We start from the raw sequence: 72,089 nt of genomic DNA, 5'->3' as shown, positions 1-72,089 counted from the left end.
TTATTTGTATTTTTAATAAGACTATTCTGTATTTTCTTCAGTATGTAATATGTTCAGTGTTTGATGTAATGATGTTGAAAACTTGATATGAATTGAAAATGAAAATGAGATACATACATGTAATTGACTTGTCTGCAATACTTCCTCCTCGTAGATTGTCTTAACTAGTCGTAGTCCATTCAAAATCTTAAAGATTATTGGTTAGATTATTAACATTATTTCCATTGTCAATACTCAATACTAGAAATAATGGAGCAATTGAAATAAAATGTACGAGGTACTTTTGGACGAAACTTCTAGTACTTCCTCCGTTTGTTTTTATTATTGCACACCCTACAAGTTTGACACAATAATTTTGGTAACGGAAAAAAGGAAGAGAGAGAAAAGTAAAAATATAAAAGTATCCATGTGATGTAAAACTAAATAATACTCGTAAGTGTGAAAAAAAGTAAGGGTATGTTAAGTATTTACTGAACCGAAATTATTTTTACTGAAGTGAAATTATTTTTGTTGAACTAAACTTACTGAACTAAAATTAATTATGCTGAAATGAAATTATTTTAACTTTATATGCCACTATAGGAATTACTTTGCTAGTGTAATGGGGTTACTTGGTCAGTATTAAAGGGGTTACTTCGTCATTGTTATAAAGTTACTTCGTCAGTGTTATAGGGATTACTTTGCTAGTGTAATGGGGGTTACTTGGTCAGTATTACAGGGGTTATTTTGCCATGGTTATAGAGTTACTCAGTCAGTGTTATAGGGTTACTCGGTCGGTATTACAGGGGTTACTTAATCAATATTATAGGGGTTACTTTAAGTGGTCACACGGTATGGCCGGCCGCACACAAGACGGACTGAACATTATTTTATTTAGGTGAAGTGTACAAGGCCTTTTTTTTATCCTAATATGGAAATGATGCAATATTTGTAAAACTCCTTTAAAAGACAAGTGGTGCTATAATAAAAGAACGGAGGAAGTATCCTAAATCCACCACTAGTTCTGTTCACCCCTTAATCAATAACCAAATATAGTAGACTTCTCCTAGATCTATAATACAAGAACTACATACTGAACTAGTAAGCTCGTAGTCTCGTACTACCTTCATTAACAATTAATTAGGAAAGAAAACACCCAACATAAAATGAGTGAATTGTAATTAAGTTGAGTGATGAAACATGGAAACCTTCGCTAGGGTGCACGAATCCGATTCCCTTTGCTTTCTCTTTGTAGTAGCTTCCAAAAAACTCACATTGAGTCGCAACTCGCAAGCTAGCTATAGAGTTGAGATCATTGGTCTTGCAAACTAACAAACACATATTATGCACCCGAGAACATAATTAGGGTGTTACCATTAGTATTACTCCGTATCTTGTAAACAGTTTTTATGCCATCAACTATTTACGCCTCGTATATTATAACTTTATAAGTAAATGTTTTCACTCTCTCAAACATGGAGCAATGTAATAAGCAACGATAAACTTGCAAATGAACTCCTTGAATACAATAGATACACAAAACCCAGCCTTGATTATAAGAGTAACAAACCAACAAAGATAAACAATTAGTTGTTTTAAGGGAAAAAAACAAATGTGACTTCTATAGATTACACCCTATCCGTGTAACAGTTCCCTTGAATCTGTTTCAGGTTTCTTCTTGTAGCTTGGACAAAATAGGTCATAGATGACTGAACTTCTCAAAGTTCACTAGGCTGACTTGATTTTGGCAATGAAAAAGTACTACGTATTAAAGACACAATCGAGCCCATATCACTTCCAAAATAAAGGAGTAGAAAACCATTCGACATCCCAGCCCCCTCAAACGAAAGCAAAGCCAAGAACACACCAAGCATATTATCCAATCAGATACAATTGCCGAGCTTGTCAAAGAATGAGAGCTTCGCTCTATGAAGTTAAGTATAGAAAGTATCCAAAACTTTGTAAACGCCCATCAGCTAATCAGCTTCTTCAACAATGAGTTGATTGTCTATTTGACAGCTCACTTCCTCAATTCAGATTTCTGGTGTCATTATCTCTTACTTTTATACCAGTCCTATGTAATTTGCAGTCACGAGCGAGGTCAGTACAGTTATCATCACCCAGCTATGATTCACCTTTGTCAATTCCAAACAGGGGTTCTGGATAGGGAACTTCATCGGCTATGAAGTAATCAGCTGAAAGGAAAAAAATAAATAAGCAGAACAATTCCAATAATTACTTACAACGAAGTAAAAAATGGAGATAGGAAAACACAATATTACAGCATTATGAACATAATTAAGCTGCCAGCTGCAACATCATATTTTATCTTCCTATTGGAGATACTCTTTCAGAAAAAGAAAGGATGCTACGAACAGTGACAATTAACATGTTTGAAGCGCCCCAAAATTTCTTTACTATCTTTTGGCCCAAGTGAATTTCTTCACTTTTTCGAATCCATCTCTTCTATTTTATTTGGATTTATTCTTTTGGGTTCTCAGCGGAAGTAGAGGTGCATATTGTGCAACATTAAATGGATCCAATTGCCAGTATGGTCAGATTTTATATGGCAATTAGATCTATTAATGTTGCACATTATATTACCAAGCTAAGCACCAAATAAGTGAGTTTCTACAGGAGCAGATGATGAGAGGAAAGAAACAAGCAGTAAACAGTACCTATGTCACATTCATCAGGAGACCCGCCCACAATATCTACTATTTCAGGATTTGGGAATAGGGAACTTTGGTTGCTCTGGAATGCTGCAAGATCTGTGGATTGATAAAAACACAAATTATTAGATGACATACCAGAACTAAATGTGCTACAGTATAACAATTTCTTCTGATAATCTTATTTTTTATCAGTAACGTTAAATTAGCAACAAGCATAGACATTTAAACATCAAACCAATACAATCAGAAGATCAAATAACATTTTTATGAGCTCTATGTACAAGTGAGAAGGTACAGATACATTTCTACAAGCAAAGCAAATCACCTCCTATATTGGTCAAATTGGTTGTTAAATTATGGTGTGAAACAAGATTATCAAAAGATATTCCACCACCACCATCCAGAGCAGGTTGGAACCCTTCGATGTTGCACATATTGGAATGAAAACTTGCACCAAATGCCATTGATTGACCACTCGATCTCTGAAACTCATGAGGTTCATATGAGACTTGATCATAGGATTCTATATTCATCTCATGGTTGCCACTAGCAGCCTCTCTGCTCAACAAACACCTGTTAGTAAGGCATAAAAGTGCAAAGCTTCTGCATTATAACTTATATAGCAACCGAATAAAAGAGAAAACATGCTAGGAATGATGCACTTTCAGTTACTTTTTTGATAAAGCTACAGAAAGACACAAGCATATATGCAACAATCCTCAAGAAGAGGTATGGAGAGTAAAGAACTGGATTAATAAGCCAATAGCAGAATTCTGCACTCTTTGTTGCATGATACCTCAAACAGTATCAAGTTCAAAACCAAACAACATGTATAAATTTCCATTACTGGCATTTGTCACCGTCAAGCCCAACAGTACCTCGTTAACTGGTTTCCTTCCCCTCTTTCTCCAAACAGCAACGTCTAACTACTCATGGACTTAACCCCAGCCGCTAAACTAGAATTTATGATAACCTTGTAAAACATGCAGCCTTGTCCTACAAGAGGAAGTACCATTCTAGCAGTGTGCAAACAAAATGGGCACCGGTATTTTTAATAGCAGTTATAGGTAGGGATTCAAAGATGCCAACTTGCCAAGTAATTAAAATTCAGGTCAATAAACAACCTCATAGCCACAACTTTTTTTGATACAATTAAAAGCCAATTGAAGTGTGAGAAATTCATATGAAGTTCACAAAACTATCTTGTAAACACTTTATTGATAAATATTGCAAGACATGATGCGCCACAACAATACTGATGGAACCATTCTCAGTGTAAATGGAACCAGAAGCAACATAATAAACACCACTATCAAGAAGAGAGGGTATTATTAAAAAGAAACCACATGTGCTTATGAATTTGGGTTAATAAAGGGTTTCCTTACCCATTCTGTTGAATGAAATTGAAGTTGCCTACTGCAGGAACCCCATCTACCACATGATATGGAGACCCATACGGCATTGAATCCATATCTGTAGCACCAGTAGATGGAAAATAAGGCTGTTGGGGAAGATGTCCAAAGGACGAGTTTACTGCAGAACCAAACAACAGAAGAAATTAGTAACAAGTCTAGCAAAAATGAATATAATTACGGCAAGTTGACGAAAGATTATAATTACTCTAGGGTTCAATTTCCCCTTGAATGTTTTAGCGGTATGTACAGGGAAACGAACTTCTTAGCTCGATATAATAGAAAAGTCCTTCATGTACTTTGAACTCCTGCTGTAGTGCATTTATTAAGAAGAATAAGGTTGATTCATCTACAAAATCTTACCTTGACTATGACCATTTTGTGAAGGCTGCTTTGAATTATGGAAATCTCTAATCTTTGTCAAGTGGAACTGCTTCTCCATCAGTTGATTAAATAATATGATCTGCTTTTTCAAAGTTAGCCTTACATTATAAGCACTAAAAAAATCGGGATTTTCTTCTTCCAATCTCTGCCAAACTGGGGAGAAAAAAAGAAGAAAAAAAAAAGTCAAGACGTAGACACATCCACATATAGTTTGTATAGCATTTCACAGACAACTGAACAAGTGGAAAACTGAATAGGTAACAAAAAAATTAATGAACATTAAGTGAACTTCCTTACCAAGATTTATAAAATGTTTTTCTAATTTGAATTGATTTACAAGCATGGTTACGACTTCATCTTCAGTCATGTACAAATGCAGACACCTTTCAATCAGGGCTTGGACCTGAAATGAGATTCAAATGAGTAAACATAAATATAACATCTAGAATGATTAGAGGGGCATTGATCTACCAATTTTTCAAAATTAATATAGATGCAGATATCATCCTCACAAATTTAATATCTTCACATGTCACTTTCCGGTGACCCTCATTTGGGAGAGATGAAGGCGAGTCTGTTTGAGCCTCGGATGCAGTGGAACCATCCTGACCATCACGGTCATGCAATGATTCGGTTGGTTCTTCTTCCTCCCTCTTTGGCACCTTCTGCCAAACTAAACATGTTCAGTAATTTGTATACTAAAAATTTAATTTGTCAACCAAGTACATATAAAAAAAAATGACAAGTTCTTAGGAACCATCAGGATGCTCCAGCAACTATCCAAAGTTGAATAAAAATACAACAGGTTGGTAATTGGACCAATTTTGACAAGCAATGACTAACACAAGTGAAGTGATTCTATAATTTACATACTTCCTCCGATCTCTATTAATTTGTTACAATTTCCTAATTTGAAAGTTTCATAGCTATAGATCCATATTGCCATATTGGTAACATTTTTTTCCCCCTCCCTCCCCATCACATGTTCTCTTTTTTATCTCTATCTATTTCTCTCCTACTAATGTGTGCCACCATCATACAAAACAATAAATAAAGAACAGATAAAATAAGCCATAACAACTCCTCAAGAACCGCTACTAGTTACAAAAACACAAATAATTTCCTACATCATCAAACTAATTCTAAATTCTAAACATGTCAAAGACTACACCACCAACCAAAACAGTGACATCAAGGATTCAAGGCAACAATGAATTTGAAAGCAAGGAAAATAACAAAATCATCTTCCATACTAAGGTACCTTCACATTCATCTTCCTTCACAGCATACAAAACCGCCTCGATTAGCTTTGTTCTGAAATTTTCAGTCACAGTACACCAATCAATCACAGCATACAAAACCGCCTCGATTAGCTTTGTTCTGAAATTTTCAGTCACAGAACACCAATCAACTTCAATCATAATTTAACAAAAAGTTCGGAAATTCGATTTTCCACTGATAAGGCAACTATAAATCCATCAAAAGATCAAAACAAATATTCACAGCTTAAAGTAGCAGCATAATATATGAAACAGCATTATAACATCAACCAACAGTCAGTAAATTCAATGTACTTTTGGCCCAAACATTCTAAATCACAACAGAAAATAGCTGGAATTCCAACAAAAACATGAGTTTAACTAAGCAAATTGAACAACTCATAGTTTATGCAATTACTTAATCAAACGTTTTTTAATTTTTTACATTCTATATAACACCCTCCAATAATCAAATTGGTTCTTATATTATTTAAATTGAATTAAACCCTGCAAACAAAATACTTAAGATTACTTGAATTTCCAATAAATTTGATAAATCAACCCAAAAAATTCATAACAAAAATGAAATTACATAATTCAGCAACAAAAAAAAAAGAAATAATAGAGAAAGCTATAAATTCACCAAATCAAAATTCAATAATTGAGCACAAAATTGCCAAAATAAAAAAAATAAAAGCAATAATTTAGCGAAATTGAACAATTGTGTAAAACTCACGTAGTATAGCAAATTTTGTCGAAAGAATTAAGAAGGTGGAGGAGAGAGATGAAAGCTCAGTAGTAGCGAACCCAGGCCATAATCTAATCTAGTACTCCAACCAAAGTACTATAAACCTTTTTTTTTTTTTTTTTTTTTTTTTAAGTTGAAAAAGATTAAATTTACCGTTCTGTCCCTTATTAATAGTCCGGTAAATTTCGGGTGTAGTAGCAAATTAGCCCCAACACTTTTATTGCAGGTGTAAAGTAACCCCATAACTTTTACTTGTAGCAAATTAACCCCACAACTTAATATAATTGTGCAATCAAAACCTATTCATCAAATTTGAGCAAAATCACATTAAAATATATAAATTTCATAAAATATACTCCAATAAAAGACAAAAAAAAGTTAAAAAAAAATTAATTACATCCAAAATACTGTGCATATACATTATCATACATATTAAATACATACTATAAAATATAGAAATTATCGACACTGAAATATGACAAAGGGCGAAAAAATTAACGGAATTTAGCAAACCATCATACTTGATTAATCTCTTCAATTGCTCACATCTATATATCTATCTATCTATATATTATACTAAAAGACAAGCGCCTCAATGTGAGGATGACAAATGTCACTCTCTCATTGGCTTATCTTAAGTATAAAATATATCTATATAATTACTGTTTACATATTCAAGCATAGTTATTTTTGTTAAACTCCAAACAATAAAAGCAAGTTATATATCCACGTATAAGATTTTCATGATTTCCTAACATAAATATTGATTTAATTTTTTTATAATAAATATATACTTTCCAATACTACAAATAATCCATAAAGTCTATCCAATCTTTATTTATAGTCAATTTAAGAATAATAACTAATTTGAAACAATATGATTATAGTGGTCTAATAAAAAAAACAAATATTTCGTATTTTGAAAGGCTAATATTATTTTTTTTTTATGAAAATTAAATAAAATCGATAGAATTTAGTTTGACTTCAATTATGAAATCAATACAAACATTTTAAAAAAATCAGATGTACAATAAAATATTGTGCACCTATTATAAAAGCTACCCTGTAATGAATGAAAGTTATTTATGCTTTATTGATAAAAGATACCCAAAATAGTCTACAAGTTATCCTAAATTCAATTCAAGTAAGTTGAATACAAAAGTTTTTGATAAAGATACAAAATAGTGTAAAAATTACTTTTATCATTTGTTGTACTCCTTGACAAATACTTAATGCTGAGCCGAAATGTTGTCTTGGAAAAAAATACATAATCTTGAACAAAAATTTTAATTTTAATCGGCCTTTCATTTTCTATACAATGTCTTTTACAATGACCTTTTGTTTTTCTTGCAATTAAAAAAAAAAAAAAAAACTGAACCAATAACCAATCTAAACAAGAAGAATAAATGTTAAATTGAATTAGACATTTGACGGAAAAATGATAGATATAAAATGTATTATAACTATTACTCGTGTTTTAAATTGTAATATTCGTATTAACAATGCTATTACTTATGAATTTTTTTTAGAAAAACTAACATTTTGATTTAAAAATCGTGCATTGCTCATGTACTATACTAGATATACAACAATCATGTGCAATAATTTATGTTGTTTTATACATAATAATACTTTTAACTATAATAATATGTGTATATAATATAATATTTTTTACAATATAAAAAAGTATATGTATATAATATAATATTTTATAATACGTGTCCTCCATACCAAGTGATTGGTTGTTGGTGTAGTGGTGATTGAGACTACACTTGGTAAAGAGGACCTGTGTTTGCTCCCCTGCAACAACAATCGAAAGGGGAGTGGAACCTTATAGCCTAGAACAGATCCTCAAATCTGGATTAGCCCAAAGGGTGAACCGGATAGACACCCAAAACTCAATGCATATATGACGGGAATTAACTTATCCTTTATCTATCTTATACAAAACTCCAAATTCTAATTTTTTTTTTCAAAATATAATAATAACATTTGTAAATTTTTGTTAATATGAAAGATATAAACCTATCAAAATGTATATATAGTTATATAGTTAAATTGTTTAATAACTTATATCGAATGCGTAGTTTTATTAAAATTATTTGCATATAATCATTAAATGTGTTGGATGTTGTGTAGCTATGCAATGTCCAAAACTTTAGTTGAGCAACTTTGATTTAGTGATTGTACGGCAAAAAGATATTAACTTCGATCTTGAAACCTAATAGTCTAATAAATTCTAAATAGAAAAATTAAAACAAAAGGAAATAAAAATAATAAATGGCTTTAAATATTGAAATAAACATAACCTTTTAAATCAATTTAGCGAATTCAAGAGACAATTTTAATGCTTTTAAAATTAAATGGGGGAAAATATATGTATAAAGAACATTTTTAGATATATAAATGTCCATGCACTATTATAAGAGTTTTGTTAACCATTTTATAATTAAGGTAGGGATAAATCTTAGTAATATATATTCCGTATATTTTATTTATATATCAGTATCCATACCTATATACAAAGTATTTGTGTTGTATATTAAATTTAATTTAATCAGCTGTTGGTTATGTATATGACTATTATATAATATGTAGTTTTTGGCACAATGCTTAACTTAGGAAAACATATGTTCTGGTAGGTCAAATATAAGGTTATTATTGTGTCTATAGATTTAATGAGTGCGACGGGTAAATAAAACATGTATATATAAGATTGATTGTAGCTACTGATGCGGATGGTATGATAAGAAAATTTTAGTTTTTTTTCAACGAGAGATATAAATAAATATGTTCACTTCTTATATAGCTATGTGGAGTATTATTCAATTATTTTTCAATTAATAAAATAACATTATAAAAAATTAAAAGAAATTCAAATAACATAGAATATTATTCAAATAACATTCTTTTATTTTTTTTTATTGACCATTAGTAACCAAGTCCTTTAATAGTAAATGAATTACCTTTGTTTTTATTTTTATTTTTCCTACGAGTTTAATAATTTGATTTATAAACCGTGCATCGCACGGGCACTATGCTAGTTTAATTGAAATGGTAAGAAATATAACGCATGTATAATACTCTTAATGCTTATTATTAATACAAAAAATTAGCATGTTTTGATGAATTTATTGTTAAATAATGATGCTCAGATGTACGTTGCACGATATGTTAAGTGTTGGGGTCCATTTGCTATAATTAAAAGTTAAGGGGGTAATTTGAACATAGAGTTAAAGTCTTGGTGCTAATTTACTATATTTCCCGGTAAATTTCTCGAACTTAAGAAATATAAATAAAACAATACTAAAAGTACGTTGGAAAGGGAAATTTATGTGGGGTATACAAAAAGTTAGAGAGAGAAAGTAATAAAAAAAATACTTTGTATATGGAAATACTAAATTTACATAGAGAAGCTAAATTTATACAAATATTGATGCAATTTAAAGGGAATTTTGATTTTTTTTTTTTAAGAAAAAACATTACTCCGTAATATTTAGAGCATCCACAATGGTTGTGTAAAAGGACTTGCTAAATAATTACTAGCTACGGAGTACATGCTAGTCATAAGCCAAAAGTCATAAGTCAAACTACATACCTCTATAAAGTTATGTAGTTTCACTCTACCCAATGCTATCATATTTATTTGTTTAATACGTAGTACTCCCTCCGTCCCTTTTTTACATTCTTGTTTGTAAAATTACATGGGAATTTAAAAATCATATAACTAATATATAAAGCTAAACTTTTAGCCAGGTCACGAGACAGCGACACTTGGCGTTTCAACTTTTCTCCAAGTGTCGCGCCATGTTGGACAGATTAAAATAGACTTCATAAGATAAAAAAAAAAATAGTTTAGAATTCTATTTGGATAGAATTTTAGGATAAAAATGTTAATTTATAATTTTATTTTCGATAAAATACCAATATTAAATTGAATTATAATTTTATTCAAAATATTATTATTAGTTTTTATTACGTACCTACTACATAATGTAAATAAAAATTATCTTAAATTTAATAAATACCTGGGCATCGCATGGGCACCAAAGTAGTTAAGAATAAAACAATAAACACACAATGGGAAGTACAAAACATTAAATGATGTTTTTGAATAAAACAAATATAGATTAATATTTAATGATGTTATGTCATCAATCCTTTGTAAAAAAAAAGGACCAATAACATGCTCCTATTGGAAAATTAAGAACCAATCAAATTCATCTAAATTTAGGTACAAGGATTCTGGAAGGAGGAGTGAGAAAATAAGAGTAAGAATATGAAAGTAATAATGAGAAAATAAGAGTGAGCATTAATTACAAAACAGAAAAAGAGAAATAATTTGGAGTATTTGGAAAAATAACACTTACTAAAAAAGGAAAGGAGGAATGTAATTTTGGAATACCCAAAAAGGAAACTAGGAATGTAAAAAAGTATATTTTATATATTTGTTTGTTTATTTATTTATTATTTTATTTTTTATAGTTTATTTATTATAAAAGAATAATGTAGCTTACCATTGTAGAGGTTGTAGCTTAAATCATATAACTTGGAGATTTATGACGTGACAACCCAAAACTACATGTATATGTAGTTTGCCATTGTGGATGCTCTAATAATTGTTGGAAAAATCAAACGAGACTATCATTTTAGGACTTAAATTAGGCCGGATTATCAATAAGGGACTAGGGAGTACGAGTTTTTAACCCTGTGTTTTCTGCATTTTTCTTATATATAACCTCGACTTTTACACTAATGTGTAGGTAATCTTAGTATATATCAGCAGAACATAGCAGATTTTGAGCAGGGCAGAGCAAAACAGCTTAAAAGAACAAGGACTACTCTAGCTGTTAAATGTGCCACAACATTCCCATTCCTTTTTAACATGAAAATAAAAAGAGCCAACAAATTCATCACTCAATCACCAAATATCATCCATAAGCATATCGAAAACAGACCTCCCATTATATTGCTTCTCTTGTTAATAGCATTTGACAGATTGATGGCATCACATTCGAGCTCACACATTAGTGAATCACTTAATTCTAAGCATTCTTTATTTTTGATTTTCTATCTTTATACTTTTTTGCATGAATAATGTTATGACAACATTTAATCCCTAAACAAAAACCTAATAAGTATGCTTGGTCTTATTTGAAATTAGTTTTCATTGCAATTCGACATAGGATCTAAGTTTCTAATTTCTATAAACTTGTAAAGACAAAAGACATACAAAGTATTGTTTGAAAATTTAGTAATTGAATAACTTGTGTCATAATACAATAGACCAAAGTTATTATACTATGAAGTATGAAATTAACTTTGCATAGCTTGGTTGGAGATTAATGGAAAATAAATGTTACAGATTAATAAGCAAGAAGTTCATTTACATTAAAATAACCTTGTGTTTTGTTTGTATAACAAAGAAGGGAGGAAAGGAATGAGAATGAAAGAGGGGGAAGGGAAGAGAAATGAATGGTAGGGGAAAAGTGGGCTTTATTTTCATTCTAAATCTCTAAAATTTACAAGAGAATTTGTCCCTTTTTTTGTTCTTCTCTTCTTTTCCTTCCATTTTATTGTATTCAAACAAAGTGTCAATTAATATCTTTAACTCAATATGGACTACAATACTATCTCAAAATCGAATTAAGATATATATATATAAACACATACATACTTCTAATTTACGGTTAGATATGTTTTTTATGACAATGAAAATTCTCGTTTTTACCCCTCAGCTCTTTACCACCCCACCACATGGTCCACCATATTCTATTATACGAAGTAGTGTAATAATATCAATATCTCTACACAATTTTTTTTTCCTGCCCAAAAATTTAAAAGGTAAGTTTAATTATTCTTAACATTAACTCGATATTAATTAAGATATTGTCCCAAATCAACTTCTATGGAAATGAATCACAATTTTAGTAATCAAATCATACCTATGATTGGTGCAATAATTATTTTTGATAGATAATTGGTGCAATAATTGTTTTTGACAGATAATTGGTGTAATAATTGGCTGAGGTTAAGAGTCAATTCTGTTCACTTTATTTTTACTTATTTCATATGTAATAATTTTAGATAATTACAACTAAGATAAGTTTCAATAAGGTCTAATAAGTTAAGATAAGTTCAGATCAGTAAAAATCAGGTGAATATATTACTCACTAACTTCTACCATAAAATTGAACATGTCAATATTAAGAATTAACTATATAGTTAACCTCTTTTAATTTTTATAAATATTTATTTGTGTTTTCTCTAATATCACTCATGAGTTAAAGATATAATTATAAACAAATTTAAACGTTAACGTTCTTTGTGGTAAGGGCACGCATGTCACTTAAATCGATGTATTTATACAAACACTAGAACCATATCGTGTAGGATTTGAGTCAATTTTTTTAATAAAAAAACTAACAATCTCAGTTGATTTTTTTAAAAAAATAAAAATCTCACTTGATTCGTATTACATATCTCATTTGATTCTTTGTTAGGATTTTTATTTTTTCCAATATGAATTTGCATATGTCAAATAAACTTTTAAAGTAGAAAATCATAATATTAGCTAATAATTCATACCACAAGATTCTTTTGCCACATATAAGCTGACTAAGGTTAAGTCCGCTAACCACAAAATTTGAACACGCGTTTAGGTTAATATATAACCGTACTTAACACCTTTCACTTTTTATTACAAAAACCGTAACTTTGGTTACAAATACGGTTAAAATTTATCCTTGGTCAAACTCCTACACCAAATCCTGTAACTTAACCCGAGTCAAAATTTAACCATGGTTACTTTTTCTTCTAAGAAATAGAGAATTATGATTATTATTTAAACCCTCCATTTGGGCATTTGGTTAATGTTGTTATAGAAAATGCAAAAATATCATTAATACCCATATTTCAACTTTCCTCTCTTCTAGTCTTTTGTTATTCATCTAAGGTTCAAGAACATATTTTTTTTTGTTCAATATTTTTTTTTTTTTTTTTTTTTTCATTCTCTAAAGAATTTTTTGATTGTTTTTGTTTTTGCTGACAAAAAAATTATTGTTTGTTGTTCTTAGATTGATACTCAGGTCATTTTCGAACATTCCAGACATAAAAACTCCAAATTCATGGCGGTCCTTGCATTTTGAATTGAACTACTCTACAGTGACGTTGCTGTATTTTTGGTATAAATCTCATTTATTTTTCTTTGCTTCATTTACTTATTTGAATTGTATTTATATTTGAATTCATGGAATTTATTTGATTTTTGGACATTAAAAGTGTAAATTTCTGTTTGTAAGTTTGCACAGATTATACATTTTTAGGGTTTGAGTTTGAATTTGTTGGTGCTGTGTGAAATTTTGTTTTTAATTTAAGTTCGATAAGTTGCTGAAATTTAATGTTTGATTGTAAAAATGAGGAATTTACGGAGTAGAGTGAAGTTTATGGATTTTTTGTCATTGGGTTTTTTTCCCTCCATTTTTTTTGGCTGTCAAGTGCTAGGATCTACATTTTGCTGTTTTTCATCTGAATTGGTGGTGTTTATGTGTAGTTGTAAAGTTGTTGATGAATTTTGCAAATTGAGTCCTGTTCTGAATTTTTTGAGGCGAATTATCAGATTTAAAATTTTTGCTTCTGTGCCCCTTTTTGATAGTTTTTGAAAAATTAAAAGGTTAATGGTTGAATCTGTTATTCCTTTTATTTTATAAACATATATTTTTGTTTTGATTTGATTTGGATTTGGTTGCCAATTTGTCATCGAATGTTCTTGAGAATGTTTTGGTTTTTCGTGACATTTGTGAACTGCTGTGTTACTTCATTATCATATTTAAAATACAAGTAGATGGTGAGAAAAAGGCTTTAGGAATGTTGGAATTCATGTAGATAACTTTAAAAAAGAGGTTTGTTTGTGTCATGAGTGTGGCGTTGAGTAATTCTGTTACCAAGTCAAGAGAGGTGGAATTTATTTCAAAACCGACAAAATTTCTTTTGTCGGAGTAGTCACTTAATATGCTTCCCTTTTGGGATTAGTTATGTGTTCATATAATTATGGATGGATGTCCGTTGGAAGATACGTAACGACAAAATTCCTTTTGGGAATGGTTTTTTTTTTAAAAAAAGATTTTCTTTATATAAATGTTTTTTTTTTTTTTTTTTTTTTTTTTTTTTTTTGCTTTAAGGGTTTGGCATAGAAATTAAAGGAGTTGTTTGTCCATGATTTTGGGAATACTCTCCTGTAAGTGCATACATATTTTGATTTGTTTGCATGGTTGACGTTCAAGTATATAATTTCTCGTTTTTCGTAACAATTAAACCTTTAAGGCCATTGTAATATGGAATTGGTATAGGTTAATAGTGATAGTCAAATGGGATAGTAAGTGACAAAACTTAATGAACTTGTTAGTTCTCTCTTATGTTAGGGGCATTTTGGAGTTCAAAATCACCTCCTGAGACCTTTTTCATTGCCAGAATTCTTAATTAAGAGCTGTTATAGCATTGTTAGTTGCCACTCTGACGAGGTTTATGATTTTCTTGTAGTGTTTTCTTAGTAGCCTCTTATGGCTATGTCTCCAAATATCATTTTTGGTCTAGTTTGCTTGTTTTTGCTTATTATTGAGCTGAGGTATGAGTGAGTTGGTTGTTTCTAATGAATAGTTACTTGCAATTGTCCTGGAATGTTCATAGGTTGTCACACATATATTGAAGGAAACCCTGATTCTTTCAGCCCCTGTATATGGTAGGGCATTTACGGTTAGGGGTTTAATTTGGTCAGTAGAGGGGACGATTATCTTGGATACAGTAATAGTACATTAATGTGGTAAAATAAAATGTATTAGCTTCACCTCTGGAATCATGGGGTCTGTTTTGTGTAACTTATATTGTGCAGCAGTGACTGGCCATAATGTCACAAATATTCTGTTACTTTTATTTGTTTTATGTTCTGGATATATCATTAATAGCATCATTGAACCAGTAAAAGCATTTTGTTTGAGGTTTTAACTGAAGATTTGTTTTAGTTTATCTAGGTCACAGACATAGAGGAGTCACTGGTGAAAAATATAAGTTGTGCATTGTACACTGATAGTCATCATTTTTCATCATGTGTTGCTTGCCTTTAGTTTGAGGATGATATCTGTATACAGACAGGCATTGTTGATATATTGACTCGCATGATACAAGTATCACCTGTGCATTGTCCTTATTTTATGAAAATGTTTAATGAATCTACCTCTATTATGTGAATTAAATTGATTAATCTTTTGTGTCAATGAGTATTTAGTATGATGGTCAGTGTACAAAATGCCACTTTTTCAGCTGACTTGAAGAAATAATTGATTGAACTATGGTCAAATAATCCAGGTCTTCTTTGAAGGAAGATCTTGATTGCTTGTTTAGTAAATTAGTACTTGTTTAAAGGCTGTGGTATTTACACATTATTTATTTATTTGTGCAATAACTTTGAGGATGCATTTTAATACATCTCTCTCTCAGCTGGATTCTCCTTTTTATATTTGGTCTCGTCTTGTCTCATTGACTTTCCTAATCTATCTACTAATGATGATTAATCTCAAAGGCTCATATTGCTAAAAGGGGGTACACGTGTGACAATAAACACTAGAAGTTTATCTTAAAATGGGAACAATTGTTTAGTGTGTATCAAATAGTAATGGAATCTTAGAAGAAACAGTTCTTATTTCGAGAAACAAATTAGGAAATTAGTTATAGGTTTTAAGTACCGTATTTTCTCCCACATTTACCATTTGCAATTCTCTTTCATGGCTTCACCGTATCTAGTAACACCCTCACTGCCTCTATAAGATGCCAACTTCAATGTTTTGATGTAATGAGATAATTGAAGGTGTGGGCATCTTGATAAATACAGATAAGTTAAGTATACAATCAGCTAAGATTTAAGAAATAAGTTCACAATCTCATAGATACGGATGTGGCTTTATCAGGATTTTTTAAAAATTCTTTTGCATGTTGTAAAATTTTGGCAGCAGGGATGAATGTTTGCACACTTGGAGGTCCCATTGCAATTCATTTTTGACGAGATAGTGATTTGTTGTAATTTTGTAAAGTACTCTATAGTTTATTTTCATGCAAGTTGAGGTCAGATGTGTTTTTTTTTTGGATGCAAATTTATCTTTTACTTTTTATATTAATTTTGGGGTTAAGCTAACGAATAGAATCATCAAGATTTATTAATTTTGGATGGCTATTAGTGTGATAAAATGTATGAATGGTTATAAAGGCATAACTTCCTATTTGAACAAGTTTGATTGTGTTATCAATATTTTTTATTTTTCTTTTGCTTAAACCTTTTTTCCTGTATAAATTTATTTTTTAGTTGTGTGTCAGGGTTTGATTGCTCTCATCTATGCGCAGATGTTTGTTTGTTTCCAGGCATATAAAGATGATCATCTGCATTTCTTTGGTGAATCACTTAATATTGTGCTTCGTTATTTTAATTTATGCATGTATTTGATATCCATGTGTTGATAAGATGCTTGCTAGATAATAACTAGCTATTGTAATTTTAAGTTTGCTTATAAGTATTTATATCTTACATGCATGTAAACAGGTTTATGGTAGTAACTGGTGAAAAAGAAATTGACTTATAAACTTGTGTCAGTTGTGTGTAGGCATTTTGTTGGATCCTGGAACCTTTTTATTTTCTTTGTTATGATTAGGAGTTTTGCAACTGGCTTTGCAGTTTTTCTTGTTGATGGGTTTCATTTTTTTTCTATCTAATATGTTTGTTGAAGCATTGATTATTGAGATTTGTAGTTATTGACTTGATATACAGACATTTCTAGCCAGAATGTAGTTGTGTATAGTGTTTTTTTTCCTGCATCTCAAGCCAATTGGTTTTTGTTTAATGTTATCTTGTTATATTCTTTGTCTATTCTTAGATACAAGAAAAATTGCTTTGTTTTGCTCACACGGGCTCACTTGTCTATTTTTTGGTTCTAGTTTCTAGTCTTTGTAATTGAATTCTTTTTTATTTATTTTGTAGCTATAATACAGGTTGTTTTCTAATACTTGGAATTTTATCAACCAACCTGAGTATGTTTGTGTAATAAAATATTCCCACCATAAGCATAGAAAAAATAGATACAACGCTTTTTGTGCTGTAGGCTTTCTTGTTATGATTTGAGTTTAGTTTGGTTCTTAAATCTGCTGTGTTGGTTGATCAGCATTGGATCACTGGCGTGGTAACATGTTTAATCACAGCATATCTTTAAAGGGCTTGACCTACTCAAATTTGTTGGGTCTATATGAGAGATTTTCTTATGATTTGTCTGCATCAAATTGCACTGATTATTTCTTCTAGCTGTTGGCTCATTTACACAGTTATACTTGTCTATTTATCACTATTGTACTGGCCTTACTGCCGCAGATATTTTATAATTGATTGAGTCTGTTGCATTAACCGAAGTTTTCTGAATACATAACATAGTCCACACTGCAATTTTAATGCATTTGTAGCATGTATTCATGTTTTCTCTTCTGTAGCTCCTAATTATAACTACTGAATAATGCCTGATAGTTAATAACGTGCCTTACCGACCAGCTTATAATTGTGATTTATTTATTTAAATGTCGTTTATAATTGTATGCTCATATCTGAGACATTTCTATATTTACTTCCAGGTAGGACTTGCAAAAACATAAGTTATATAGTCTTCATCAGTGCTTGCTTCAGGTGTTGTGGTTTAGTGATGAAAGTATGTTTCAGAAGACTCAAGTGAAGCCATCTGGTTAGTATTCGGATCCACAAACCTCCTTCAACATGCAGACTTAGAAAATTATAACATTTTCTTCCCTAAAATGGCTTATATAATCATCATAATTGCATTTCTGAATATGCAACTGTTTCTGGGTTGTACCTTTTAAATTGTTAATGTTATATTTGTTACCTATCCAGTCTAAATATGTTCCATTTTAAAAAAATCCTGTCTAAGTATGATCAATTGTAAATGAAAGCATTTTCGGGATGAAGTAGTTCTCTGATATACAAGATACTTAAATATTCAAGGTTTCCGTCCCCAGCACTATGTATTTGACTTGGCTTATTTTGGGCCTGTTTTTGTTCAACCCCTTTAATGCTATTAAACCATATAAAGAATTTGACATATTAGTTTTCCAGTCATGGGGGCGCTATATCTTTCTGCATTTATTTAATCTCGGGCCTATGAAAGTTCTTTGGTCAAAGTCCGTCACTGCACACAATTCCCTTTTGTACTGTTGGTGGCAATGAAATATACATACAAATTAAAATAAAATAAAAAAGCCTCAAATAAATTATTATAAAGAAGGGGTTTTGAGCTTGAACTATTGTTTGTATCAATTTTAGTTGAAATATATCCTAACTTTGCAAACTTTGACCTTGGATTATTCGATACCGTCCTGCAGACCTTGGGTAAAATAGCCCCATAGCTTTGTTCTTACTCCTTTCTTGTTTTTATCATGTTAATTTAGGAAGTAATTGATTGATAAGAATTGCGTATGTAGATGTTGGACCCCTTTCCGTAATTTTGGGCTGAAGGCAGTAACAGTTGGATGTTTGGAACACTTCATGCTTAATTTGATGTAGGCATGGACCCGAAGAAGGAAATTTTGTTCTTATGTGTTTCTTTAATATAAGCATGGACTATAGGAGAATTTTTCCATTTAGCAAAATCTTATGTTACCTTTTGGCTATGTGATTATGTATTACCCTTATTCATTATTTTTGTCTGTTAAATAAATCAGGTCTTGGTTGATGGAAGCAAGAATCTTTTCTTCGCTTTTGCAATAATTTAGCGTAGCTGATTTGGAAGGGGTTCTCGTTTCAAGCACCTAGTATAGCGAAACATTGACAAGGAAAGGGAGAGGCAAGTCTGCAAAGGATGGAGTGCAATAAAGATGAAGCCATGAGGGCAAAAGATATTGCTGTCAGAAAGTTTACAGAGAAAGATTTTGCTGGTGCAAAGAAGTTTGCACTGAAGGCTCAGACTTTGTATCAGGGGCTTGAAGGCATTGCACAGATGATAGCCACTCTTGACGTATATATAACATCTGAAGCTAGGATTAATGGAGAGATGGATCTGTATGGCATACTTGGTGTTACTCCAGTAGCTGATGACGAGACTATAAAAAAGCATTACAGAAAGTTGGTACTTCAACTTCACCCTGATAAAAATAAGTTTGTTGGTGCTGAGGGTGCTTTTCAACTTGTGACAGAAGCTTTTAGTTTGTTATCTGACAAAGCTAAGAGATCTCTTTACAATAGCCGGCGTAACGTCAAATTAGCCCAGCAGAAGGTCCCTTCTCAGCCTGGTGTTTCATCAGGGTTTGCAGGCAATGGACAGTCCCAGCCCAGATTTTCAAATCATTTTAATGTTCCAGTGCCGCCATTCAGTGCTGGAAGAACAGCTGAGCAAAAGGTTCCAACTCAGTTTGGACCCAGGAGAGCGGCTGAGCAAACTTTTGGGACCCAATGCAGTAGTTCCTCCCAACAGAAGGTCCCTACTCAAAGTGGGAATTCAGCAGTCCCACCTGAAGTTAATGGTTTTTGTAAACATCCCAGTTCCAGCTCTTCACGTGGAAAGGCATCAAAGAATAGCAGTAAAAAATCTTCTCCATCAATTCAATCATTCTTTAAGAAAGGTGATACATTCTGGACTATGTGCACTAGATGCAAGATGCAGTACGAGTATATGCGAGTTTATCTCAATCAGGTTCTGAAATGCCCACATTGTGAAGAGGGCTTTGCGGCTGTGGAAGTACCTCCACCTTCAAATCTTTCTCCAATTCGCCCTCAACAATATCGAAAGCCGCCTTTGAGCTCAAGACCTTCAGTGTCTGGGGCTAATAATTCATCTGATGCTGCAAGTGCTCGTTGGAGCCCTCTATCTGGAACAACCACCTATAATAATAATAATTCCTTTTCTCCAAACACCACATCTGTTAGTGCTCATACTGCTCAAGCCACAAGTGATCAGCAGCTGGCGGCTGAAAAATTGAGAAGAGAGTATGGGGTGGCAAAGGCAGCTGGTAAACGGGAGAGGAGTAATGATCCTGGATTTGTATTAAGCGGAGATGATCTTCTAAAGAGGATGAAGGAAATGAATGACCGTGTTAAGAATTCTGTGGGTGGCATTCCAAGTCAACCAGGGATAGGAATTAGGGAAACCGGAAAAGGAATTTCTCTTGGCCAAAGCGTAGGCAACTCTGAATCAGGAAGGTCAAATTTTTTCACAGGAGCCAGTCCCAAGATTAATAATGCCACCAGAGAATTTTCAACCGCAGAAGTCAGAAAGATGCTTTCTGAGAAAGCTCTTCTGGAGATACGCAAGAAACTTATGGAATGGAAGTTAGAAGAAGAGGCCATGGCTGCTGCCAAAGAGAAAGAGAAGGTGAAACAAAAGGAAAGACAGAAGTCAAAACTTGAAAATGATGTTGCCATTCAAGAGCTGGGGAGTCGTTCAGGATTTTCTTCTGCTGGTAAAGCAGTAAAAGAAGATGTTGAGATGGTCACAATGACTGTGCCAGATCCTGATTTTCATGTATTTGATTTGGACAGGTCAGAAAGTTGTTTCGGAGACAATCAAGTGTGGGCTACATATGATAGTGATGATGGAATGCCCCGTTTCTATGCTTTGATTCACGAGGTCATCTCTTTGGATCCATTCCAGGTGAGGCTTAGCTGGCTGAACTCCAAAAGCAGCGCTGAGTTTGGTCCCTTGGAATGGGTAGGTCATGGTTTTATTAAGAGCTGTGGGGATTTCTGGATTGGTAGAAGAGTAATAAACAATTCACTAAACTCTTTCTCTCACAAAGTTGAGTGGTGTAAAGGGTCCCGTGGAGCTATCCAGGTATACCCACGAAGGGGGGAAATTTGGGCTCTATACAAGAACTGGTCTGCTGATTGGAACAAAGATACTCCAGAAAATGTTGTACATGCCTACGACATGGTGGAAGTGCTCGATGACTACAATGAAGAGCAAGGTGTGCGTGTTGCCCCTCTTGTGAAAGCTGCTGGTTTCCTAACTGTCTTCAATAAGCAGCCTGAACTAGGGGTAAGGCGGATTCCAAGGGAGGAAATGTTTAGATTCTCTCATCAGGTTCCTAGCCATGTGCTCACAGGTGCAGAAGGCCCGAATGCTCCAAAGGGTTATGTAGAACTAGACCCTGCTGCAACACCGATGGAATATCTTCAGGCTTCACCAGATATCAAGGATCATACAATGGAAACAGGCTCTGGCTCAGGTTTAAGCGCTGAATAGGTAGGCTTTAGCCCTCTTAGTTGAATGAAGCAGCCATTTCAAATTAGCTAGCGTTTTGACATGAAACCTTGGTTAGAATTCGCATCAAAGGAGCTGTCTTTTTGGTAACCTTTAGTTGTTTGGTTTGGGGGAATAGGGGTATAGGGTACACCGGCTAACTTTCTGGATTTTGCTCATGTCCACTGAGCAAAACCTTGAAGTATGCTTTATAGTTTTTCTTTAGAAAATATTGGTAATTTAGAGAGGGGGGTGGTTTTAGTTGGTTAATTAATGTAGAACTATAGATGGAATCTCTTTGCTATATCGGGTCTAGGATAGTGATTTTTTTTTTTTCCAAACCTGCATGTTTGGAATCTAAACTGTACAAAATCTTGCTGTGAATTTACGCAGGATTGATCTTTGGCCCTTGCAATATTTATGAGTTCCATTCGGGTTCATCGGTGTGTTCTTTTATTACTTGTTCTTTAACATATACTACGTATCTCATAGTAAGCATGTCAAATATGAATCCTCGCTCACTGTTTGTATGTTTTGTGAAGCTTTTGGTTTAAATGAGACCATACGTACATCGGTACATAGCACCCTAACAATTATTCCCTCTGTTCGACTTTTCATAAAAGGGTGTCCCTTGAAAAGTGTCTCATACCATGTCATTGGAGACTATGATTCTACTCTCACAAAATTATTTTAGGTCCTACTACTTTTCTATCTCTTCACTTCCACTCAACCAAAACCTTAAAAAGCAAAACATGATCATGGGGCCAACATTTAGGGACGGAGGTAGTGGCTAGTTGTCCTTTATAGATAACATTTATGAATACCACTGTACCAGTAGTACCACCTTGGTTTTCCTATATGCTTTTCCCAAGTTAAATGCTTAAATTAAGTTGAGACATTTGTTTTTTCAAGGTCAAATTGCAAATATGTTGTGCATATGAAGTACTGGAACATCATTTACTTCACTACTTCAGTAATATACAATTATACATACTTGTAATAATGTACGATTGTACTAGTAATAAAAAAATACGGAATTATCATGTGAGAATTTGTTGTTGTTTTTTTGTTTTTTTTTTTTTATTTTTATTATTATTTTTTTTATATATTCTCATTGTGACAATAATGTTTTTGTACCATTGAAATATTTGAAAACATTTTTTTTTTTTAAAAAAAGGACCCTTTACGTAAAATAAACCTACTTTTGTGTTTTTATTTACTATTTTTAAAATTTTTCCATTGAACTCATGTTTAATACTTCTAATCTTCAAGATTTTATGATGTTTATAAAGATTAGAATTGTCAATTCAAGTAAACGGATCGGGTTTGGGTTGGGTAAGAGTGGGTTGGGTCAACTCGGATCGGGTTAATTCAGATTGATTTCATAATCTATGCTGGTCGGGTTTGGGTTGAGTCATGCTTGAGTCGGGTTATACTTCTTATCGGGTTTGGATCAGGTTTAGGTCGGGTTAATAATAGGTCGGGTAAACAATAGGTCGGGTTTAATTCGGGTTTTTACGGGCGGGTTAAAACAGGTTAGGGTAATTCTCGGGTTCGAATCGAGTTCGGTTCAAGTCACTAATTAGCGGGTTAGAATCAGGTTGGGTCATTCTCGGGTTTGAGTCGGGTTCGGTTCAAGTCAATAATTTCCGGATTATAATCACGTCGGGTCATTTTCAAGTCGGGTCATTCTCGGGTTCAAGTTGGGTTCGCTTCAAGTCAATAATTTGCGGATTATAATCAGGTTGGGTCATTTCCAAGTCAGATCATTCTTGAATTCAAGTCGGGTTATGTTCAAGCCAATAATTTGCAGGTTACAATCAAGTCGGGTCATTTCCAAATCAGGCCATATTCGGGTTCAACTAACTACAATTATCATTTTTATCAAGCTAATTATTTCCTTTGACTATAATATATATGGCAATATACTCGGGAACTATAGTCTATAATTTAGAAAGATAATTATCTCCTTTGACCATACAACAAATATATAATATATTTAACTCTTAAATTTGATGATGATGCTCCTTTAATTTATTTTGCTAGCGTGGACCGACTTGGTCTCCCAAGACAAAATGCTTTGATCAACAATAATAAGGTGGTCTAAATTGCATTAAAGGTGATTTGAAATCGGGTCAGGAACAATTTGGGTTAAATTTAGGCCAGGTCAATAATAAGTCGTGTTAATTTCGAGTCGGGTTAGTAACAGATCAGGTTGAATTTTTGGGTTGGGTAAGTAATAGGTATGGTAAAATTCGAGTCGAGTCAATAACAAGTCAGGTTGAATTTGGGTCAGGTCAATAACAAGTCGGCTTGATTTCGGGTCGGGTTTGTAACAGGTTGGGTTAAATTCGGGTTGGATTAGGATCGAGTCGGGTTGAATTCAGGTCAGGTTAATAACAAGTCGGATTAAATTCGGGTTTTAGCAGGTTAAAACGGGTTTTGGTCAATTTCGTTCAAGTCGGGTTCGGTGCAAGTTAATCAAATTGGCCGTTGTAAACCGGTAAATCGGTGCAAGTTGTAAACTGGTATATTGGCCGTTTAACAGCAAATTGAATGGTTCTACACACCCAATTGGACTCCCGGAGGATATTAGGGACCATGGAAAGCATTTTGGCAATTTTATTTCCGGGCGAAAAAAAGAAAAAAATTCCAAAATTGAAGGCTAATTATCCACGCTTTTTGAGAAATTTTGAAGGTTTTGGGGCCCGGTGTAGAAAAGTGTTAATATTTTATGGGATATATCTCGGGGTCATATAATGCCAATTGGAACCATATATGATCATTACATGTTGTCATAAATGTTCGTAATAGGCTTGAGTTAATGAAATCCGTATAAGTTGTAAACCGGTAATAAAATTGGTCATTTAAAGGCAAATTGAATGGTTCCACCAACCCAATTGGACTTCCGGAGGATATTAGGGACCATGGTAAACATTTCGTCAATTTTTAAATCCGGGTGAAAAAAAGTCAAAAAATTCCAAAATTGAAGACTAATATCCACACGTTTTGATAAATTTTAGAGATTTCGGGGCCCGATGTCGAACACGCTTGAAATTTTAGGGGATACATCTCGAGGTCATATAATGCTGTTTGGAACCATATATGATCATTATTTGTTGTCATAAAAGTTCGTGGTAGGCTTGAGTTAATGAAATCGGTGCAAGTTGTACACCAGTAAATTGGTCGTTTAAAGAAAAATTGGAAGGTTCCACTCATCCAATGGGACTCTTGGACGGTATTAGGGATCATGGTAAACATTTCGGCATTTTATTTTCGGGCAAAAAAAAGTCAAAAAAATCCAAAATTGAGGGTTAATATCCACACTTTTTGAGAAATTTTTGAGTTTTCGGGGCATGTTGTCGAAGTCTTTAAATTCTAGGGGATACATCTCCGGGTCATATAATGCCGTTTGGAACCATATATGATCATTATATGTTGTCATAAATGTTCGTGGTAGGCTTGAATTATTGACATCGGTGAAAGTTGTAAATCGGTAAATTGGCCGTTTAAAGGCAAATTGGATGGTTCCACCCACCCAATTGGAATTCAAGAGGGTATTAGAGACCATGGTAAACATTTCGGCAATTTTTATTTTCAGGCGAAAAAAAGTCAAAAAATTCAAAAATTGAAGACTAATATCCATGCATTTTGAGAAATTTTGGAGGTTTTAGGGCCCGGTTTCGAAAAGGCTTAAGTTTTTAGGGGATACATCTCGGAGTCATATAATGTCATTTGATATGTTGCCATAATGGTTCGTGGTAGGCTTGAATTAATGACATCGGTGGAAGTTGTAAATCAGTAAATTGGCCATTTAAAGGCAAATGGGATGGTTCCACCTACCCAATTGGACTCCCGGGGGTGTTAGGGACCATGGTAAAAATTTTGGCATTTTTTTTTCCATCCGAAAAAAAATCAAAAAAATTCCAAAATTGAAATTTAATATCCACGCTTTTTTAGAAATTTCGAAGGTTTTGGGGTTCGGTGTCGAAAAGAAATGAGATTTTAGGGGATACATCTTGGGGTCATATAATGACGTTTGAAACCATAAAGTACCAATATATGTTGTCATAAATGTTCGTGGTAGGCTGGAGTTAACGAAATCAGTGCAAAGTTGTAAATCGGTAAATTGGTTGTTTAAATGCAAATTTGATGGTTCCACCCACCTAATTGGACTACCGAAGGGTATTAGGAACCATGGTAAACATTTTGGCAATATTTATTTACTGGTGAAAAAAAAGTCAAAAAATTCCAAAATTAAAGGCTAATATCCACGTATTTTGAGAAATTTTTGAGGTTTTAGGGCCCGGTGTCAAAAGACTTGAGATTTTAGGGGATACATCTCGGAGTCATATAATGCCGTTTGGAACCACATATGATCATTATATGTTGTCATAAATGTTCGTGGTAGGCTTGAATTAATGACATCGGTGGAAGTTGTAAACCTGTAAATTGACCGTTTAAAGGCAAATTAGATGGTTCCACCCACCCAATTGGACTCCCAGAGGGTATTAGAGACCAGGTAAATATTTTGGCAATTTTAATTTCCAGGCGACAAAAAGTCAAAATTTTCAAAAATTGCAGACTAATATCCATGCATTTTGAGAAATTTTAGAGGTTTCGGGTCCCGGTTTCGAAAAGGTTTAAGATTTTAGAAGATAAATCTTGGAGTCATATAATGCCGTTTGGAACCATATATGATCATTATATGTTGACATAAGTGTCCGTGGTAGGCTTGAATTAATGACATCGTTGGAAGTTGTAAATCGGTAAATTTGTCGTTTAAAGGCAAATTGGATGCTTCCACCCACCCAATTGAATTCCTGGAGGGTATTAGAGACCATGGTAAACATTTCGGCAATTTTTATTTCTGGGCGAAAAAAATAGTCAAAAAATTCAAAAATTGAAGACTAATATCCACTCATTTTGTGAAATTTTGGAGGTTCGGGGCCCGGTGTCGAAATGGTTTGAGATTATAGGGGATACATCTCGGAGTCATATAATGCCGTTTTGAACCATATATGATCATTATATGTTGTCATAAATGTTCGTGGTAGGCTTGAATTAATAACGTCGGTGGAAGTTGTAAACCGGTAAATTGGTCGTTTAAAGGCAAATTGGATGTTTCAACCCAACTAATTGTACTCTTAGAGGGTCTTAGGGACCATGGTAAAAATTTTAGAAATTTTTATTTTCGGGCAAAAAAAAGTCAAAAATTTCCAAAATTGAAGGTTAATATCTACACCTTTTTAGAAAATTTTTGAGGTTTTGGGGCTCGTTGTTGAATAGTCTTTAAATTCTATGGGATATATCTCAGGGTCATATAATGCCGTTTGGAACCATATATGATCATTATTTTTTGTTATAAATGTTCGTGGTAGGCTAAAGTTAATGAAATCGGTTAAAGTTGGAAACCGGTAAATTTGTCGTTTAAAGGCAAATTGGATGCTTCCACCCACCTAATTGGACTCCTGGAGGGTATTAAGGACCATGGTAATTATTTTGGCAATTTTTATTTCCGAACGAAAAAAATTAAAAAAAATCCAAAATTGAAATCCACGCTTTTTGAGAAATTTGGGATGTTTCGAGGCCCGGTGTCGAAAAGTTTTGAGATTTTAGGGGATTTATCTCGATCGGGGTCATATAATTCCGTTTGGAACCATATATGACGAATATACGTTCTCATAAATGTTTGTAGTAGGCTTGAGTTAATCAAATCGGTGCAGTTTGTAAACTAGTAAATTGGTCGTTTAAAGGCAAATAGAATGGGTTCACCCACCCAATTGGTCACCCAGAGGTTATTAGGGACCATGGTAAACATTTCGGAAATTTTTATTTTCGGGCGAAGAAAAGTAAAAAAATTCCAAAATTTAAGGCTAATCTCCACGCTTTTTGAGAAATTTTGGAGGTTTCAGGGCCCGGTGTCGAAAAAGCTTTTAGCTTTTAGGGGATACATTGCGGGGTCATATAATGCCGTTTGGAACCATATATGATCATTATATGTTGTCATAAATGTTTGTGGTAGGCTTGAGTTATTAATGAAATCGACGCAAGTTGTAAACCGGTAAATTGGTCGTTTAAAGGCAAATTGGATGGTTCCACCCACCTAATTGGACTCTTGGAGTGTATTAGAGACCTTGGTAAACGTTTCAGTAATTTTTAATTTCGGGCGAAAAAAATTCAAAAAATTCCAAAATTGAAGGCTAATATCCACGCTTTTGAGAATTTTTGGAGTTTTCGAGGCTCAATGTTGAAAAGTCTTGAAATTATATGAAATACATCTAGGGGTCATATAATGTCGTTTAGTACCATATATGATCATTATTTGTTGTTATAAATGTTCGTGGTAGGCTAAAGTTAATGAAATTGGTTAAAGTTGGAAACCGGTAAATTTGTCGTTTAAAGACAAATTGGATGCTTCCACCCACCTAATTGGACTCCTGGAGGGTATTAAGGACCATAATAATTATTTTGGCAGTTTTTATTTTCGAACGAAAAAAATTAAAAAAAATCCAAAATTGAAATCCACGTTTTTTGAGAAATTTGGGATGTTTCGAGGCCCGGTGTCGAAAAGTTTTGAGATTTTAGAGGATTTATCTCGATCGGGGTCATATAATTCCGTTTGGAATCATATATGACCATTATACGTTCTCATAAATGTTTGTAGTAGGCTTGAGTTAATCAAATCAGTGCAGTTTGTAAACTAGTAAATTGGTCGTTTAAAAGCAAATAGAATGGGTTCACCCACCCAATTGGTCACCCAGAGGTTATTAGGGACCATGGTAAACATTTCGGAAATTTTTATTTTCGGGCGAAGAAAAGTAAAAAAATTCCAAAATTTAAGGCTAATCTCCACGCTTTTTGAGAAATTTTGGAGGTTTCGGGGCCCGGTGTCGAAAAAGCCTTTAGCTTTTAGGGGATACATCGCGGGGTCATATAATGTCGTTTGGAACCATATATGATCATTATATGTTGTCATAAATGTTTGTGGTAGGCTTGAGTTATTAATGAAATCGACGCAAGTTGTAAATCGGTAAATTGATCGTTTAAAGGCAAATTGGATAGTTCCACCCACCTAATTGGACTCTTGGAGTGTATTAGAGACCTTGGTAAACGTTTCAGTAATTTTTAGTTTCGGGCGAAAAAATTCAAAAAATTCCAAAATTGAAGGCTAATATTCACGCTTTTGAGAATTTTTGAAGTTTTCGAGGCTCAATGTTGAAAAGTCTTGAAATTCTATAAAATACATCTTGGGGTCATATATTGTCGTTTGGTATCATATATGATCATTATTTGCTGTCATAAATGTTCGTGGTAGGCTTGAATTAATGAAGTCGGGGTAAGTTGTAAACCGGTAAATTGGTCGTTTAAAGGCAAATTGGATGATTCCACCCACCCAATTGGATCCTGATAAACATATCGACAAATTTTATATCCATGCGCAAAAAAAAAGTCAAAAAATTCAAAAGTTGAAGGCTAATTATCCACGCTTTTTGAGAAATTTCGAATGTTTCGAGGCCTGGTGTCGACAAGCATTGAGATTTTAGGGGATACATCTCGCGGTCATATAATGCCGTTTGGATCCATATATGAATATCTTGTCATAAATGTTTGTGGTAAGCTGGAGTTAATGAAATCGGTGCAAGTTGTAAACCGGGTAATTGGTCGTTTAAAGGCAAATTGGATGGTTCCACCCAGCTAATTGGACTCCCAGGGTGTAATACCCCGTATTTTTATACGTATTTTATTTAATATATATATATATTTTATACGTATTTTATTTAATATATATATATATTTTATAAGGGTATTTAAATAATTCTAGCATTTTAATTATGATGTTTTAATTATTTATCCCATGTAAATTGGGAATATTTTACAAAAGGAAAGGTTGTTTAATTAATTAATTAATAGAAGTTGGGCTTTTATTTTAAGAAATTATGAGTTTTAACAAGTTTTAGTAGGGAAGGGATTAGGAAAAACTAAAGGAGGAAAGTTTAGGGTAAAAGGGGCGATAGAGAAGGGGTATAAATATCCCTCTTATGAGGCAATTCAACGTTGCCCAGAGTGGAGAAAAGTCAGAAAACCCAAGGTAAACTTCTCTCCCTTTTCTCTTTATTTTTCTCTTTCTTATTCTTTTTTTTTCTCTCTCCTTCCCTTCCCCTCTTGCCGCGCACAGCCACCACCGGCAGCCACCACCACCACCGGTGGGCCGCCGACCACCAGCAGCAGCGACCACCGGTAGTGGCGCCGGCCTGCTGGCGGCAGCCACGTTTTTCGAAAAAAAAAGGTTTTTCTTTTTAAAAATCTAATCTTTATTACCCAAAACTAATCTATGCTTTAGTCTAATTATAAATTATGAGTTTGGAGATTTAATTTTGATGTTTGGTTATTGTAATTGTGTTAATTAATTATCAGATTTGGTTTTTAATTAAAAAGCCCCAATTTTTGAAACCCTAGGTTCTTGATTCATGATTTATTGAAGGATTATGATGTATTATAGGGTAGGCCTTTGTTTTAAGTGTTTTAAAACTTAATTAGAGCAAGTTTTAATTATAATAAAGTGCTGGAATTTTATGTAGAACACTTGATATTATGTTTCTTGAAGAAATTTTAATTACCCGTTAATTGGGACTTAATTTATGGTGTTTTAAATATAATTTCAGCTTATTCTAATTAAATTATGAAGGGTTTTAAAATAGTATATATTGCTGGAAATTTGTTTAGAGTGGATATTAATACTCTATTATGGATTTAATGTGTAGGAGACTTTGAAGTAAGCAATTTCTACTAGTCGTGGCAGTTTTAATAACGTACTCAAGGAGCTATATTTGTGATGGTTATAGATTGGAAGATTATATTTTGGGCATGTTGTGTTTGAACCACATTTTTATTTATGGCATCTTAGAAGGCATGATTAATTAAACTACATGTTTAATTATGTTTGGAATATTGAAAAGGAATTTTATTATGGTTCAAATAATTTTTATTGATGCTTTAAGCATGAGTAAGGAGCTATATAAGTGTCTATGTACACGAGAAATAAATTGTATGTTGGTACCTTTGTGCACTTAAGGTGTTTTTAACACCGAGGGATATGATTTTTGGCGCATTATGCGTTTAAGGTGTCTTTGACACTGAGGTAGAATTAAAAAGGGTTCAACAATAAATAGTATGTGGTCACTAATTATTCAAGAATTAAATTGGTATGTTTGTTTGATTGAATAATTATTGTTGATTGACTTATTATGCTTTGAGAGTCATCACCAAGTCTAATAATATGTAAATAACGTAAAGTGAAAGAGATTATGCACCAAAACTCTTGGAACGTATATACCTTGAGTATGAACAATGGGGGGAGTTATGGGGTTTTACATTTAACCATAACTTCTAATGGAGTACAGGACGCTGTATATTCCTTTTTTTTATTTATTATTATGCGCAGGAATTCCGCCACCTTTGAGTGGTTTTGTCGCTGGCACGGTTAGCTCCCGTGTCAGTTAACCTCAAATTTATTTGGGGGAGGTTAGGAGGTGGAAACCCGTTCGATGCGTAATCAATGCAAAATGAATTAGTTAGTGTCTAGTCATCGTGTCTTGTTGATTGGTGTGTATGCTTGTGAACAGGTGTAATGAGGTAAGTGTGTGTCGATAGGTGAAAGCATGTTAGTGTGGCTAATTTACGCTTATGTACTCAGCTTTGCTGATTGTGTGTGTGTGTTTGTGTATTTGACCATGTCTTTACCTTGGCTCTATGATGACCCATTTCTAATGGAGAGTAGTGGAAACAAGTAGAGACAAACTTTTCAGGTATTGAAGCATGATCATGGGGGCATGAGAGAAGAGTGAATCTTACTAGTTTTCATTAGGTTACAAGGTGTTTTATGCTTTATTTATTTATGATATATATTTTGTGTGGACTAACAAAGGTTTGGTTTTGGGAACGGTTTTTGAATAAGGGCCTTTAATGGTTCCAAGTTGTAGTTTGATTTTATTTGACTTGTTCGTTTGGTTTTAAACTTTTTTTTCGTTTGGTTGACTTTGGGTTGACTTGTTCAATCGGTTTTAAATTTTGAGTCTTCCACTGTGTATCTTTGATAATTGCCTAAGCCGTTTTCACGGTGGCGGTAATGTCTTAGTTATTCCTAAATCGTATTTTTAAAAGAGTAGAATGAGTATTTAAAGGAAAGGAATTTCTAGGGTGTTACACAGGGGATATTAGGGACCATGGTAAACATTTCGGCAATTTTTATTTCCTGGTGAAAAAAAGTCAAAAAATTCAAAATTTAAAGACTAATATTCACGTTTTTTGAGAAATTTTGGAGGTTTCAACCTAAAGATGTACATTGTTGGAACTTGTATTACATCATGTTCGATTCGATAGTAAATGTATGAGCTTGTTTGGTTAGCAGATGTATTCCTTGGAAATGAGATTCTTAGGTATATAATAGCTAAATCTATCATGTTTGTTTAGAAATTTGCACATAGCATGGTAAATAACTCAACAAGCCCCCATTAGGTGAGTGAATTTCTACAATGCATAGGAAGTTATTTCCTAAGAAATACTAATTCACATGATGTCAACCTAACATTTTTGCACAATTTTTGTGCAATTAGCAAGGAAAAAAAACTCCTCATATATGTTCATGTGAAATGAAATTTATTCCCATATTGAACAAAGCAAGCAATAAAATTAAAGAAGAGTAGATTATTAAGGAATACTATTTCATAACACATGCAACGACTACAATGTATGAATCTAAACCTCAACTTCTTAAATGACTACTTAAAGACAATGAACTAGTATTTGATTTCTTTTTCTAGATAGATTTCATATTTTTCTTTAATCGGAACGATAAATTGAATTATCCCTCATTCGAAGTTGTTCTAACTAATTATCTTCCTTGATATTGTCATTTGAAACAACTAAGACAAGCCTATAATTGTAATCATGTATTTTTTTTTTCAATAAAAAAAAAAGTGCTTGAAACAACTATATACACACCATAATTAACAAAGGGGATTGAACAATAATAATAATAGTACATAATTACATACAAAAATTATTGTTATTTGATGTTTAATAAATGCATACGAAAAGTTTTGATATAATAGTGGTTAACTATTGTTATTTTTAACATAAGGTTGAAGAATAAACTATAATATACGGAGTACCCCTTTTTAAGTTTTTTGACCCAAGAAATATAAGTCTTAAAAGAGTGAAATATTTCGTATTCACATCAACATTGCGGATCACATTGGGCGAATTGTTTTATTTTACACATGCGATAAAGTTAAACAGAAAAATTATGAGTAATAAAAAAGTTTAACAAATGACATCGCAAATGTCCACAATATACAAAGTACTTCTTTTGCTCCTTACTAAAATATACTCGTTAAAACAATAGTAGGCCCATTCTAAGCAAGTCCAGCATGTGACACAGAATAGACCCTCAATAAATTGGGGCCTTAAAAGTGGTGCAATACATCTAATAACCAATAATTGGTGCAATATTGTAGCAAGTTTTAGATAGACTTAGGTGCTTTGCAAATGTAGGTGTAGGCTAGGTTTAAATCTTTGTGTTTTTTTTAATCCTTCATTTTATTTTAACAATATCCTTTATTAAAATAAGTTAATAAAACTACTTTTAGAATTTTATCTGTGAGAAAAAAATCAAGGACCTAGGGCCTGTTCTCTTCCGTTGAAATTCAGTTCAGTTCAGTTCATTTCAGCTCTTAATTTACGTCTAATGATATTGCTAATGATATAAAGCCAAATTTCATTCTTTTAAGCTCTAATTACAATGACAACAACAACAACAACAACAACAACAACAACAACAATAATAATAACAACAACAACAACAACAACAACAACAACAACAACAACAACAACAACAACAATAATAATAATAATAATAATATTAACAATAATAATAATAATAATGATAATAATAATAATAATAATAATCAATAAGTAATAAATAATAATAATAATAATAATCATCAATAAATAATAATAATAATAATAATAATAATAATAATAATAATAACAATAATAATTGAAATAATAATACTAATAATAATAATCAATAAATAATAATAATAATAATCATTAATAAATAATTATAATAATAATAACAATAACAATAATAATAATAATAATAATAATAATAATCAATAAATAATAATAATAATAATAATAATAATCATCAATAATTAATAATAATAATAATAATATTATTATTATTAATAATAATATGTACATTTGTATATACACATATGTATAGTAATAAATAATCAAAGATCACTAATCCGTAGTTAAAAATCACTAATTAATAAGTTCAGTTCAGTTCAGCTGAGTTCAGTCAATCGGAACAGGCCCCTAGCTAGGAGTAGCGTTGTTAAGCCTCACAAATAAAATGTAATTGCGTCCATAAAAAAAATTACCAAAAAAATTCATTTAAATTATAGAATGAGGGTCCAATTTTTTTTGTCATACAAAAAAGGGCCTCTAATTTGATTGTGACGCTCCTAATAATGAATAGTTTTAATTTAGATTAATACCCCTTAATCCTAAGATGTATGAAAGGGAATCCCAAATGATCCTACCTTAGTTATTTAGTTTTTCATCTTCATTTCCTAACTTTGTTTAGTGTTTTTTTCAATTCTTATATTATGGTCAAACTTTAAAATGTTTGACCAATAATTCTCATTGATGAATTAAAACTATTTTTGGAAATGTAAGATAATATCTGATTATTTCCATATCAACTTTTAATATTTTTGGTTAGTATGTAATTAAAGATATTAATGATCGGAGATATTAATGATCGGAGTTATGTGTTTCAAAAATCATGCAAGATGTGATGGGACGAAGGAATTGTCATTTACTACCTTTGTTCGTAAAAGTTATTTTCACTCAATATATGCATAGACTACGTCACTACTACATTTTTTAACCATTAGTAAAAAATAAAATTTAATATTTGAAACATAAAAAACGAGATAAATCTAACAAGATCACACATAATTATGTTTTGAAATATACCATGGTAAAAATCTACGTATGGGGAATATTTACAAACTTTGGACACATATATAAGTGTCAAAGACTATAAACAGAGATAATGTATAACCTTATTTAAGCGGTTAACACGTGTCAGCTTACTCTGATAAATAATACTCACAACAATCACGCCTAAATTAATTAGGATATCAAGTGTGTTAATAAAATTTATTAACCATGATACACTTAATAAATATCACATAAAATAATTACTCCATAATTAATTAATTAATTAAGTTTAGAAGGAGCAATACCCTAATAAAATCCTAAAACCCTCCTAATTAATTAATTAGTCTCACCTCTTCTATAAATACCACCTCTCTTTTTCAACCCAAAATCCTTGTTCTCCACCTCTTTCGCTTCACAATTTCTCTCTCCTCCATTATCAACCATCACTTCATCAGACTTCCGGTAAGATTTTTTTTCCTTGTTTTTTCACATAATTTTTTTTTTCGTGTACTTGCACATTGTTTTATTTTTGCAATTTAATTCATTCTCTTGTATGATTTCTCAATTCTAAACCAATGTTTCGCCGTGCGATAACTAGCACCACCGTAAAAACTAATTACGGTGGTGTATCGTTTCTCGTTGATTTTTAACCTCCAACCAATTAATGAAATTCTTTTTTTTTTTTTTTTAATTTTTGAATTTTTTATCGTGAATTACGGCGAAAGAATCCAACGAGAAAACGGTTGAGGTTCGTTTTAGTTCATAAATAACCATTTTAACGCGAATTTCTGTCGCGTGAAATTACGATCTAATAAAAATCGACTGATTTTGTGAAATTGTAGCGCGTGAAAATAACGTATTATGGTGAGAGTAGTGTTTGTCTGGCCGTTACTTCAGTTGAGGTACGATGATTAAGTAGATTTCGGATTCTTCGGAAAAAAGTGTAGAGGTTGTTGTGCCGTACACGTGGCGGATTTGGGGTGTTTTGTTCACTGTGAGTCTTAGGGGGTCCCAATTTATATTGTTTGACTTTTGCCTTAGTCAAAATTCTTTGTACTTGATTTATTCATCCTATGTTTTTTACTTTGCTAAGTTGTAAGTACTTGTATGAATTAGTACTTTTGATATATGGAGTTTGAGATTAAATAGAGAGTTATAGACCTATTAAATATAGGTGACGAATCAAAGTCTGAATATACATATCATAATGAAATTTCTATTGTTATTACTTTTAATAATAAAAACCAGGTTATTTTGTAAAAAAAAAAAAAAAAAAAGGTTATAATTTAAAATAAGTGTATTTAATTATTATTTATTTTGATTGTCAAAGGAATTATGCAATCATTAAATTAGAATAAGTAGAAACTGATGATGCATTATTGATGCCTTTATTAATAAATGATGGATATATAAGGTTGAACGTGCTAATAATAAATTATATAATTATTTTTGGAATTACAGCTCCTAAGAAAAAAAATTCACCTAATCAAAAGATCTTTAAACTGGTATTAATTGCGGATTTCTTTTTAAATGCTCTGTAAATTAGCTAGGCTTGAAAATTCATTGATATTGATAGTAATCCAATCAAAATATCTCAAAACTATTATAAACTGTGGAATGCATATTTTAATTTTTAATTACAAGTCTAAAATTGAATGACAGTACAAGTCAAATATATTATGTTATAAATGCTACTTGTATTCGTCTTTTTGAAAAAATTTCATTAAATGTGTACTAACTTATACGCAATATTTCTTCAAAAAAAAAAAAAAACCCTTATACGCAATATAAATTACTTTAATTTTTTTTTACTCGTATCTCTTACAATTCTTTAATCTTTTATCATTTAAGTGAATATTCAACATTTATTGTATATTATTTACAAAAAATAAAAGTGTATTTCGTGATCAGTACCTTGAACCTATATAGTTTGACAGATTTGTCATAGTTTTATTTGATGTGATCTATTATATTCTAGATTAATTTATCTCTTTTACATATCTTAGGTCTCCAAAAGTTGCCCTTGACCTTAATTCACACATAGCCAATTGTTCATAACTCATAAGATCCCTAAGATAATCCTTGTCTCTCACATTATTATTGACTTTTTTCTCATAAAAATAAATAAATAATAAGATAAAATATTGCGAAATTTTTATCATTCTGTATTCCTTATTTCAAACTACACATATTGATAGTATAATTTTTATTTTATTTTAATATAATTATTACGAAATACCTCCTTCGGGACAAAGGGTCATATCTTCAATGGAATGAGGAATTTTTCTTTTCTGTATTGATGCATGATTTAAGGTTTTCAATCTACTGCCATGCCTTTGAAAGAGGGTGAACTTATGTGTCGAATTTGCATTAATCCTATTATCCTAATTAACCAACTTCTTAAACCATCCTTTATGCCATTGACACGTGACTCATCTGTCTTATTACTCTCTTATCTTACGTTGTTTTCATTAGAGAGCAAGTAACCCATGTTTAACTACCTTTTAATTATCAAGGGTAGAAAATATACCATTACCATAATATTTTATTATACTTTGACTATTTGGATTTGACTAGAAAGTTAAAAAAAGATGGTAAAATAGGTTACATAGGATACACATACGTGGCATGGGGCCTTTTGTTGTATTTTTCATGTTTTTATGGGTCTAATAAAAAAGTGGGGTCCATTTTTGGTGGGGTGTTTAAGATTAGATTAGCAAGTTTAAGTGACATCAATGGGAGTTTTGGTTTATGCTTTTTGGAGTTTGTGGTTGGCAATGTTAGTAGTTAATTGACATGTTTGATTGTTACTCTTTCCTATACTAGATAGTTAAAAAGGGCTTATTACTTTGTCTATTGGATCCTTGCCCTTTTTGGTTATGTCCTACTTGTTCTAGAATAACTATGAATAAGACTCGATAACTCATATCAGACACAGGTACATGTCAAAGTGTTGGATAGATTTTGATAATTAATGAAAATTTTACGCTTTGAATAAATATGTTAAGTTGAAGTATTCTTACTCATGTCGGATTGATAGATGTAAATGTAAGAGTTTGAGTAACATAAGTATTAACATTGTTTGACAACACTTAATTTGAGAGTTCTTTAACTAGTACTACCAGCCAACCAAACAGGACAAGTTAGCTAATTGACAAACAAAATTGATAGGCAGTAGCACGCATAACAGCCTAAATAGACTATTTTTGTGTTAAACAACATTTATGACTTTATGTTTATTTCTCTTTTTTTTTTGTCCCTCTTAATTGATAATTAAGCTACATTTTCATTAAAGAAAGTTGTATATGAAAGTATATCATTCCTAAGGAATTGAATTGAGATACTTTCTCTATTTTAATTATTACATGATTATCATGCCAATTTAGTTTTTTACAATAGTATTAACCTGAAGTTTACTTAAACTACGAAAGCATAAGGTGACTTATTATTTCGGGACATATTATAATAAAAACACGACATTTTTAGGAATGAGAGAAAGCAAACTATTTGATAATATAGAGAAATTAAAGTTTAAAAACCCATCATATTTAGGAATCTAGTTAATCTTTAAATCCATACTCAATATTAGTGTAATGATGATTATAATTTTGCTTAAATGCCCATTTTCTTGCTAGATAGTTCCTACAAATAATACGATTTCTACCAATGTTTATTTCCTTAATTAGGTATAGCTAGACTTGGTGGTGCTCATGGTTTTTGGTTAAAGTTTGGAATTTTATTAATAAATTGCATGAATTTATAAGCTAAATTCCACTATATGTCTGGTATTTCCCTATTAATGTAGAAATAAATTAGTGGTCATATCATTAAACTTTTTTTTAGAAAATGCCTAACTTTTGGTTTCTGTCAAAACCAGTCCAACTTAAATGCTTAATGATTGTATATTAAGCTTTCTTAATCTGTGGTTTAATGTTATAACCTTGTTTTTATGTAGCTAATCTCGTATTTTTTGAAGAGCTGCAAAAATCAAATACTTCACCACACTTTTGCAACTCTGCTTCAATAGGTATTTCATCCTTCACTATTTTTCTAGATTTACTTGGCAATTATGTTACTCGAGCTGAGGTACTCGTGTTAGGCATGCTTAGGTATGTGTCCAAGAGTTAGACTCGACTATTATATGAAATGCTTCTGTGCAGTGTTCTGTTCCAAATTGAAAATCATTTATAGTTATTATATTGTTAGCTTCTCCTTGAGCAAATCCGCCATTGGGTCAGACAAGATTTAGTTGTTATCATCATAAACACTTGTAACTTGTAAGCCATTTATTTATCTATTTCTTGACTTAGATGAGAAACCTTGTTCCAGCTTCCAGGTTCATGCACATCTCAATCTTTGTTTTTTCATAATATATTATCATATTGATCCAACTACTTTTTTGTTCCAACTTTCATAATTGTTGTTTATTCTCTAAATTTTTTTTTTCCTACATTGCAACATCTTTATCACACCCTGTTGTATCTGTTTGGATTGAAATACTAGTAGTGTCAATAACATAGAGCTGATGTTTTGTGTGTTGATCATCATGTATTCGCGCAGTTATAAGTCTTGGGGGGACCATGGTGTTATAGAATGGAGTGTTGAACTGATATGTCATAGACGAAAACTATATATGATAAGTTAAATCAACTATAATCAACAGAAAATCTAAGGCAGACATCTCTAAATCAGCTTCAGATGTGTTAAGTTTAATTTATCAAGAACAGTACGTTTCGTTGACTTGTTATCCTGGAGTTTTATGTGGAGAATAGTTCAAGTCAGTATGCATTGCTGTCATGAGGTCAGTTCTTAGGTGCTGTGTTTCTTAACCAACTTATTTGATAATGTATTAGCATCCATAATAGCTGATGCCACATTTTCCATAGTCTGAAGGCGACTTATCAAGCTGTCATAGATGTGTGCATATATTTTAAGCTGGGGAAATCTCTTCACTTTCGTTGAAACTTCTTGTTAGTTGCGCCCAAATCTGTTATTACGAATATGATATATAGGAATCATAGAGCTGTTGATATATATAACTCACCATGTGTGATCACATGTCCATGTTTTGTTTTCTCATTTAAGGTTTTCTGCCAATACTTAAAAACTTATGGTTAGTTGGGGCTGAGTTTTGATTTAATTAATTATCGTATACTATATAATAAGCGGCGCAGGTGATAATCTGTTTCCATATGTGTGAGTTTCTGTGATTTTGGAGTCTAGAAACCCAAGGTGGATCTAAATCATTAATTTTTACTTAAACTGTCTGTGCTGTCAGATGATATCAGTTTCTGAAGTGCAAATGCTGTCAGTTTATGTTAATTTATTCGTTATGTCAGATGAATCGAGATTATTAATTGGTAGTTGAAGCTGATTTCTCGGGTTTTCACCATGATCGATTTCCCAATGATTTGGACTGCATATCCATTTTAGATTCTGCATAACTGAGATTTTTTACTAGGATTAGAGATTGTACTCTTTTTGCAGATAGGGAATACATGCTTCTTGCCTTTTCATGATTCTTTATTTGTTTTTGATGAAGGCTTTTCATGATTTTGAAAAGCCAATCCAGAGGTTGTTAAACTTGTTTTAAAATAACTTCTGTCTCTTATCACTCGAATACTATTTAATTAATTAATAAGCTCAATGATTATTAATTATATATGTAAGTATCTAACCATGCTTTAAGTACGTACATCCTATAAACCAAAAGAATTCGAAATCAAACAATGTTTTAGTGGCTAGGAGTTTTGTTTCCTAAGTTGGAGATTGGATGATCCATTAGCCTTTTGCCTTCTTTTCGAACCAAAAAAGAGAAACCAACAACATTTGGTTGATTTCAGTCTCTTATGCAATGTGTATACTCCAATATCTGACTAGGTGAACATGAACAATGTTTTTCTTAAGTACAATTGGTTTGAAGCTCAATTATTCTTGATTGTACCTTGTAAAAAACTACACTAGATTTTCTTCATGATTTTGTACGAATCGATTAAATATCGAGTCAGGTGGTATGTAGTGCAGTAATCTTTCCTTTTCTAAGGTTTGTTTTCGACAGTAAAGCCAGAGAACACATTTTTTTTCTTATTAAACATAGGAGCCTATAAATTAATTAAAGCTAACAGAGCTTTCATGATCCCAAATTTTAGAGGAAAATGAGAATAAAATATTATTAGGCCAGCTTGCTTGTCAGTTTGTGACTTTCTAATCCATAAATTTGTCTTTAAACTTCATGACTTCATGTGATTGGTGAATAAGAGCATTTGTTCTTTTAGATTTTCATTTTTATTAAAAATTCTTACATCAACTGCAAATTCAGCTGTAGGTTCAACACTTGTACCTTCTAGTGTTAATAATCAGCTAGCAAGTTCGTTTAAGGTAAAAATTGCGTGGTGTTACTCGATTTTAATGTTTCATATATAGCCTAACATTATCGACTTGTTGGGCTTGTAACATTTCCTAGATGAAGTCTTGCTAAATCCTGACATTCTGTTTTCAATTGATGTATGAAATTAGATGATGAGAAACAAGTTGAGCAAGTTGTTCAATGCAATAGGACTTTTCAAACATCCCTCGACTTCACAATCTCATGGATTTGCATCGAATGTGCGCAATGAAAGGAGTAGCATGGTGACACCTGAACCATGTGAACAAAAGGCAATAACACCAACTGCTGAACAAACATATGAAGAGTGGTTGGTAAGTAGAAAATCCAGAGTTTATTTCTAAATCAGTCTCATTTTTTTTAGAAATGTGTTCTATGTATTATAATCTGTTTCATTGGTTTTGTAGATTGATCATCCCTCGGCATTAAACTCATTTGAGGAACTGATGAATACAGCGAAGGGAAAGAAGATCGTTATGTTCTTAGACTATGACGGGACACTCTCCCCTATTGTTAATGATCCTGAGTTAGCCTTCATGTCTGATGCGGTAAAAAAATAATTTTCCTACACACTTGTACAGAATGCACTAGGCTTTTTTTTAGTGAGATTATGAGATAGCTTACTGTTAATATTGTGATATGGCTGCATCGTGTTTGTTGTGCAGATGAGAGTAGCATTACGTGAAGTTGCAGGGATCTTTCCAACAGCAATTATCAGTGGAAGAAGCCGAGATAAGGTAAGTTCATCTGTTATTAGTTACAGCATTTTCCCTGTTTTGAAATATAATATTTTGGTTCCTAAAACATCTATAGAGTGTGAGTGTTGCTAAATGCTAATACAAGTCCTCTAACATTCTGTTAGGTACATGGCTTTGTTAAGTTAGATGAAGTATATTATGCCGGGAGCCATGGTATGGATATCATGGCTCCGCCAAGGAAGCACAAGGCCGGTGACTACAATAATTACCAGCCTCCGGTTGCTGTCGAAAAGGTTTGTTGTAGGCCTTCTCTTTTATTTGATACATAATTGTGTTCGATACAATAAATTACCATATATTGACCTTTCTTATGGACTGTAGGATAACTCTGTAATCTTTCAACCCGCTCAAGAATTCTTGCCTGAAATCGAAAAGGTAAGCTAATGATTAGGCAATTTCTTGTAAAGAAATCTAATAAACATAAGGCATAATCATTATGCAGGATGTTATTTTTCATGACATAATATCTGAATATTTGATTGTCATAATAGATATATGATGAGCTCGAAAAGGCAACAAAGGAGCTAAAAGGGGTGACAGTTGAACACAATAGATTTTGTATCTCTGTTCACTATCGTAGAGCTGAAGAGAAGGTAATTCATGCAGAAGATAAGAGCTAATAATTGTTATTATGCAAAATTTTTACAACGATTTAACATAATGTACCTTCAAATTTATCTGAGGGATTTACTGCTTGGGAATTGCAGGTTCATTCTGATGTCAAAAAGGTTGTGAAGGAAGTTTTGAAAAAACATGCTCGATTTCATGCTACTACTGGTAAAATGGTAAGATGAAAGGCTATTCAATTACAGAACATCTGAATAAACTGAAATCGATTTGTTATGTGCACTCGATTGATTGTAATACTAATGCAAGACACCATTTACAGGTTTGGGAGGTACGTCCATCTATAAAATGGAATAAGGGTAATGCTCTAGAATACTTACTCGACACTCTAGGTCTAGCTGAATCGAGTGATGTCCTTCCTATCTACATAGGAGATGATCGAACAGATGAAGATGCCTTCGAGGTATTTTCCTTCTCTTACTTGATTCACCTACTCGTTTTATAAGATTATTTTGCTCCAGGGGAGGATATTCATTGGGGCTTATTGTGACTGAAACAAAATGTTCTTTCAGGTGTTACAGAAAAGAGGACAAGGATTTCCAATTCTTGTGTCACAAAATCCTAAGGAGACAAAGGCGTCGCATTCCCTGCGTGATCCTTCTGAAGTACTAACATTCCTACTAAGATTAGCAAAATGGAGAAAAAATTCGGGATTATAAAGTAAAGGAAGCAGTCGAAGCACTTGAGCTAGTGAGTTTTTTTAATGACGGCCAAGTGATTGTTTATGGAAATATGTAGTTTGTATATAGTATTAAAGGGAATAAGTAAGTTAGAGAACTGGTGCAAGATAGAGGACAGGGCTATTAGTTAGTAAGTTTAGTTGTTTTGATATTTTGCTGACAATTCGGCACTTTTTCGTATCATCAAACTATGTTTTATTGGCATAGAATGAACAAAGTTTTCTTGCACCAAGGCTTTTGATCAGTATGATTAGAACTGAGGAATTTGTCACTTGCTATCTGGTATAATGAACACCTTGGTAGTTACTACATTCTCTTACAAAAAATACTTCATATCAGTTTCCAGTGGCGGATCCAGGATTTTCGAACTTATGAGTCACCATCAATAATTGATCACTTGTTTCAATCCAAAAATTATATAAAAAAAATTATATTTCACCAAAATGATTTCAATCCAAAAATAGGATCTAAAAATACATACTATAAAACTATTACATTAAACTAACTTTATGATTTTTCACTATTTTTCACTTAAAAACAAGAATTATAAATTTAAAAAAAAAAAAAAAAAAAAAGTTAGATAACTTAAGAGACCGGTTATTAAATATAACAGGTCTCTTTAATGAAATATGAAAGCAGGTCTCTAATGAAGCAACAAAGAGACCACCTATCTTATATTTTAATAGGCGATCTCTTCAGCAAAGAGACCGCCTATCTGTAATAGGGGGTCTCTTAGTTGTTTTTTTTTGTTGTGCTGGTAAGTCACGTGACTCACTGTGCACCTTAATAGATCCGCCACTGTCAGTTTCTACCTTTTATACCGCATCACAATTACTATTTTAACCTTATCTTGTTTTTTTGGCAAATTTTGCCTAATTTAACATCATAACAATGAGGCGGGATAAATGTTTGCTTTTGCATCACATCACATCCCCACGTAACATTATTATCCTCATCTCTGTCGTGGGTCTTAATTTCATCTCATTCGTGCCCCACCTCCTTTTGGATATTCATACCCACCTAATCCTCACCTTTCACACACCGCTTCACACCTAATCCCAGCCAAGAGCCACTTAATCCTCACCTCCAAAATATACAAGCAAAGAAAAAAAAGTTCACCTAATAGTTTAATATTACACAATCGGTGTTTTCTTTATTGAATTACTTAGAATATTTTTATAGCTCACAAATAATACTCCAAAGTTTGCAAATAATATAAAACAGAAGTAGTACAAATATATTACAAAATACTATATTTACAACTATAATTCGCTTATGTTTTTGTAAAAGTAAAAAGTACATTTTTTAATATTTATTTTACATATATGAACGCATTTATGAGATGGGTATGAAGTAGGACGAGTACAATCTAAAATCCACCTCGCCCCATCAACCATGGTGGGTATGGGTAGAGCAGCCAATTCGGGTAAACGGGTCGGGTTTGAGTCGGATGAGAGTGGGTCGGGTCGGGTCAATTCGGATTAATTCCAAAACTTATGCGGGTCGGGTTTGGGTTGGGTCATGCTTTAGTCGGGTCATACTTCTTATCGGGTTTGGGTCAGTTTTAGGTCCAGTTAATAACAAGTCGGGTTACATTCGGGTTGGGTGAACAATAGGTCGGGTTTAATTTGGGTTTTCACGGGTTAAAACGGGTTAGGGTAATTCTTGGGTTCTAGTCGGGTTCGGTTCAAGTCAACAATTTGCGGGTTAGAATCAGGTCGGGTCATTCTCGGGTTTAAGTCGGGTTCGGTTCAAGTCAATAATTTGCGGATTATAATCAGGTCGGGTCATTTTAAAGTCGGGTCATTCTCGGGTTCAAGTCGGGTTCGGTTCAAGTCAACAATTTGCGGGTTATAATCAGGTTGGATCATTTCCAAGTCGGGTCATTCTCGGATTCAAGTTGGGTTATGTTCAAGTCAATAATTTGCGGGTTAAAATCAGATCGAGTCATTTCCAAGTCAGTTCATATTCGGGTTCAACTAACTATAAATAGATAATTATCATTTTTATCAAGCTAATTATTTTCTTTGACTATAATATATGTGACAATATACTAAGGAACTATAGTCTATAATTTAGAAAGATAATTATCTCCTTTGACCATACAACAAATATATACTATATTTAACTCTTAAATTTGAGGATGATGCTCCTTTCTTTTGCTTGCCTGGACCGACTTGGTCTCCCTATATAAAATGCTTTGATCAACAATAGTAAAGTGGTCTAAATTGCATTTAAGGTGATTTCAAATCGGGCGAGGAACAATTTGGGTTGAATTTAAGTCGGGTCAATAACCAGTCGTGTTAATTTCAAGTCAGGTTAGTAACAGATCCGGTTGAATTTTTGGGTCGGGTAAGTAATAGGTATGGTAAAATTCGGGTCCCGTCAATAACAAGTCGGGTTGAATTTGGGTCAGGTCAATAACAAGTCGAGTTAATTTCGGGTTGGGTTTGTAAAAGGTTGGGTTAAATTTGGGTCAGGTTAGAAACGGGTCGGGCTGAATTCAGGTCAGGTTAGTAACAAGTCGGGTTAAATTTGGTTTTTGACTGGTTAAAACGGGTTAGGGTCAATTTCGGTTCAAAACGGGTTCAGTGCAAGTTAATTAAATTGGCCATTATAAACCGGTAAATCGGTGCAAGTTGTAAATCGGTAAATTGGTTGTTTAATAACAAATTGGATGGTTCCACACACCCAATTGGACTCCCGTAGCGTATTAAGGACTATGGTAAACTTTTCGACAATTTTTAACTCCGAGAAAAAAAAGTCAAAAAATGCAAAAATTGAAGGATAGTATCTACGCTTTTTCAGTAATTTTGGAGGTTTCGGGGCCCGATGTCGAAACGTCTTGAAATTTTATGGGATACATCTCGGGGTCATATAATGCCGTTTGGAACCATATATGATCATTATTTTTTGTCATAAATGTTCGTGGTATGCTTAAATTAATGAAATCGAGGCAAGTTGTAAACCGGTAAATTGGCTGTTTAACAACAAATTGGATGGTTCCACACACCCAATTGGACTCCCCGAATGTATTAGGGACCATGGTAAACATTTCGGAATTTTTTATCTCCGGGCGAAAAAAGTCAAAAAATTCAATTAAAAATTAAAGGCTAATACTAGGGCTGAGCAAAACTACCCGAAAAACCGAAAACCCGAAAAACCGACCCGTAACCATTCCAAAAATTAGGGTACCCGATCCGATAACCATAACGGTTCGGGTACCCGTTACGATAATTTGTTATCGGGTATGGTTATGGGTATTATTTTAAAATTAACGGTTACCCGATCCGATCCTATAATCATTTTTTTTTGCTTTTTTTTCCTACTTAAATCTATTAATATAAATCTAAACTTTTACTTTACTTCATAATCACTTTATAATATCAATGATTAGTAATATTATTAATAATTTGGTCAAGATCATATGGTATTGTTGTTAATTAGTTGTAAATTATATCATAATAACTATATAATTAAATTTAATTATCATTGTTGGATATCTTATTGGGTACCCGATAACCGATCCGAAATTCCGGGTACCGAAGTCCGGGTACCCGAACTTATCGGTTTTGGTTATGGGTATCACTTTTAGTGATTTTGGTTATCGGGTACCCGAACCGTTAGTACTAACGGTACGGGTACCCGTCCCATGCTCACCCCCTAGCTAATACCCACGTTTTTTCAAAAAATTTTGGAGGTTTTAGGGCCAATGTAGAAAAATCTTTATATTTTAGGGGGAACATCTCAAGATCATATAATGTCGTTTGGAACCATATATGATCATTTTATATTGTCATAAATGTTCGTAATATGCTTGAATTAATGAAATCTATGCAAGTTGTAAACCAGTAAATTGGTTGTTTAAAGGCAAATTGGAAGGTTCCACCAAGCCAATTGGACTCCCAGAGGATATTAGGGACCATGGTAAACATTTCGGCAATTTTTATTTTCGGGCTGAAAAAAGTCAAAAATTACAAAATTGAAGGCTAATATCCACACTTTTTGAAAAATTTTGGAGGATTCGAGGCTCGGTGTCGAAAAGTCTTGAAATTCTCGGGTATACATCTCGGGGTCATATAATTCAGTTTGGAGGCATTTATGATCATTATATGTTGTCATATATGTTCGTGGTAGGCTTGATTTAATGATATCGGTGCAAGTTGGAAACCGGTAAATTGGCCGTTTAAAGGCAAATTGGATAGTTCAACCCACTCAATTGGACTCCTGGAGGGTTTTAGGGACCATGGTAAAAATTTCTGTAATTTTTATAAATTTTATTTACGGGCGAAGAAAGTCAAAAAATTCCTAAATTGAAGGCTTATATTCACGCTTTTTGAGAAATTTTAGAAGTTTCGGGACACAGTGTCAAAAATCCTTGAGATTTTAGGGAATACATATCGGGGGTAATATAATGACGTTTGAAATCATATATGATCATTTTATGTTGTCTTAAATGTTCGTGGTAGGCTTGATTTAATGAAATCGGTGCAAGTTGTAAACAGGTAAATAAGTCGTTTAAAGTTAAATTGGATGGTTACACCCACCCAATTGGACTCCTGAAGGATATTAAGGACCATGGTAAACATTTCGACAATTATTATTTCCAGGCGAAAAAAGTCTAAAAATTCCAAATTTGGAGGTTCGGGGCCCGGTATCAAAAAGCCTTGAGATTCTAGGAAAATCATCTCAGGGTCACATAATGTCGTTTGGAACCATATATGATCATTATTTGTTGTCATACATGTTCATGGTAGGCTTGAGTTGATGAAATCGGTGCAAGCTGTGAACCGGTAAATTGGCCGTTTAAAGGCAAATTGGATGGTTTCACCTACCCAATTGGACTACCTGAGGGTATTACGAACCATGGTAAATATTTTGGCAACTTTTATTTTTGGGTGAAAAAAATCAAAAATTTCCAAAATTGAACGCTAGTGTCCACGCTTTTTAAGAAATTTAGGAGGTTTTGGAGCCCGGTGTCGAAAAGTCTTGAGATTTTGGGGAATACATATGGGGGTCATATAATGCCGTTTAAAACCATATATGATCATTATATGTTGTCATAGATGTTCGTGGTAGGCTTGAGTTAATGAAATCGGTGCAAGTTGTAAATCGGTATATTGGGCGTTTAAAGGCAAATTGGATGGTTCCACCTACCCAATTGGACTCCCGGAGGGTAATAGGGACCATGGTAAACATTTCAGCAATTTTTTTTTCCGCTGAAAAAAAGTCAAAAATTACAAAATTGAAGGCTAAAATATCCACACTTTTTGAGAAATTTTGGAGGATTCGAGGCCTGGTGTCGAAAAGTCTTGAAATTCTTGGGGATACATCTCGGGGTCATATAATTCCGTTTGGAGGCGTTTATGATCATTATATAATGTCATATATGTTCGTGGTAGGCTTGATTTAATGATATCGGTGCAAGTTGTAAACCGGTAAATTGGCCGTTTAAAGGCAAATTGGATAGTTCAACCCACCCAACTGGACTCCCGGAGGGTATTAGGAGCCATGATAAAAAATTTGGCAATTTTTATACACAGGCGAAAAAAAAATCAAAAAATTCTAAAATTGAAGGCTAACATTTACGCTTTTTGAGAAATTTTTGAGGTTTCGGTTCACGATGTCGAAAAGTCTTGAGATTTGAGGGAATACATCTCAGGGTCATATAATGACGTTTGGAACCATATATGATCATTATATGTTGTCAAAAATGTCTGTGGTAGGCTTGAGTCAATGAAATCGTTGTAAATCGGTAAATTGGTCATTTAAAGGCTAATTAGATAGTCCCACCCACCCAATTGGACTCCCGATGGGTATTAGTGACCATGGTAAATATTTCGGCAATTTTTATTTTTAGACGAAAAAAATGTCGAAAAATTCCAAAATTAAAGGCTATATCCACGCTTTTTGAGAACTTTTGGAGATTTCAAGGCCCGGTGTCGAAAAGCCTCGAAAATTTAAAGGATACATCTCGGGGTCATATAAATCCGTTTGGAATCATATATACTCATTATATGTTGTCATAAATGTTCGTGGTAGGCTTGACTTAATGAAATCGGTGCAAGTTGTATGTCGGTAAATTGGCCGATTAAAGGCAAATTGGATTGTTCCTTCCACCCAATTAGACTCCCAGAGGGTATTAGGGACCGTGGTAAACAATTTGGCAATTTTTATTTCCGGGCGAAAAAAGTCAAAAAATTTAAAAATTGAATGCTAATATCCACACTTTTTGAGAAATTTTGGAGGTTTAGGGACCCGGTGTCGAAAAGTCTTGAAATTCTAGGAGATATATTTCGATGTCATATAATGTCGTTTGGATCCGTATATGATCATTATTTGTTGTAATAAATGTTTGTGGTAGGCTTGAGTTAATGAAATCGGTGCAAGTTGTAAACCGGTAAATTAGTCATTTAAAGGCAAATTGGATAGTTCAACCTACCCAATTGGACTACCGGAGGGTATTACGGACCATGGTAAAAAATTTGGCAAATTTTATTTACAGGCGAAAAAAAGTCCCAAATTTCCAAAATTGAAGGCTAATATTCACGCTTTTTGATAAATTTTGGAGATTTCAATTGCCCGGTGTCGAAAAGCCTCGAAAATTTAAGGGATATATTTCGAGGTCATATAATGCCGTTTGGAATCATATATAATCATTATATGTTGTTATAAATGTTCGCGGTAGGCTTGACTTAATGAAATCGTTGCAAGTCGTATACCGGAAAAATTGACCGATTAAAGGCAAATTGGATGGTTCCATCCACCCAATTGGACTCCCAGAGGGTATTAGGGACCATAGTAAACAATTCGGAAATTTTTATTTTCGGGCAAAAAAAGTCAAAAAAATCCAAAATTGAAAGCTAATTTCTACAGTTTTTGAGAAATTTTGGAAGTTTAGGGGCCCGGTATCGAAAAGTCTTGAAATTATAGGGGATATATCTCGATGTCATATAATGTCGTTTGGATCCATATATGATCATTATTTGTTGTCATAAATGTTTGTGGTAGGCTTGAGGTAATGAAATCGGTGCAAGTTGTAAACCGGTAAATTGGACGTTTAAAGGCGAATTGGATGGTTCCTTCCACCCAATTGGACTCTCGGAGGATATTAGGGACCATGGTAAACATTTCGGCAAATTTTAATTCCGGGCGAAAAAAAGTCAAAAAATTCCAAAGTTGAAGCTAATATCCACGTTTTTTGAGAAATTTCGAATGTTTTGGGTCCTGGTGTCGAAAAGTATTGAGATTTTAGGGGATAAATCTCGGGGTCATATAATGCCGTTTAGATCCATATATGATCATTATATGTTGTCATAAATGTTCGTGGTAGGCTTGAGTTAATGATATCGGTTTAAGTTGTAAACTGGTAAATTGGTCGTTTAAAAGCAAATTGGAAAGTTCAACCTGCCCAATTGGACCCCCTGGAGGGTATTACGGACCATGGTAAAAATTTCGGCAAATTTAATTTACAGGCGAAAAAATTCCCAAAATTCCAAAATTGAAGGCTAATGTCCACACTTTTTGAGAAAATTTGGAGGTTTAGGGGCCGGGTCTCGAAAAGTCTTGAAATTCTAGGGGATATATCTCGATGTTATATAATGTCGTTTGGATCCATATATGATCATTATTTATTGTCATAAATGTTTTATGTAGGCTTGAGTTAATGAAATCGGTGCAAGTTGTAAACCGGTAAATTGGACGTTTAAAGGCAAATTGGATGGTTTTATCCACCCAATTAGACTCTCAGAGGATATTAAGGACCATGGTAAACATTTCGTCAATTTTTATTTCTGAGCGAAAAAAAGTCAAAAAATTCCAAAATTGAAGTCTAATATATTCACGCTTTTGAGAAATTTTGGAGGTTTCAGGGCCCGTTGGCGAAAATACTCGAGAATTTAGGGGATAAATCTCATGGATATATAATGTCGTTTGAAACCATACATAATTATTATATGCTGTCATAAATGTTTGTGGTAAGCATGAGTTAATGAAATCGGTGCAAGTTGTAAACCGGTAAATTGAACGTTTAAAGGCAAATTGGATGGTTCCATCCACCCAATTGGACTCTCGGAGGATATAAGGGACCATGGTAAAAAATTTCGGCAAATTTTATTTACAGGCGAAAAAAGTCCAAAAATTCTAAAATTGAAGGCTTATATCCACACATTTTGAGAAATTTTGGTGGTTTCTGGGCGCGGTGTCGAAAAGCCTTTATATTTTAGGGAATAAGTCTCGGGGTCATATAATGCCGTTTAGAATCATAAATAATCATTATATGTTGTCATAAATGTTCGTGGTAGGCTTGACTTAATGAAATCGATGCAAGTTGTATACCGGTAAATTGGCCGATTAAAGGCAAATTGGATGGTTCTATCCACCCAATTGGACTCCCGAAGGATATTAGGGACCATGGTAAACATTTCGACAATTTTTATTTCTGGGCGAAAAAAAGTCAAAAAATTCCAAAATTGAACGTTTTTTGAGAAATTTTGGAGGTTTAGGGGCCCGATGTTGAAAAGCCTTGAAATTCTTGGGGATATATCTCGTTGACATATAATGCCGTTTGGATCTATATATGATCATTATTTGTTGTCATTAATGTTTGTGGTAGGCTTGAGTTAATGAAATCGGTGCAAGTTGTAAACCGGTAAATTGGACATTTAAAGGCAAATTGGATGGTTCTATCCACCCAATTGGACTCTTGGAGTATATTAGGGACCATGGTAAACATTTCGACAATTTTTATTTCTGGGAGAAAAAAAGTCAAAAAAGTCAAAAAATCCACGCTTTTTGAGAATTTTCGAATGTTTCGGGGCCCGGTGTCGAAAAGCATTGAGATTGTAGGGGATACATCTCGGGGTCATATAATGCCGTTTTGATCCATATATGATCATTATATGTTGTCATAAATGTTCGTGGTAGGCTTGAGTTAATGAAATCGGTGCAAGTTGTAAACCGGTAAATTGGTCGTTTAAAAGTAAATTAGACCGTTTAAGCCACCCAATTGGACTACTGGAGGGTATTACGGACCATGGTAAAAATTTCGGCAAAATTTATTTACAGGCGAAAAAAAGTCCCAAAATTCCTAAATTGAAGGCTCATATCCACGATTCCACGCTTTTTGAGAAATTTTGGAGGTCTTTGGGCACAGTGTCGAAAAACCTTGAGATTTTTGGGAATACTTCTCGAGGTCATATAATGTCGTTGGAATCATATATAATCTTTAAATGTTTTCATAAATGTTCGTGGTAGGCTTGACTTAATGAAATCGGTGCAAGTTGTGTACCGAAAATTGGCCGATTAAAGAAAAATTGGATGGTTCCATCCACCCAATTGGACTCCCGGAGGGTATTAGGGACCATGGTAAACAATTCGGCAAATTTTATTTCCGGGCGAAAAAAAGTCAAAAAATTCCAAAATTGTAGAATAATATCCACACTTTTTGAGAAATTTTGAAGGTTTCGGGTAGAGCTGTCAATTTCAGTAAACGGGTTGGGTTTGGGTCGGTAAGAGTGGGTCGGGTCAGTTCGGATTAATTCCATAACCTATGCAAGTCGGTTTTGGGTTGGGTCATGCTTTAGTCGGGTCATGTCGAGTCATACTTCTTATAGGGTTTGATTTGGGTTAAATACAGGTCTTGTTATCTTCGGTTCGGGTGAACAATAGGTCGGGTTTAATTCGGGTTTTCACGGGTTAAAACAGGTTAGGGTAATTCTCGGGTTTGAGTCGAGTTCGGTTCAAGTCAATAATTTGTGGGTTATATTCAGGTCGGGTCATTCTCGAGTTTGAGTCGGATTCGGTTCAAGTTAATTATTTGCGTGTTATAATCAGGTCGGGTCATTTTCAAGTCAAGTCATTCTCTGGTTCAAGTCAGGTTCGGTTCAAGTCCATAATTTGGAGGTTATAATCAAGTTGGGTCATTTTCAAGTCGGGTCATTCTCGGATTCAAGTCGAGTAATGTTCAACTCAATAATTTGCAGGTTACAATCAGGTCGGGTCATTTCCAAGTGAGGTCATATTCGGGTTCAACTAAATATGAATAGATAATTATCATTTTTATAAGCTAATTATTTCCTTTGACTATAATATACATGGAAATATATTAGGGAATTATAGTCTATAATTTGGGAAGATAATTATCTCCTTTGACCGTACAACAAATATATACTATATTTAACTCTTAAATTTGAGGATGATGCTCCCTTCTTTTGCTGGCCTGGATCGACTTGGTCTCCCTAGAAAAAATGCTTTGATCAACAATAATAAGGTGGTCTAAATTACATTTAAGGTGTTTTGAAATCGGGTCAGGAACAATTTGGGTTGAATTTAGGTCGGGTCGATAACAAGTCGCGTTGATTTCGAGTCGGGTTAGTAACAGATCATGTTGAATTTTTGGGTCGGGATAGTTATAGGTCTTGTAAAATTCAGGTCATGTCAATAACAAGTCGGGTTGATTTTGGCTCGGGTTTGTAACAAGTTGGGTTAAATTCGAGTCGGGTTAGGAACGGGTCAGGTGGAATTCAGGTCAGGTTAGTAACAAGTCGGGTTAAATTCGGGTTTTGACGAGTTAAATTAGGGTTTTGACGGGTTAAAACGGGTTTGGGTCAATTTCGGTTCACGTCGGGTTCGATTCAGGTCAATAATTTACGTGTTACATTCGGGTCGGGTCATCTCCAGGTCAGTTCATGTTTGGGTTCGGGTCTCACATACTCGGGTCAACTCGGGTCTAGGGTTGGTTTCAGGTCGGATCAGGTAGGGTTTGGGTCATCATTTTTTCGGGTTTAGATGGGTCGGTTAATAATCGCGTTTGAGTCGTTAATTCGAGTCGGGTCAACTTTTGATAGTGCTAGTATTGGGTATGATCTTTAACCCCATCTCCGCCGCAATACTTGCCACCGAGACCTAATGTGCATGTCTCCTACTTGGCCTGCCATGCTAACATCCCTAATCATAATACATCATTTCTCGTTGATTAAATATATTGAAATTATTTTAGGCCAAAAAAAAAAAAAAAAAAAAAAACCACCTAATCAAATCCCACTCTTTCTTTTCTTTTCTTCAATGTTCATCACTAATATTGCCAAATGCCTATTTTTCCGGGTAGTAAATAAACCTTGTACAAATCAATCAATTACATAATACTAAAAGCGAATCTGACATTACACTTGTTATGTTCTGATTAAAAAATTTCCCACCCTTTTTTCTTTCCTTTTTTTTTTCTTTTCTTTTTGTACAAAATCTTCATTAATATTAATTTATATATCCTATAATATTTAATATTAATTTGGCAACTATGTACGAAATATATTCTATTTGCATATCTTTCAAAATATTTATAATAGGTACTTTTCTATGATAAACAAACATATAAGGTTATGTATTAGAATAATGTACTACTCCATACTTCATATCATTCTTTGTCATTGTATTTTTTCTTCAAAAGTTTTTTTGCTTTAATAAGGATTGACACTATAGCTTTTACTATGTATTTATTGATTACTTTATAATAATAACACTAAAATTCAATAACTAGAAATATAAATATAAAACAAAAATTAAAAAAAAAACCTTGATTATTAATTGTCAATAAAAATAAGTCAATTAAATTTGTATAAACATTGTGCCAGTTATAATATGCTATAAAATATTGTGTCTGTCAAAACATGCCAACAAAATAAGGACATATAGGCTATATAATTACATTGCACAGGTTATAATTAACATAAATTTCATTCTCATATAAAACCCTATAATCATTGAATTTGTGTTTTTTTTAATGTTTAATAATCAATAACTTTTGCTAACAATATAATATAAAATTTAAGTTATTTTTTTTCTTTGAAAAGAAATTCAAGTATTTGTTTCAATTAAAATGCTGATTTGTTTTATAAAAAATTATTGTTAAATTAAATTGTAATTCATAATTCGGTTAAGTAAAAACCATGCGTTGCACGGGACTTAAACTAGTTGTTTAATATACTCCTCCACTATGCACAATAATTTTGACATGTACTCTCTTATATCATAAATGTTCTACCCATTTTCATTATACTATCAATACATTATTCTAACCATAAATATCTATATTTGAATATTAGAAAAATAAAATAAAAATATACTTCTATAACAATTGGATATTAATAAATTACTCATTAAAATGAATCAAATAAAACCCAACATGACTTGTAAATTGAGAGTAATTTAGAAGATTTGATATATTGAGAGTAATTTAGAAGATTTTCTCAACTTATAAACAGTGCCAAGAATGATATATATATATATATATATATATATATATATATATATATATATATATATATATATATATATATATATATATATATATATATATATAAAAAAAAAAAAAAATATATATATATATATATATATATATATATATTTATATTATATATATATATATATATTTATATATATATATATATATATATATATAAGGATTAGAGGAATTAATATTTTCGAAATTTAACTAAATATCGCTTGGTTTTTAGGCAAGGCAGCTAAATACAGGAGAGGTGTAGTACCGCAGCCACTACTTTAATGACTTGCAACAAAGAAGCTTTGAGAGTTAAGTAGCTGAAAGCTCTTATTGGAGCAACTTTCATTACAATGGTGGCTTAGAGATTACATAAAATTACAGCTGGAAGTAGCCCATTTCAATAGGCAAACAACACTTCGATTACCAATTGAATCATGTTTCTCCCGAACGCCTTGTTCTATACTAGGACGGAACTCATGGGAGCTCCTCGAATTTGAGACCAGACACCCGACTCCTGAATTTTTCAGTTCAGAAGAATCCTCGGGGGAAACACAAAATGATGATACATCAATTATGTCCAAATCGATCCCTCCATCAATGTTGATCAGAGACGCTCTTTTTCAAGCAACTTAGGTGCAAAAAGCTCAAGTAGAGATTGGCCCTCTGATGGAATACGCAGGAACTGCAACTAACATCCAAGATCTTCTTAGTATGTTTGGCGCAAAAGGCTGTGGATGCAGGTCTCCAAAATATGCTTTTAACTGGCATAAGAGATGCCCAAAGCAAGAGAACCCATGTGTTTGCCTCAATATTCAGGCCAAAAATTTAAAGTCCGTCAGCTCTGCAAGTTCAGAAAAAGATGTCACCAAGCCAGATACTATTCCAAGGATAGCGGTGCTACTAAGGATTAATATGCACAATATACTGTAGACTATTTGGTGGGATGGAGTCATCAACAATCCTCAAGTTTGACTATCACATTAAGAGTCAAAGATAGAAGTAGATACGTCAAGTAACGTATACCATTGGCGAAACACTTCACGAGGAGAAAAATTAGCAATGTACAGTGTACGTGCAACATCACTTCTATCCATGTCAATACTGGAATAATCAAAATAAATATTTAGAAGGGCAGCAGAGTAAGCAGTTTACCGCGGGAACCCTGGGGGAGATGCATAGTCTGGTGAAGGAGGTCCTGTATCTCCCTCATAATTTTGCAGTTGCTCTTGTACCTCTTCTGTTCCTACAATTTGCTCTCGTCTAGCAGAACCAAACTGACGTTCAATCTGGGAATCATAAGCAATGGTCTGAGGATAAGGATATAGCATAACAAAGGGGGGACGGCCATCTCCAGATTGAGAAACCTCATTATGGTATTCAGAACACGTCTGATACACCGAATAATCAGTATCATAACAGCCATTCCATGTAGATTTTGAAGTAGCTGGATCTTTTGGGAAGCGATACAACTGATATGAATTTTTCCGGAAGGTATCACAAGGTCTATCAGTTTGGGAATAGCTAGTAACTGACCGGTCTATCTTTGAGACTGTCTTGTCATTTCGGTATCGAGGTTGAGCACGACCAGAAAATCGTGGCTTCGAGCTGGAATTCCAATTTGCTTCCCTCTCCCCATGGTGCTCATTCCTGTCATGTTTGGAGTCTCCTTGATACTGTCTGGGGGTAGAATATTGGGGGGGATCTCTGAGAACGTTCTGAAAATTTTCATGAATTAAAACAAGTTATGCAAAAGTTATAACTCATAGTCTTCTACACTAAAAGTCTGACAGTACAAGACAGAGTAGTGACAGACAGTATAACTAATAACCAGATGCAAAATGATGCAAGTTGTAAACTAACATGTTCTTATGGCTTATATAGGGAAACCAGATAATTATCCAAGTATCAGGCACGGTCTGATATGGCCCAGATGTAACTTTATCCACTCCTTACAAATCAAAGAACGACTTCTTATGGCCAAGGAGTCGAAGATTATAGACAGGACGAAGAGTGGCATGTATTATCATCTGAATAAACTTTAAATGATGGATAAAGCTTGATTAAAGATTATTATATACGAAAAGGACATAATGAGCTCTTAATTATCACCAAACAGAAAGCTGCCAACACACCACAATAATACGACGATCCAATTTGATGAAAGAAAGCAAAATATTTCAGTCATGTTCTAAACACGAGATGCAAAAAAGGCAAGTATTGAATCAGAACATACAAGTGCATTGTAACCATTAATATAGGCAGCAAAAACAATAAAAAAAACTCCTATATAGTGTCAATTGGAAAGAGTCTTACTGGATTTGGGAAATAAGTTCCAGTTCCATTGCGTTGTTTAGGAAATTCTCCACCATATTGCCTTGAGACACTAGCAGGCTTAATGGAACCTGACTGCTGTGCTTCTGAAACGGGCACTGGATGAGAAAAGATACTGGAATTCCCAGAATATGGTGATCGAGGAGCATCAAATGGGATATTCCCCTGAAGTTGTACAGGTGGTACATATACAGAGGGAGGATGGACAAAATGATGCTGAAATTGAAGGTTTTGACAGAAACGCCCATACTGAAGATTCTTCCAGTGGCTAGCAAAGTCGCTGTTGAATATGTCAGGTTCACACTCATCAGAATCTTCTCTAGATGTAATCCTTTTTGTTGAACCAATGCTACTACTATGGCTCAACCGCTCTAGCCCACTAGCTGAATCTGAGCTATGGCTAGACTGGGTCAAGGAGAAGGTAGACTTCTCCCTATCCGTATCATCATGACTGGCAGGTGCTGCAGAGGTTCCTGTTTCAGCGCTTATATTGTATACAGGTACCATTGTGACAAAAGGCACAGGTAGTCCAGCAGGATAAAAGGCAACTGGTAAGACTGGATGATTGTGACTAATACCCTGCTGTGGACCAGGCCGTACCAAAAAAGAAGAAAAGGGAAACATTGAATTTGGATAGTTCATATGAGCTTGCCCATACCCAGGTAACTGATGAACCTCCATGTGTGAGGAAGTAACAGATGAGGAAGCAGATTTATCATCAACATCATCATCATAAGTAAGATCAACAGATCCTTCCTCATTTAGCCATTGGCATTTAACTACCGGAGAGGGATTTTTTGAAGAAGTTGCCTTCTTTGTCCCTGGGTATCTCACTGTATTGTTTAGTTTGGAGGGTTTTCCATCCCAAGAACTGTCTGAAGTTGCCTTTGTCTTATAGGAATTAGCAGGAATAAGTGATAATCTAGAACTAGCAACAGAAAACTCCTTGCTTTCATGATCACCCTCTCTCATCAAATCAGCTTTACTGTTTGTCCAGGAATCATGGTCATCATCCAGATGATTGACTTCTAGTGATGCTGAACCACTAATTAAAACCCCCTTAACTTCTTCATCAGGTGTGAGTCCAACAGGAATTAATTGGCGATAAGAAGGTGCTACAGAGGTACCATCAGAATGATGCAAAACGTCACCCCAATCAGACTGAAGAGGCGCAAAATTTAATGGCCTTGTACCAGCATATATTTGGGGTCTGGTTCCAGGAAAAGGAGGTGGGATTGAAACAAACTGATGAGAAGCTAGATTCACAGGCATCTGAGCATGCCCACCATGTTTCTGAACCCCAGAAGAAGACATCAGGTTTACAAAGTCTTGTCCCTCCTGGAGTCTCTGATTTGGATCAGAAACTACAGGTTTTGTAGAACTAGCAGGTCTCCTTACATAACAATTCGCAAAAGGATTTTCCATCATGCCAGAGTCTCTCATTCTTCTGTTGTACTCAAATCTTGAGCTGGCAACCTCATTTACCTTTTCGGTGGTCTTATGCTTGCGTAGAGATGCAGCTTCATTAGACAAGCTAGTCAGTTCAGGACTAGAAGATGTCCTAGCAAACTGTGGTGTGGCATGCCCTTTATTTTGCAAGATATTCGCCATGCAAATTCTTTCTCTTTCATTCAGTTGCTTCTTAGTAGGATTTTTCCTCTGAGTATAATATTGATCCCAATCAGAAGACATGTGAGTTCTTGATTCTTTCTCATAATCCTTCTGCCCAGGAGAATGCAAATCTTTGTGCACGTCAATGGCCTCAGCTATCTGATTCACAGGAAGGATACTAGGCTGCATCAAAAAATCAATAGAGCTTTGAGATTCATCAACCTGTGGATACTGACTCAAGTTCGCTGTTGAATTATCAACAAATATATGTCTTCTGCGATTTCCGTCATGGTTGGAGTTGACCAGTGGCGAGTGAAACGCATTAATTACGGGTATGTCAGGACGGACACGTTTCCCATGTCTATCCCATGTGTTCACAAAGAACTGGTTCACTACAGCAACAATATTCTCTTCCTGGCACTCGAGTATTCTAGTCAGCTGTTGGGCCCCAAAACTGAAGGCGCTGCGAATTCTATAAAAGTTGCCTGAACATATACATAGAAATAGAATGATAAGTGCATAAAATTGGTCATTAGATAATCCTCTTCACCACAAGATAAATAACAATAAAGAATCAGGATAGACACGTGATCAAGAAACAGAAATAAGGAAAATACCAAGGAATGTATAAAAGACAAATTCAAATATGAAAACAAACAACACTATCAGGCTTGTCAAAACCCAAAACACAAACACTGAAACACACATATAGAGCACAGTCAATTCAATCTTTGGTTTATTTTGACGAAGCATACACTTCACACTTGTTTATATATATATATATATATATATATATATATATATATATATATAAACTCAGACACACCATTATAAGTGTCAGTGTGTCAATACATTGGTTACATTTATGCTCGATTTCAAATCCTCTCCTTTGATGCCTTTAGCGCCTTTAGCCAGTAAATTATCTCATCATATCATCATCTTATTATATTAGCTGTGCTCTCATCAAATAAAAGCATTTCCTGAGTAATCATTACCACTACAAGAGCAACATCAATATCAGCCACAATACTGATGGACTGTTGGCTACTTTTTAGAAAGGCTATGTAATCTTACCCTTCAAAATATCACAGGGTGAACGCGTGGTTGCTTTAGTGAAAGGAAGGAGCAAAGACGGTATACCAAAAAGTACGAGATAAAGACAGAAATACACTTCAAAACAGTTTATAGGTTGTATAAACCAGAAATCATAGAGAAAATATCTGTTCACAGAATTGCAAGAAAATTGACACAACATTAGTAACTCCAGAACAGAAGTAGATGATAACCGGCAAGAAACTCCATGCACGAGGACATTAGAAAAAGGGAAATCGACAGAATGCCTAACAGGCCCCAAATGGCCCCCTCCTCCCCAACCCTTCCCAAAAATCATTTCAGTGGCAAAATGGTGGTATTCAACCTACTCTAATCACAGAAGAGAAAGCATGACTCCAATTTCGAGTTTTGCTAGATGTACGTAGCATTTCCTTTCCATTTTTAACTCCATTACAACTACATTTTGATATGATACTCATTTTCAATTGGTTAGTCACTCCATGCAAGCACTTCTCAAGATTCCATCTCAACAAAAACCAAATATAGGTCAATGACCATGATCTCTGTGAAATCTAAAGAACCAATCATTCATAGCACAATTCAAAGAACCTGCAAAAGATATTCATAGTAATATAAAGAAACAACTCATCACAAATAAGTTGGTCACAAGGGTATCAATTTATTTTGCCACCCAAACAAGCTGTTAAAACTCATTTGGTAGGTAAAATAATGATTTTGAACAAAATATACATCATCTTGGTTCTATAGTACTTAATATTTCAAAAAGTTAGAAGTTCAAATTAAAAAAAATAATAATAAAACATTTTCCTACTTGGATTTAGTTATCACCATACATGAAATTGAAACCTAATGACTAACACAGTAATATCTTTTTACTGCTTAATTTTCAAAATTTTAGCAGCACCGAACAGAAAGAATTGATAAGAAATATTCTAAACTTTACAAAGTTTGTATTGAGCTAAAAAATAACCAATCAAGTCTTCAAGCCTAAATTGACCCTCTATTATTCTGAAATCTTACAGTGATGAATTCCAATATATAAAGCTTCATCATTCAAAATACATACTACATAATTTTAGTCTAAGCCACTTGTTCATAATATTATATGGTTTTTACATCAACCAAATGTAAGAACAAACGAAGAAACAATGCTACTGCAAGTCCATAATTACCTACTTTTACAAAGTGCTTAGCTTTAGGCGTAAGGACAGGGATAAGCACTACAAGTCCCACGAAGTTCTTGATTCCAACATTAGTGAAAATTGACTCCAAGATGTTCGTGCACATAATTCCCTCAAGTCCTCAACAAATGAATATTTTCTGCTCTAACAAAACTCATTAAGTATGCCTAAATAAAGCAGTAGCTTCAGCTTTAAAAACATATTATGAACTTGCATTTCTTGCTTCAATATACAAGTTTTGGAAAGACAAAAGGGAAAAGGCTTTTTTTAGAGACCAACTTACCTACATATTATGGTAAAGTTGTGGCTATAGCATAATATTATAATTTTTGTGGTAGGTGTACATGCTGTGACTTTATGTGGGATAGAGTACTTTCTCTTACTTCACTTGGTTCCAAAAAGATCTTTTCAGGCATTAGTGTTTTCCTTAGTTGACACACTAAAACCACCTTTTCCTTCAATGGTTTGTACTACTCACAGTTTAAATATTGGGGTTGTGATTGCAATAACAATCATGCATCGAAGAAGTGTTTGCTGTAATATTGTGCGACAAGCCAAATAATGATCATTATATGTCTTATATCGGTTGTATCAGCTGTCAGCTGACCTTAAATTGGTCCATCAAGGCCTTGCTTTGGACATATCTGCTCTGTATCAGCCATTAAGGGTATACATAATAATCCCTTACGACTAGGAAAATACTGATTCAGCAAGTTGGCAAACTAATCATATTGGCTGATATATATATAACCATCTACTCAATATTGGGACTAATAAAGTTTTTTTAGAAAGAACATAAAGTAGATAGTTTTAACTGATTGGGAAATGAGAGGAACATATCAACATTGTCGTCAAAAGAGAACTCCCTAACATTCCTTTGGGAAGCTCAAATTCTGAAAGCCCACAAATCAATATTACGCTTCTTATTAGTCACTTACTACATACAGCAGCCTTCTGTAACAATTAAGCAGAAACCATGTCTAAATGTGTACATAGAAAATGTGATGGTTAAAGTAGATATTAGTGAGGCGTCAGATTTCAAAACAGATAGTCAGCCATGAGGAAAAAAAATTGTTTGGTAAGGAGAGTCCGAGAGTGCACTATGTTAGTCAGATACCTTTACTCACACTGCGGCCAAGGTTGTTGTTTATTCGCAGGGGATCAACAACATTAAAATGTTTGGAAATGAAAGGTTGCTCTTGGTTATCTAGACCTCCAGCATAGACAGAATATGCTCTATTACAAGCATTAAGAAACATATTGTTCAGCAATAACTCTGCATCATCCCTTCGAGGAGGATCAGCTGCAAGCATTCAAACATAGACTGGACATCAGCCAAAAAAAAATAAAAAAACTTAGTTTATTATCCAATTTCTGCAGCAATGATAACTACCTGTCATACTGGGAAGCGAACAAATCGGTACTGGACCCCTGAGGCTAATACAAAAGTTGGCCCAATCAAATTTACTAAAGAACTCCACAAAACGATAGAGGACCTACACATGAAAAACACTGTATATTAAAAAAAAAATCCTTTACGAAGAAAGTAAAACAAAATGACTAAGGAATATAGAAAAATATTCATACATCTAGGATATGAAAAATCATAGGCAATAGCATAAACATACCTCAAGTGGCCCAACAAAGGAACTGTTGAAAACATGAAATATATACAAAACCAAGGTTTCCAGAGCATAAGTTGATATAAGTCCATGATGAGCCCCAAGTATACGGCTCTCGTAGTAACACCAGGCCTTGATTAGTATGATGCTTCGCTTAAATAAATGCTCTCGGTTAATCAAGTTGTCAACCTAAAATCCAAAATAAGTCGGTTACCAATGGCCATTTCATTTAATTAGATTAATCAAGAAATAATATGAGCCATACATATTACCATCATATATCAATATAACCAGGATATAGAAGCACACCTCTTCAAGAAAACAAAGTGTACACAAACCGCCAAGCTGGTTGAAAGATATGTCCACCACAATGTTATCTACAAGGCACTTTATTAACTTCACCTGCAATATGTGCGAAGGTAAGGTATTATACTAGTGGATAACATTAGCCAAAAACACGGAGTTCTCAAATTTAAATTTAATCGTAACATTTACATTGACTTACCAAACCCTCATCCTATAAATCCAAAATTGTATGTTCATTGGCTTAGGTAAATATTTTTATAACTGTATTTTATTAATATGACCGTAGAATAGACTTGCAACCCTCATCCAACAACATTCTAGAAAGGATCGTCCAGATTGTCTAACACACATCGTTTAGAGCCTGTAACTTATCAACAAGACCAAAGACCAGTACAGGACAATTTGGATTCAATCAAAGACACCACAAAGCTAGAAAGAGAAAGTGAATGCTCAACCAAGACAAAGACCAAAAAAAAAATTTACAATTAAGTGATCCCTGCAAAAACAGCATAAATTTTTTGTCTCTACGGTCTACCAACTATATGTGAAAACCTTAGCCACAGGATTATAAATGCACTCAGTAATATATACGAGTATATAATAGACTACAAAGCAACACAAAGTAAATTTGACACTGAAGAAACTAAGAAACTACCTCAGCTTGAATGTACTGAACCTCTTTCACCTGAAACTCAGCATGCTCATTCTTTTCTTCCCTTCGCAACATATCCAGAACGCTATTAGCCCAATTATCTTTCAACTTAGGGTCTTCAGAAAAAGCAGTTAAATCAATATCCCCATCCGGTAGGTAAGTCTTAAGAGTTACGGAACCAAAGGTAAACACCTGTCAATAAGTCATAGATCCAAGATGAGAGGGATAGTAAGTTTAAATTTTCTATTGCAGTATGTACAGAATCAAGAACTTAAGCATATACCAATGCTGTAAACAATCATTCGATCACAATCAACAGGTTCATGATTCACTCAGTTTCTCAAATACGAAATTGTCGACATGCTAGCATCATGATTTATATTTTCGCTGAAGAAAAAAAGATTTTCTATAAGATTAAATAACTCATTTAAGACAAATAAATGTTTCACTTTGTTTTTTAGATCCATTAAAGTTCAAAAGATCATTATGAGAAGAAGAAAAATTGCCTGCTGGTGTTACTTTGAAACTCCTTTATATAATCTGAACATAGGAATTTTAACTAGCTTTATGCATGAGCTCTAATTATGTTGATATAATTAATTGACTAGAGAAATTTAATTCACAGCAAGATACCATCTATGTAGCTAGGACTTCTCATCCTTCAAGAGACACCCACGTGGCCACGTCGTACAAAAGATTCATCATGCCAAACAATATAGGAAATGTGTTCCTTCATACCGTTGGTATGAACATATCTCCCAGGTCAAAATGATTATTGGCAAGACAACCCAAGATTTCGAGAACAGGACTAGAGGAAAGACAGGTTACTCATTTTGTACTTTCAAGATTATGTGAAAAATGTTCATTTGGATTCTAAGCAAGGTAATAGGGAAAATTCCTTAGGTTGTGGGATTTCAATATCTAGAGACATGCAGATTCATAATTCAACCAGATTACACAACTCCAAAAGAAAATAATACTTCCTCAGTTCCACAAATATTGCAACAATTACCATTTTATGAAGTTTCACGAATATTGCAATGTTCCTTATTTGCACATGTTTTCTCTCTTTCTCTCTCCTCGTCACATGGGTCCCTATTTTTATTCAGCTTTATCTCCCTCCTCTTCCTAAAATCTATGTCCCCTTCCCATGTTACAATATTAGAGGAACTAAGGAAGTGTGTGTATATATACCTCTTCTGTTTTTATTAACTTGCAACCTACCATTTTGGCACGTACTTTAAGGTCTTCATTAGAGTAGGCATACGGACAAATTAACTGACAATTTTACCATCGAAATGAAAGAAGTGGTAAGTTGCAACGCTTTAAATTTTATAGCTTAATTCTTCCATTTATTTAGTCTAATCATCTCCTCAAATAACGTGTCAAAAGGGTGTGTTGCAAGTAAAAAATATAGTATTGCTATGATAGATAAGTAGTCCCCTGATTCCAAAGGCTTGCAAGTTGCACTAAAATCAAACAAGGAGTAAAATCCTAGATGTAAGTAGCAATTGAAAAAAGGTGACACACTTGGTGGCTAAATATTTTGTTCCTCCTAAAAAAGTTCTAATCATTCCTTAACTCAAAATTTTCCATAAGAGTTCCTTTGTCACAAACAATGAAACAAATCTCACCCATCGAATTTTAAGGAATCCCAGGCACAGTAGTCACTCTTCTTACTACAATTCTCCCCAACATTCAAAGAAAAGGAAGTAAGAATAAAGGTTAAAAAAACAAAACAAAAAAAAAAAAAAACTCATTGTCCGAAAAAAATATTGGAAACTTTAACCACTTAATTTATTCAAAAAACACATTAGGCTACTTCTTCATCACATGTACTTGTATAGAAATTTTTAGATAGGTGTAATGGATAATGGATTTGCATTTTTCATTTTTGGGTGCGCATTTGCGCACGAGAAGGAGATAAAATAAATTGAGTAGCGGTACAAAACTACAAATACTCCTTAGTTTAAGTTTGTATTTTGGGTGTAAACCCTAATGCATGAAAGAAATTTAGGTATACCACATAGTAGCATTACACAACTAACCAAAGCTATCGTGATATAATCATGAAACAAATCATATAGAATCCACAAATGCCATAACATTATCAACAACTTTAGTCCATATATGGGAAAAATAGATGCATATCCTAACTGGATACGGCGGAAACCAACACTTTAAATGAGTTCAAACCTTGCAAGGCAGACAATCTCCAATTAGACACTGCACATAGGATGCAACAGCATTCCTACGCTTCTCAGATTCCCAACTCGGCTGAATTCGCGATATAAGTTCTGCAGTTCTATTCTCGGCTATAGCCCATCTTCCCGGGTCAAGCGGCCGAGTAACAGAAGCAGCTCCTTTCAACACTAGACCATTAGGTTGGAAGTCATTGGATTGCACCCAATCACTGTGACTATCCATCCTTAGATGGTATATACTCTACCCTCCTTTTTCCTATCTGCTCAAGACAATATATAAACAATTGAGTAAGAAATGCTATCACATTATAATGTAAAACATACATTTTCCAATTTCTCTATCAATAATTGCAGATATATGAAATTTGACATCAATTCATATGAAAAAACTCCTAATTCTCACTTCAAATTATTATAAAAACCCTAAATTTCATTGTGATCCTCCCGTTACAACCATACAAACAATCAACAAATTTCAACAAAAATTGATCAAAATCCCTAACAGCAATTTCCACCAAAATTCACTTCGCAAAAAATGAACCAATGAACAACAATAGAATACTTCGAAATTCACCAATGCTAAAAATGATGAAATTAATTACAACAAAAAGGAAAAACAAAAAAAAAAAAAAAACAGAATTTAATTTAAAAATCGAGAATTGGAAAGAAAACAAAAAATTGCTGAAAAATCCTAGAATTAAAAGAGCGTAGAAATTGTAAAGACCTGATAAATAAAGGATTGAATTTGTGAGACGAAGAATCAATAGAGTAGCAAAGCAATTGTGAAATTGTAGAATTTGATCGAAATTGATGAAGTTCTGCCGCAAAGTTTGAGTTTTTATTGATTTTTGATTTTTTGATTTCTTAACAAAATGAGTAGTGATAGCAGAGAGAGAGAGAGAGAGAATAGAGGACAGGGTCAAAGTAATTTCTGTTGGGGTTATTTTGTGTGTTCTCTTCTTGTCAACGGTTGTTTTTATCAAAAACTAGTAATACAAATACAAATAATGGCCAATAATTGCATTTTGGATATAGTTTACATGTATAAACCATAATAAATGACCTTGATGTTAATTTGAGTAATTTTGAATATGAATAAGATATCGCGTTGGATGCGAGAGATGAAAAGCGTTGGTGTGAATGAATTACTTCTTTTGTAAAAAATAGTGGAACTTTTGGAGATTTGTGCAAATCACTTGTTGAGTTTTATGGGAGATATGTCTCTTGAAAGGTAAAATATCTTTCGTTGTATCATCATCCTTTGAGAATGATGATCTCAACCTTTTCAACAAACCGGGCGTGCTAATAGAATCCTTGCTAGAAGATTTATTTTTTTAACCTAACTTGTATGTCTAGGTTAAATCACAACATCCTACAATATAAAAAGAACAAAATTTTAAAGTATTTTACATTTGGCTTGTTTGGTTGTATGTAGGAATTGCTAATTCCTTGGAAATTTGATTTCCCATGAAATTGAACTTCCTAGGAAATTCTAAAAAGTGTTTGATTAACTAAGGGAAGTGGAAATTCCCATGGAAAGTTCCACTTACCTAGTCCCCCAAGGTAATTTATTTCCCCCATTTTGTGAGAAGTGGGAATTCATGAAAATTTCTACTTTCCATGAATTTGTCAACCAAACAATTTCAATTCTTATCATGTTTTTATTTGTCAACCAAACAACACCTAAATATAAAAATGTTAAAGGCTAATATTGAAAAAACAAAATCTAATATGACAAAATAAAGTCATATATATGATAAATAAAAAATTAAAACAAAAAAGGCACGCACAAAATTTGATATAAAAAACTAACATTACAAAATTTAATTATGAACATAGATATTGTGTTGGTTACATCATTAGATCGCCTACGTGAGAGCATCATTTCTCACTTACGTACAAGGTTTATGATGACTGACTTAGGTCCTTTGAATAAATTTCTTGGCATTTTTACTACTCGTACACTATCATACTTGTTTTTATCATACTAAAAATATGCAAATAAATTTTGAAGCGCGCAATTATGGGGAGTTGTTAACCTGCAGCAACTCTAGTGGACACTCAATCCAAATTCGATACATAATTTGGTAGTGGGCACTCAATCCAATTTCAATACTTAATTTGGGCCTAAGTTTCATGATCTAACTCTCTATCGCAGCGTTGCAGGTGCTATACAGTTTCTCGTTTTTACTCACCCTAATATAGATGTATAGCGTATACAGGTCATTAAGTTTGTTTATACATGCATGACCCTATATGGAGACTCATTAATTATGATGCATTAAGACGCATCTGGCGATATATTTAGGGTTCCATTTATCACGGGTAACATTTATATCCTTTTATTCCTTTAGTTCCTACAAACTTGATCACTTATTGATACTGGTTAGGGCGGGTGTCATGACACTCATCAGTCAACTTTCATATATTGTTGTTTTCTAAGGGGGGCAATCTCAATTCCTAGTCAGGCTACATTTGTTTATTGTAATAATGTCAAGTGCTTTACATGTTCCTACATGATATTAGTTTGCGAACATCTTTACAATATGTCTACCTCAACAACTATTTAAGACTTTAGATCCAGTCTCGGCATTTAACCTCCTCCCGCTATGATTGGCTGATTGCGGGGTGTGTGATAACATATATGTAAAGATATCCTATCGTATTTAGGATATATGAGATTTATTTTGAATGATTATCTTTTTAGGTTTCCAAACACAGGTTTCCAAACACAGGTTTCCAAACACAGTTAAAACTCACGTTGTAACTCCTATATATATATTTATCAATGGAAATTACTCCAATCTAAGGAGTTTCCCAAAATCCTAAACACAAACAAAACACGGTTTTGCTTAGGATATTTTATAATTCTAGACCAGAGCTTTTATTGCAATTACAATATTTGGAAAAATAAAAATAAAAAAATTACACAAAAAGAAGAAATTAGTCCTAAAATACATTTTTAAAAAAGACATAAAACCAGACATTAGCATACTCTATAACAAGTTACGGAGTATTAATATCAACGGATTTTCACCAAATGCCACTAACAAATTTAAAGTTTCATCAAATGTTATCGCACTTTTCAGAATTCACCAAATGCCACTCAATTTTTTAAAAATTCACCGAGTGCCATTAATGACCAACGGACGTTAACTCCGTTAGTCATTAGGGGTTATCATGACACATGTCATGATATTGTTGGTCCATTTATCTTTATAAATAAAAATTAAAAAAAAAGCTGAAAATAATTAGAAAATAAAACAGAAAATTAAAATAAAATAAAAAAAACCCCAAAATTTTCCCAGCCACCCCTACCACCGCCAAACCCTAGCCCCTCCCCTTATATCGCCAGAAAACGGCCGGCCACCACCTTAACCACCGAAAATCGACCGACCGGCCCTTTTGCGCCCCACCTGACCCACCGTCGACCCCAAAAACCACCCACACAAACTTCCCCGACCCTGTAAAAACCTAAAATTAACCCCAGACCCTAGCCCCACGTGACCTCAACCACCTCGCCACCCCTACCACCAGCCAGACGAGGCCCAGAGCAGCCAGATTTGCCGCGTCGTTCTCCAACTGGGAGCTGCTTTCCAACCCTCCCCTATCCATTTACCCACCACAGCCATTAACGAAATCAAGGTTGTGAAGAGGAGGAGGGCCAAAATCGCCAAGTTAGAAGGGGATAAGGGTCGAAATCGGAGCGCGGGGAAGGGGAGGTAGCCGGAAAAGGGATTGGGGAAGGGAAGGGGGCTGGGATCGGGACAGAGAAAGGATTTTGAAGGTTGAGGACTGGGTTTCGTGGCGGTGGGGAGGGAGTTTCGTGCTGGTGGGGAGGGAGTTTCGTGGGAGGGGGAGGGGGAGGAACGACGTCGGCGCTGCGAGGGATCTTCTAGGTGGTCGGCGCTGCGGGAGAGCTTCTTGGGCGGCGTCGGTGCTGTGGGACAACATAATCCAGTAGCTGGGACGGCGGGAACGACAGCGAGGAGGGTGGTTGTGGCTGATGGGGGTTTTGGCTGGTCGGGGTTTTTGAAATAATTTTGGGGTTTTTTTTTTTTTAATTTTCTGATTTTTTTTTTTTTATATTTTCAGCTTTTTTTTATTTTTATTAATAAAGATAAATGGACCAATAATATCATGACATGTGTCATGATAACCCCTAATGACTAACGGAGTTAACGGTCGTTGGTCATTAATGGCACTCGGTGAATTTTTAAAAAATTGAGTGGCATTTGGTGAATTCTGAAAAGTGCGATGGCATTTGATGAATTTTTAAATTTGTCAGTGGCATTTGGTGAAATAGCCGTAATATCAATTCATGTTGATTTACCCTTCACATTGTTTAGAACTCCGTATACAATAACACAAATCATCACGCAAATCAATAGCACCACATCTCACACTTACAGAGTTACAGTACCATTTATCACTAGTAGAAAAAAGGCATTTGGCAGCGCTTCAAACCCGGTCTAAGGCACCGGTTTGAACCGCTGCCTATGTGAGGGGTGCCAAAAACCAAGTTTTTGGCACCGGTTCAAAACCGGTGCCATAGGGTGGAATAGGCACCGGTTAACCGGTGCCAAAAAGGCCCACTAAATTTTTTTTCAAAGTTCTTGGCACCGGTTAACCGGTGCCAAAAACCCCCAAAAATCATTTTTTTTTTTGTTTTTTTTGCTTAAAAATTAAATAAACTAAATTAAATAAAAACACAAAATATAAATCAAACATCACAATCAATACAAACGATTCTATTTAATATATAATCAATAAAATTTTACAACATAGATCAATAAAAAAAATTACTAATAAATCAAAAAAAATTACAACATATAAATAAATAATAAAAACTACAATATAAATAAAAAAAAAATATTACAACATCACAATCTAAAAATCCCCATATTCTTGATTCTTGATTCTTGGATTATGTATACCTGCGCCAATTAAAACATCAAAAATCGAAAAAAAACCCAGAAATCAAAAAATCACAAAAAGCTGCGAAAAAATTAAAAAAACCTAGAAAAAAAAATCGAATAAAAATCGATTAAATTAAAAACAAAATCGGAAAAAACCCAGAAATAAAAAAATCAAAACAAAATCGAAAAAAAAAACAAAATCCCAGAAAAAATGAAAAAAACCCATAAATCATAAAAATAAAAACAAAATCGAACAATCAAAAAACCCAGAAATCAATTAAAATAAAAACAAAAACAAAAAAAAATTGAAATCGAAAAAACCCAGAAAAAATCGAAAATCAAAATCAAAATAAGGCAACGAAAGTAAAAATCGAAACACAAAAATCAAAATCGAAAAAAAAGAAAAACAAAAATCAAAATAAAAAAACAAAATCGAAAAAATAAAAACAAAATCCCAGAAAAAAAAATGAAAAAAACCCAGAAAAAAAACCTAGAAATCATAATAAAAACAAAAACGAACAAATAAAAAACGCAGAAATCAATTAAAATAAAACAAAAACGAAAAAAAAATTGAAATTGATATCGAAAAAACCCAGAAAAAATCGAAAATCAAAATCGAAAATCAAAATTCAAAATTCAAAAATCAAAAATCAAAATCAGAAAACAAAAACCCAGAAATTGAGGGAGGAGGAGACGTGTTCTTGGTGCTCTCC

At 33.5% G+C, this 72,089-nt stretch overlaps 4 protein-coding genes across 8 annotated transcripts; 2 read left to right on the top strand and 2 right to left on the bottom strand.

Annotated features, from left to right (window-relative positions):
* Positions 1 to 1,468: 1,468 nt before the first annotated feature.
* Positions 1,469 to 6,848, bottom strand: LOC110696081. Of its 5 annotated transcripts, none has more exons than XM_021873355.1 (9): positions 6,446 to 6,848; positions 5,712 to 5,830; positions 4,963 to 5,112; positions 4,748 to 4,853; positions 4,430 to 4,603; positions 4,040 to 4,187; positions 2,980 to 3,227; positions 2,658 to 2,750; positions 1,469 to 2,174 (listed from the first exon to the last, which is right to left on the bottom strand). In XM_021873355.1, the coding sequence occupies exons 2-9, from the start codon at positions 5,721 to 5,723 to the stop codon at positions 2,104 to 2,106; spliced, it is 1,002 nt and encodes a 333-aa protein (XP_021729047.1). In that variant the 5' UTR covers positions 5,724 to 5,830; positions 6,446 to 6,848; the 3' UTR covers positions 1,469 to 2,103. The 5 variants fall into 5 exon arrangements, with proteins under 5 accessions (XP_021729047.1, XP_021729046.1, XP_021729048.1 ...); XM_021873354.1 differs by having other exon boundaries at positions 4,963 to 5,115; positions 5,712 to 5,764; XM_021873356.1 differs by having other exon boundaries at positions 5,712 to 5,764.
* A 6,476-nt stretch (positions 6,849 to 13,324) lies between these two features.
* On the top strand, positions 13,325 to 22,169 carry LOC110696080. Its single transcript, XM_021873351.1, has 4 exons — positions 13,325 to 13,412; positions 13,534 to 13,641; positions 18,116 to 18,222; positions 19,217 to 22,169. The coding sequence occupies exon 4, from the start codon at positions 19,354 to 19,356 to the stop codon at positions 21,730 to 21,732; it is 2,379 nt and encodes a 792-aa protein (XP_021729043.1). The 5' UTR covers positions 13,325 to 13,412; positions 13,534 to 13,641; positions 18,116 to 18,222; positions 19,217 to 19,353; the 3' UTR covers positions 21,733 to 22,169.
* An 18,491-nt stretch (positions 22,170 to 40,660) lies between these two features.
* LOC110696201 (probable trehalose-phosphate phosphatase 7) lies at positions 40,661 to 43,718 on the top strand. The gene is made up of 10 exons (XM_021873484.1): positions 40,661 to 41,124; positions 41,263 to 41,445; positions 41,539 to 41,679; positions 41,797 to 41,868; positions 41,994 to 42,122; positions 42,211 to 42,264; positions 42,381 to 42,482; positions 42,597 to 42,674; positions 42,779 to 42,919; positions 43,029 to 43,718. The coding sequence occupies exons 2-10, from the start codon at positions 41,263 to 41,265 to the stop codon at positions 43,173 to 43,175; spliced, it is 1,047 nt and encodes a 348-aa protein (XP_021729176.1). The 5' UTR covers positions 40,661 to 41,124; the 3' UTR covers positions 43,176 to 43,718.
* A 12,072-nt stretch (positions 43,719 to 55,790) lies between these two features.
* On the bottom strand, positions 55,791 to 67,746 carry LOC110696079. The gene is made up of 10 exons (XM_021873350.1): positions 67,182 to 67,746; positions 66,450 to 66,717; positions 64,257 to 64,445; positions 63,605 to 63,697; positions 63,302 to 63,484; positions 63,067 to 63,169; positions 62,791 to 62,976; positions 57,790 to 59,903; positions 56,629 to 57,191; positions 55,791 to 56,317 (listed from the first exon to the last, which is right to left on the bottom strand). Exons 2-10 carry the CDS (start codon positions 66,678 to 66,680, stop codon positions 56,302 to 56,304), a joined length of 3,678 nt encoding a protein of 1,225 aa, XP_021729042.1. The 5' UTR covers positions 66,681 to 66,717; positions 67,182 to 67,746; the 3' UTR covers positions 55,791 to 56,301.
* Between the last annotated feature and the right edge of the window lie 4,343 nt (positions 67,747 to 72,089).

Source organism: Chenopodium quinoa, unplaced genomic scaffold (assembly GCF_001683475.1).
Source record: "Chenopodium quinoa cultivar QQ74 unplaced genomic scaffold, ASM168347v1, whole genome shotgun sequence".
NCBI classification, from domain to species: domain Eukaryota; kingdom Viridiplantae; phylum Streptophyta; class Magnoliopsida; order Caryophyllales; family Amaranthaceae; genus Chenopodium; species Chenopodium quinoa.
Note: the sequence above shows the minus strand (reverse complement) of the source record. Positions and strands in the feature narration are given on the sequence as shown.

Coding starts and splice junctions, on each gene's coding strand:
- LOC110696081 (XM_021873354.1), bottom strand. Junction 3,228..4,039: donor AATTTCATTCAACAGAATGG/GTAAGGAAACCC, acceptor CCTTACTAACAG/GTGTTTGTTGAGCAGAGAGG. Junction 2,751..2,979: donor CAATTTGACCAATATAGGAG/GTGATTTGCTTT, acceptor ATCAATCCACAG/ATCTTGCAGCATTCCAGAGC.
- LOC110696201 (XM_021873484.1), top strand. CDS start 41,263: ATGATGAGAAACAAGTTGAGCAAGTTGTTCAATGCAATAGGACTTTTC. Junction 41,446..41,538: donor AAACATATGAAGAGTGGTTG/GTAAGTAGAAAA, acceptor TTGGTTTTGTAG/ATTGATCATCCCTCGGCATT. Junction 42,483..42,596: donor ATCGTAGAGCTGAAGAGAAG/GTAATTCATGCA, acceptor TGGGAATTGCAG/GTTCATTCTGATGTCAAAAA.
- LOC110696080 (XM_021873351.1), top strand. CDS start 19,354: ATGGAGTGCAATAAAGATGAAGCCATGAGGGCAAAAGATATTGCTGTC.
- LOC110696079 (XM_021873350.1), bottom strand. CDS start 66,680: ATGGATAGTCACAGTGATTGGGTGCAATCCAATGACTTCCAACCTAAT. Junction 63,698..64,256: donor TTCAGTACATTCAAGCTGAG/GTAGTTTCTTAG, acceptor CACATATTGCAG/GTGAAGTTAATAAAGTGCCT. Junction 63,170..63,301: donor CCTTTGTTGGGCCACTTGAG/GTATGTTTATGC, acceptor TTTCATGTGTAG/GTCCTCTATCGTTTTGTGGA.